The 72,089-nt window shown below is 37.8% G+C and overlaps 1 pseudogene; it reads left to right on the plus strand.

Annotated features, from left to right (window-relative positions):
• The first annotated feature begins 6,473 nt into the window (after nt 1–6,473).
• Nucleotides 6,474–58,270, plus strand: LOC103658105 (annotated as a pseudogene).
• The last annotated feature ends 13,819 nt before the right edge of the window (nt 58,271–72,089 follow it).

The raw sequence follows: 72,089 nt of genomic DNA on the forward strand, positions 1-72,089 counted from the left end.
TCCCTCCTTAAAATTACCAAATACTCACATAGAACATGGCACTGTAAGTGGCAGTGTCCACACCACCTCTGCTCCACTCCCCTTAACTCTAACTGCATAGGGATGGTAATTCAATAGACATTCAACCGTACTTTCCAAGGCTGCACTCATTTATTGGGGGTATATCATTTTGAGTCTATTGCATGACTTAGAATTCACATGAGCCAGTTTGCTTTTGTCTTGCTCTCTGCTCTCAAATGACACCAGCTTCCCTGCAGTCAGGCACAACAGGGGAACTGGCAAGAGTGGCGGTCTGAATGGTGAGGAAGTCAAGCCTGTTCTCACCCTTTCCATGCTTCTCCAGTATCAAACTCCTCCAAACAGGAAGATGTCTTTTCATGGTGTTATTTGATAAGTACTAAAAAGGAAGCACAAGCAGGACTTCCTCATTGGGTCTTTCATTATTACCATTCAAATGTCAGCTAAAGGAAGAAAATTCTTACTGCTTTTTTTTTTCTTACCATTAAATATACCCCCAGGATACCTGCTATTAGCTCTGCTATTTCATCCTATCTCATTAGAGTTCAGTGGGTTTGCTGGGCCAGAGATTTCATTCAAGGTGACTTTATTAACTTTTACAGCTTTTGTAGCTTTCCTTCTCCCTTGATGATGACACCACTAAATAACCCTTTTTTCAATATATAAACATTTTAGTTAAGATGTCCCTAAGCAAGTTGGTCCAGTTTATCAACAGCCACCAGATTTTTGAATGCCTTTGATCTATTATTTACTGTGCTTTATTGGGACTTCTAAAACCTGGTAAGTAATTCCTGGTGCATTGCTTCAGTCTGCTTCTAATAAGTCTGAGTCCGTTCCCGTGCATGTGTTTAGATTGCACAATACAGAGCCGCAACTCGGGCTCACCGCCAGGCTTCATTGCTGGGAGACACAGGGGGATCTGTGGGACAGACCTGACTTCTGCTTGTTGTCATAGAGGACAACAGAGATAAATGTGGCTGGACAGGTCATAATGTCACTAACAGATCCCCTTAGCAGTTGAACCAAAAAAAAAAAAAAATCAGGCCAATCCTTTCACCTAAATACATATAAATTTTAATGAAGCGGGTATTATTGTCAATGCTGGTCCAGTCTTCAAGTCAAACACCTTTATGTCCTAATTTCACAAAGTCACAAACTGGTACAAAAAAAAAAAAAAAGAATAGAACTCAAAAGACTTGAACTTTCGCACAAAAATATCACCGGATCAAGACAGAGTGTGCCAGATGAGGCTTTGATGCAGATTGTTTTTATTCTGTCCTAATGGATCTTGAGGCCATCAATTGGGTTGGTGCTGAACATAGTACTGTTACATACAGAAGTCAGTTTCCTCTTTTAGCATACAAGCCCTGCAGCATAAACATAAGCCTGAAACGTCTTTGCGAAGATCCCCGGTGGTTCTGTTACCCCCATCCTGGGTCAGGTTGCACACCTCAGAGTTTGTATTACATAACTAATAATTTACTTCATTCCAAACTGAAGCTATACTGACTGCTTGAGCTGGAAAGATTAACTGTTTTTGCGGCGCTGGTCATAACTTAGTATTATACTTAACTATGTGCTTCTTCTTAAAGGAGACTATAATCCTTTTACAGGTAAAAGTCACATCATCAGTAAAGTTTTTAAATGATTACAACTTTTAGCAATGATCTGTACTACAGATTTTAAGTCATTTGCAATATTGTGAAATATTTATCGCTGGGTAAAACCAGTTGAAATTAAAATATTTTTCCAATTGATAAGTTCATTCTAGTCACCAGTTAAGTAGAAGCTTGATATTTTAAAATTTTAATTCCATCCAGGACATTTTTTTTTTTTAGATTTTTTTAAATTATCTTGGTTTTTTTTTTTTGTATCTCTTTGATTATGTGTGGGGATTTTTTTTTAATGATTTTTTATTATATTATGTTAGTCACCATACAGTACATCCCCGGTTTCCAATGTAAGGCTCGATGATTCATTAGTTGTGTATAAAACCCAGTGCACCATGCAATACGTGCCCTCCTTACTACCCATCACTGGTCTATCCCATTCCCCCACCCCCCTCCCCTCTGAGGCCCTCAGTTTGTTTCTCATAGTCCATAGTCTCTCATGTTTCATTCCCCCTTCTGATTACCCCCCCTTCTTTATCCCTTTCTTCCCCTACTGATCATCCTAGTTCTTATGTTCCATAGATGAGAGAAATCATATGATAGTTGTCTTTCTCTGCTTGACTTATTTCACTTAGCATTATCTCCTCCAGTGCCATCCATGTTGTAGCAAATGTTGAGAACTCGTTCTTTCTGATAGCTGAGTAATATTCCATTGTATATATGGACCACAACTTCTTAATCCAGTCATCTGTTGAAGGGCATCTCGGCTCCTTCCACGATTTAGCTATTGTGGACATTGCTGCTATGAACATTGGGGTGCATATGGCCCTTCTCTTCACTACGTCTGTCTCTTTGGGGTAAACACCCAGTAGCGCAATGGCCATCCAGGACATTTTTAACAATTGTGTGACTTTTTACTTATTCTTAGTATACTATAACTATTGGAATATATAGATTTTCAGAAACAAATAAGTATTTTATTTGAGCCACGACTTTTTCTTTGAGTGGCTGCAATGCTTTTACTAACCTGCAAACCCTAGAATATTTAGTACATATAATAAGGAAGAAAATGAAAATATAAATATAAGAAAAATAATTTCTTCATCCTTTACCTGTTTTGAAGGTTTTTCTCTAGCCATTGCAAAATAATAACACAGTAGATTATTTGCTAAGCAAAAGCAATGCCAAATGATTCTCCTAAATTGCTTTTTCTATTAAAAAAAAGGTAAATTCTAACTCCTAAATTTTAAATAAATGAATGTTTACACTCAAGCTTATTTAGTCACCTGTGAGCAGTTTTATCCTAAAGACAGAGTTTTAAAATCTTGACTAAAGCAAGGTACCAGCTGCAGCTGTGAATTAAACTATCCAGAACAGTCTGAGGAAAAACACAAATATTACATCAGTCAACTCTAGCTTTCAGATACCATAAAATTTTAAGGCCAGAAAACTTTTATATTTACAAGAAATGTTTTGAAAGTAAGTGGAAGCTCTAAAATTCAAGAAACATTATATTGAGATTCAAATTGCCCTCTGGTGAAAAGGGCATGCTGTTTAGAACTTTGTGCCTTAATATTTGCTAGATGAGCTCATTCCATGCTCTGGATAGACCAAACAAGCTGCTAGCCGATGGCATTCCCTCTTCTAGAGAAGCCACAGAATGCCTGCCACATCCACAGAATTCTTTAGCTCATGGCATGTGATGGAATCACAGCTCCCTGGATATCTTACCCAAAAGTAGCCCATCCATAGGGTGGCCAGTAACCTGTGAGGTAATCTGATGACGGAAGTCTGCCAAGAGCTCAACCAAGTCTTGTAATTTTTTTTTTCCCTTTTGGATGTGTGTTTGCATTACCTGCAAAAGTAAGAAGCAGCAGCTGGTAGTTTTGAAGCATTTCAGATGACCCTCATCTATGAAATAAAATAAGACACAGCACCTGAGTGGCCATGGACTCCACGGCAAGGGAATCATCACCAGAGCAAATCTTTCCCCCGATTTACTATCATTTGTGATAAAAGACATAGTCATTTGGTATACAGACTTGGAATATAGAAAGAAGATACATGCATAAAGTATATACATTATAAACAATAATATAATGAACACCAATGAAGCCATCACCCAACCAAGACATAAAACGTTATTTGTCTCTACTCGTGTATTTCTCTTCATCCATTTCCCGGCTTCCTGTCCAGATCAGCACTAATCACTATCTTAAATTTTGTGTTTCGCATTCCCTTAATTTTTAAAACTTTTTGTCACAAATATATGTATGCATTCAACATTAAGCATTCACAAATCACTTAGATGGTTATTTTATGTTATTTATTTTCATGATTTAATGCTTTCTTGTGTTAAACTTCCACAATTTAATCAATTATGTTAAAAACTATCATTTTCTCTTTGTTTTTAAGATTTTATTTATTTATTTGAGAGAAACAGAGATAATGAGAGAGAGCATGAGCTGGGAGGAGAGGGAGAAGCAGGATCCCTGCTGAGCAGGGAGACGTGGGGCTCGATCCCAGGACCCTGGGATCATGACTTGAGCTGAAGGCAGACACTTAATTGACTGAGCCACCCAGGACCCCAACTATCATTTTCATAATAGAAAAAGATATATATTATGATCCGTGCTGCCATGAACTTTCTTCTAATTGTTCCTGGTGCATAGGAACAAAATTTTCTCCATGGCATGCCTAGGAGTGAAACTGCTGGGTTGTACTCTATGCAAATGTTCTGCCTTTCAAGATAAATCCCAGTGGTTTTGCAGTAGACAAGAGTGCTCTTCCTGGTAGATGCAGAAATAGTATCATCAGTGACCCAGAGATATTGCTAGGTCCTGAAATATTCCAGTTTCTGAGGGCTGGCTACATGGCATTGGGGAGCACCACCAGCAAAGAGTTGAACAGAAATGTTGGGGTTAGGCATTGTTCTCCCCTTCTCGGTTGTAGGGGTAAAGCTTTTATCACTTTACCATGAAGTCTGTTATTTCTTGCAGGTTTTTATAGGTTAAGGGAGTCCTCATTGAACCCTAGTTTCCCAAGGGATTTATTTTTTTAAAGATTTTATTTATTTATTTGAGAGAAAGAGAGCAAGAGAGAGTGCAAGAGGAGTGGCAGGGGCAGAGGGAGAGGGACAAGCAGACTTCCCGCTGAGCAGGGAGCCTGCCATGGGGTTTGATCCCAGGACCCTGAGATCATGACCTGAATTGAAGGCAGATGCTTAACTGACTGAGCCACCCAGGTTCCCCCAAGCAATTTGTTTTTAAGTCAAAAATAGGTATTGAATTTTATCAAGAGGTTTTTCTGCATCTGTAAAAAGTATTGTATTTTTCCTCTTTTTGCTATTAATGTGGTGAATTATTTTCTATATGTTAAAGGAACACTGCACTCCTTCCCAAAATAACTCTAAATGTGCTAGGTTATTTCCCTGAGGACTCCTGCATCTATGCATATCCGACAAACGACTTTAAGTTTTCTTTTTTGAAATGTCCCGGACAGGGTTTAGTACCAGTGTTAACGTTAGCTTTGTAAAATGAGTTGGATGTTTTCCTTTTTTCTCTATTTTAGGAAAGATTTTGTTGAAGATATTAATGAGTCTTACCTTGATGTTTGGAAGATTTTTTTATTAAGTTCTTCTGGGCCTGGAATATTCTTTTTGGGAAGTTTGTGTTGTTCCTGTTTTATCAAAGTTTAAATTTCTTTAACAGAAAATACACGGTTCAGATTTCCTATTTTCTCCTGTTTCAGTTTATGTATTTCACCTAGATTTTAAAATTTATTAGCATAAAATTGTACATGATAAAATTTTTTAATGTCTGTGGGATCTTTATGTTGATGTTTTTATCCCTTATTTTTTCTCTTGTCAGTTTTGCCTAGATATTTATCAATATTAGCAGTACTGATTTTCTCTGGCATTTGTTCTCAATTTCATTAATTTGTATTCCTTTTCTTAATATATTTCCTTTCTTCTATGTTGTTTGAATTCAATTTGCTCGTTTTACTCTACTTATATTGATGACTGTATAATAAAATTTCAGACTTTCTTTTCTTCCAATATATGCATTTAATACTATAAATTCCCCTCTTAGCATTGTTGTAGCTGAATCCTATGTTTTGATGTCATATTTTTATTATCCTTTATTTTTGAATATTTTGTAATTTTTAGTGTGATCTCACCTTTGACACATGGATAATTTAGAAATATATTGCTGCTTTTTCCACTCTCCCTAGAGAGGGGTCCATATGACATTGTTCTGGGTTTCCATCATAACCGAAAGGGAAGCTTTGATGGACCTTGATGTCCTGCAAATGAAGAAGGAGGATGTCCTCAAATTGCTTGTAGCAGAAATCCACTTAGGTGCCACCAACTTTGACTTCCAAATGGAACGTACATCTATGAAAGGAGAAGTGATGGCATCTACATCATAAATCTGAAGAGAACCTGGGAGAAGCTTCTGTGGGCAGCTCATGCCATCGTTGTCACTGAAAACCCAGCTGATGTCAGTGTCACATTCTCCAGGAATACTGGCCAGTGAGCTGGGTTGAAGTTTGCTACTGCCACCGGAGCCACCCCTATCACTGGGTTACTTCACTCCTGGAAACTTCACCAACCAGAAGATTCAGGCAGCCTTCCAATGGTTACTGATCCCAGAGCTGATCACCAGCCTTTCAGAAAGGTGTCTTGTGTTCACCTGAGTGACATTGCTCTGTGTAACACACTTTCATCTGCAATATGTGGACACTGCACTGAGGGAGTGCACTCAGTGGCCTGAGGTGGTAGAAGATAGCCAGGGAATTTCTCTGCATGAGTGGCACCATCTCCAGTGAATACCCAAGAGGGCCATGCCTGATCTCTACTTCCACAGAGATCCTGAACAGATTGAAAAGGAAGAGCAAGCTACTGCTGGAAAGGCTGTGATCATGGAGGAATTTCAAGGTAAATAGACTGTTCCAGCTCCCAAATTTACTTCTATACACCCCGAGTTCACCAGCTGGTCTGAAGGCTTGTGGATTCCCCCTATGCCTACTTAGCAATTCCTCATTAACTACTGGAGCACAGCCTGCCATTGAAGACTGGTCTACAGCTAATGAGTAGAAACAACCACTGAGTGGTCTTGAGCTGTTCTTTTACAAATTGTTTTTTTTACTTATCTTTTTTTATATTGCAGTATGGTTGATATGTTACATTAAGTTCAGGTGTACAACTTGGTGATTCAACAAGTCTATACATTATGCTATGCTCACCACAAATGTAGCTAGCACCTGTCAGCATACAATACTATTACATATCATTCCCTATACTGTACCTTTTATCCCCATGGCTTATTCATCAATAAGTGGAAGTCTGAATTTCCTGCCCCCCCTCACCCATTTGCCCATCCCCTCACCCCCCTTCACTTTGGCTACCATCAGTTTATTCTCTGATTCTGCTTTTTGTTTATTCCTTTATCTTCTTTTTTTTTAGAGTCCACATATGAGTGAAAACACATGGCATTTTGTCTTTCTCAGTCTAACTTACTTCATTTAGCGTAAGTTCATCATGTTGTTGAAAATGGCAAGATCTCATCCTTTTTATGCCTGCATAATATTCTGTGGTGTATATATGCCACATGTTCCTTATTCATTTGTCTATCTATGAACACTTAGATTGCTTCCATAGCTTGGTTATTGTAAATAATGTTAAAATAAACATGTATGCATATATCTTTTTGAATTAATGTTCTCATTTTCATAAATCACCAGTAGTGGAACTATTAGACCATATGGTATTTCTCTTTCACGAGTTCTTAAACAGAAAATGGAAATAAGGATCATGGGAAAAAAGAAATTTCCAAAGAAAAAAAAGAAATGTATTGCTTATTTTCTAATAATTTAGGGATTTTCTCACTCTATTTTTGTTATTCATTTCTAACTTAACTCCACCATCATCAGGGAACATACTTTGATTTAACACTTGGAAAAGATGTTGTGACTTCCTTTATAGTCCAAATATATCTATGTAATTTTGGTGAATGCTCCATGTGAACTTGAATAGAACATGTATAATACAGATGCTGAATGTTACGATTCAGCAGTATGTTTTATGCACACACATATAAAGTTAAGCATGTTGTTCTTAATTTTTATATCTAGTGATTCTGTCTGTTCTGTCAGTTCGTGATACAGGTATTTTAATTCTTCTCTGACCTTAGTTTTGTCTGCTTCTTTTTTTGATTCTGTCAGTTTTGTCTTACATGTTTGGAGATCATGCATACAAAATTAGGAGTGTTATTATCTTTAGTAATAATTTTTGCTCCACAGTCTACTTTGTCGGTTGCTAGTATAGTTCTGCAAACTTTCTTTTTGTTGGTGTTTGCATAGAATGACTTTTTATCCTTTTGCTTTCAACTTTCCTGGGCCTTATATTTAAGGTATTTTACGTGTTAGTTTCTTTTCAATACAATCTGACAATCTTAGTTCCGGTGTGTTTTCCCTAGAATAGGGAAANNATTTTAATTAGAACATTTGGTCCATTTACAGTTAATAAAATACTAAAATATTTTAGATTATATCTACCCTCTTACTCCTCTTTTTCTCCTACCTTGCCTTGGCCTGTTGGCTGAATCTGGCCAGCTCTAGGCCAACTCTGGCCACACATTAGTTTATATATTGTTTTCAGCTTCTTTTGTACTGCAATACCAGAGCTAAACTAAGAGCTAAGTAATGAGCTGTTTAACTATAGAGTAGTATTCTAACACAAGAGATATTTTTCTGAAAATTCTTTAATACATAACATTTTATGGAAAGTGAAATATTTGTAGTACCCATATACAACAAAAAAAATTCAGAACTCCTAAAACCAGTATGTTAGAAAAAGGAGATAAGTAAAGAAATTCTAAAATAAAATGAACAAAAATGTGAACATGTATTTCATGAATAAAGATATCCAAATGGCCAATAAGCATATAAAATACGTGCTCAACTTTATTAAACATAGGAAATTACATATTATAGCCATAATTCAAAAGGCCCTTCTCCTAGAATATCTGAATTTTTTGAGTCAGAAAATAACAAAGATTAATAAGGCTATGGATCAACCAGAATTTCTATACACTGCTGGTAAGAATATAAATTAATACGATCACTTTGAGAACTGTTGGCAGTATTTACTGAAACTGAACATACACCTACCTTATTATCTAGCAATTTTACATGTACCCAACAGAACTTCATGCACCTGTTCACCAAAAGATATGGACAAGAATGTTCTTAGTAGAGCTATTCGTAATTGCAATGAAACTAAAATCTACTTTAGCAGAATGAATAAGTTGTGCTATTTTTCCATAGTGGATACAAACACAATGAGAAGGAGCAAACAATAGCTGCACACAAAAATGAATCTTAAAAACATATTGAATGAAAGAACCTATACAAAAAACAAGTGCGTATTCTTTTTGTGTAAAGTTCAAAGTCAGGCAAAACTAATCTATGCTACAACAAGTCAGAAAAGTGAATTCTCGGGGCATCTGGGTGGCGCAGTCGTTAAGCGTCTGCCTTTGGCTCAGGGCATGAGCCCGGTGTTCTGGGATCGAGTCCCGCATCAGGCTCCTCTGCTAGGAGCCTGCTTCTTCCTCTCCCACTCCCCCTGCTGTGTTCCCTCTCTCACTGGCTGTCTCTCTGTCAAATAAATAAAATCCTTTTTTAAAAAAAAAGTGAATTCTCTCTGGAGGGGTATAGTAACTTAGAGGGGTTTGGAGAGAATTTCTGGGTACCAGCAGTTGAATGTTTCTTGGGTTTGGTGCTGGTTACAAGCACATTTAGTTTCTGAAATTTCATTCTCCTGTACTCTTAGGATTAGTGTGCTTTCCTCTATTATGGCATCCTTTAATATTTTTTTAATTTTATGGGTATTTAATTTAAGAGTACACTTACAGATTTAGTAATTAAGAAATAATGTGTGATTATTTAGATGGAAAAGTTTAAGTGTATTTTTACTAGGCAAACTAACATATTTAGTATAGTACAGAGTAGTTATCAAAGCAAGTACTTATGCTTGACAAAGCTTTCCCATCTCTTATTTCCTTTCTTTTCTATATTATTATACAGTAAATATTTGCTTTTGAATATGAAAACCATATGCTCAAGATGGAAAGAATAAAAATTTTTATTGCATCTCCTTTGTGAGAAACCAACTGTCTGTCAGAATAAATTAAATAAAATTAAAATAAAGTTTACGGATAGGGAAAATCTTAATTCCACTGTGATTGTTGAATACATATTTGAATGCTTTCCTTTCTTAATTATATGTCATTAAATTAAAATTACTTATACTGTATAAATTTAGAACATTCAAATGACATAAACTTAACTCAAAAATATTGAACGGACATTGTGTGAGAGTATATTCCTCAGTTCATAATTCATAAGAAAAATTATGTGTTTACTCTTTGAAGTAATTAGGCTATTATCTGATCATCACGAAACTGAAGTGCAAAGAATCTAGATCCTCTTATTTCTTTACACTATACAAAAGTCCATATCTATAACGAACAGTTGGACAGTAAGCAGTGAAAGCAATTGTTAATTATTAATTGTAACAAAATTCTTATGACCAGAGAGTTAAAAATTTTATATAAAGCTTACTGTTACTTACTTTATAATATCATTTGCTACACAAATTATAACCTATCAAGGGAGCATACTTTCTTATTATCTTACTCCCCATACCTTCTTAATGTCTGCTTTGCAGTGGTAAATGAACATACCATGAATTTCCATCATCGCAAAGCATTCCTTTGAGCCCCTTTATAGTCAATCCCCTCCTACTACCCCAAACCCTGTAACTACTGGTCTGCTTTCTGTCACTACATGGTGACTTTCCCAAAATATATCAATGGCATCACAGAATATGTAGTCTTCTGTGTCTGACTTCTTTTACTTAGCATAATATTTTTGAGATTCATGCAGGTTGTTAAGTGTATCAATAGTTGGTTCCTTTTTATTCTTGGGTAGTACTCCATTACATAAAATTATCCCATTTGTTAATCCAGTCACCAATGAATAGACATTGGGTAGTTTCTAATTTGGAGCTATTATGATGAATACTATGAATAAATTTGCTATGAACATTTACATATAAATGTTTGTGTAGACAAATATTTCCATGTCACTTAAGTAAACACCCAGGAGAGAGTTTTTTGGGTCATATGGCAAATGTATCTTTAACTTTATAAAGAACTGCCAAATGTATTGCAAAATGGCTGTACTATTTTGAATTCTTATGTATAAGAGTAAGTTTTTTCACATACTTGCTAACACTTAGAATTTCCAGGCTTTTTAAATTTTGCAATTTTAGTGAGTACAAAAAGGCAAGACCCTGCTTGGTCTCAGTTATCTTACAACCTAGAAGGAAGAGTCAGATGATAAAGAGATTTAAAATCATGTCAGGTGGTGGTGTTCTGTTGAAAACCAAGCAGTGTGTGTGAGATAGAAGGACAGTGAGGAGAAGTTAACATTTATAGAGTGTTCAGAGAGGGCTCTGTGACAAAGTGACATTCAAGCAGAGATGTTAAAGGGAGGCAGCAATCCACAGAGCTATGTGCAGGAGAACTTTCCAGGCAGCTGAAACAGCAATTACAAATGGTCCTTAATGGAAATATGCTGAGCACGTTCAAGAGACAGCAAGGAAGCTGGAGTGAAATAGCAAGGAGATATACATATGAGGCCACAAAGCTGCAAGAAGGCAGATCATATAGGACCTTGGAAGCCATATGAGATGAATGGGAGGTCTTGAGGTTGTGAGCATTGGGCATGACTGGAGCCCCTCTATGAAGTGCAGACTGTGAGATCAAGAGTGGATGTGGGGAAGCCCATTAAGCTATTGCAAGAATTCAAATGGAAGACAGGGTGGGGGGAAGCAAATAGAGCACTGTGCTACAAGTGGTGAAAAGTGGGCAGACCCAAGATATACCTTGAAGGCTCAGTTTTGTGTCTGGGTTAACTTCTTGATATGAGGAAAAAGAAAAAAGACTCAAGGTTGATTCTAAGGTTTATGATTTAAGCATCTGGATGGATAAGTTGCTGCAAATAGAAATGGGGAAAATTTTAGGGGGAAAGTTAAGAGTCATTTCTGGGCATGTAAGTTTTTAAGTGCTCATTGGATTTCTAACCAGAGATGTTGTGTAGAGAGTTATATGTAAGAGATTCTGGAAAGTTTGAGAACAAAAGTATAACTTTCAAAGTCATCGGGGTGTGGATGGTATTTGAAGCCAAGGAAGAAGTCTGAGGATTGGTAACTTGGTAATTATTTGGTTTAATTGAGCATAAAAATTTCAATGGATTTACACATTCTTCAGGTTTTAATTCTTCTTAAAAATGTCATGATTTTCAGGGAAGTGGCATGGCACAAAGGGTTCTATTAAAAATATGTGTGGAGTACACAAACTATTCACTTTGCATGCATGCTACTAACGAAAAGACAACTGCAAAAATGCAATTCTTCAAGCCAGATGAAGACCTTGGAAAATAGTTTTTCTCAATTTGTTTCAAGGGAAAGAAAACAGACGTCATTCTAGAATGCTTACATTCATGGCAGGATATAGTCCACATAAAAATGGGTTGTTGTTCAACATAAAACATTTTACCCAACTTAATTTTTATTGCCTCCATCACCTGTTGCTATGAAACAGAAAATAAAATGTGCATAAATGTCACATAGGCAGGGTCGCCATGACCAATGATGTGATTTACACTCTTTGTGAAAACAATCAAGGAAAAATATGCTAATAGTCAAAATATTTAGATTCAAGCATTAAAAGGTTAAAGTTCCCAGGCTACATGAAGAAAGAGCTTCTACTGTTTGAGGGCCTGGGAACTGACGGTCTAGAAATAATGGAATATTAACTTTTCACTCCATTCTCTTTGTGCTCATTATGCATATTCCTTTTTAAAGGAAATACACTATTTGATAAAAATATGAATAAAGTGTCCAACTAATTAAATTTAAATCAAGCATAAGATCTTCATGGTGCTGGAAATACTGAGGTCATTATCTACTACAGAGACAAAATCCCCAATGGCTTCTACCACCATCAATATTATTGCTTTAAGTTCCATCAACCACATAAACTTTTTCTTCCCCACCCTCTTCTATTGTCCCTGCAGAACAACTTTAACTTTATTACTTTAGGTTCAATCCATTTTTTTTCTCTTTTCCTATTCCATTAGCTCCTGCAAAGATAAGCTTCTAACAAGAAAATTTAAAAACTTTAGAGAACATAAACATTTGAAAGACAACGTCTTACCACATGTAGTTCAAAATAAAAATAACACTAAGAAAAAAGATATTTCAAAAATGAAATGAAACTTACATGTAGTTCAAAATAATAATAACACTAAGAAAAAAGATATTTCAAAAATGAAATGAAACTTACATGTATGGGGAAATTCACATAGCTTCTTTCAAGATTACCAGATTATTCTTTTGAGGACCCTTCACAAAACGCTTTCAACACCTGCTTAGTCAGCCTATCACACAGACCAATGCTGTTCTGATGTATTATTTCTGTGTTATTAATTTCTCACTTTTCTGTGTCTTTTCCCTTTGCCTCTTGTCTGGTATTCATACTCTCATGTACCTCACCCTAGATCATAATTTGTCAGAAGACTAAAGGATGGTTTTCATCATCCCAATGATGACAACAGCAATCTGCCAATCCAAACATATATCATAGGGCATTAAAAGTAAGGAAAATATTTCACTATGACTGTAAATAAGAGATAAAACAGCTTAAATTTTCCACAACAGATTAGTTCAAATATGGAACGATGCTATATTTGTATTTATTTAGGGATCCTGCTAACATTTAGGGATGTTAGTCGTCTGTAAGCTTAAGACTTGGGCAGCTTTGCTCCTTTCCCCGTGACCAGAATGCCAAACATCTTTGCATTTGATTTCCTTTGTTTCTTCAATTTTTCACACTAGTTATTTTAGAGTGTAGTTACTGGCACCCCAGGTCTTTTGTCTGTAGAATCTCTTTGCTCCATTATGTTAAAACTGGATAATATGGGGTCTGCAGTTTAAGATGCGACAGTAAACCTGATTATGGCACTATGACTTAGCTTTGCTGTTCTCTTTTAAGAAGTATTCCCCACCCCACTCCTAGCCCAGATGTTTGTGTTTGGGTGTGTGGTGTGGGGAGAAAGACTTTCTTTCTTTCTTTCTTTCTTTCTTTCTTTCTTTCTTTCTTTCTTTCTTTCTTTTTTTCTTTCTTTCTTCTTTCTTTCTTTCTTTCTTCTTTCTTTTTTTTTTTTCTGAAAGCTTTTAAAATGTTTGAGAAATCCTCTCTCTCTCTGAGTCAGCATTGGACTAGGACTTGGCCAGGTTCCCATGACACGAGGCTCTCATAAGACAGTCTTTTAGAGTCATCTCACTAAACAGTCTATATTTCTTTAAGTTACTCAAAGACTCAAAAACAGTCAGAGCGACATATTGGCTGGATTCTGATTGTCATAACCAAAAACATCTTTGAACTGTTTCTGCCAGATTTGGCCAGTTTTGGTGAGCACGCAGAATAAGAGCACTACCCAGGCTCATTTCCCCTCTGAAATCACTTGTTGTTTTCCAAAAAGCAAAGGGAAGATTTTTCTTTCCTTGTGAAAGCATATATCTGGGTAAAGAGTTTTAAAACTAGAACTAGATATTTTCTTAGAAATCCAGTTTGTTGACTATACTAACATTTACATAAAAGGGAGGGGGAGGTTCTTTAACAGGCTTTTTATTAAGTAAAATATAGGACTATAATTTACCCATTTATAATCTGAGAAACAAAATATTTATTTACATCAAAGGTAATTCCAATATTCTTTCTTTGTTTTAGATCAGCTTTATTAAGGTGTTTAAAGTTCACAGTTCATATGTCTTAATATCACCACTATAAACATAAAGAATATGTCACTCCCATTCATTCCTAGTGCCCCATTGGTAATCCAACCCTCTTGTTCCACTCCAATGGCTTTTCCTCTCTCCTCACACAACTAGTGATCCACTTTCTGTCATAGATGAGTTTGTATTTACTAAAATTTTATATAAATAGAATCATGAAATACCTTATCTTTTTGGTCTAGATTCTTTCACTCATAATAATGACCTCCAGATTCATCCATTTGTTGCATGCACCAGTAGTTCTTTTCTTTTTATTGCTAAGTATTATTCTATTGTACAGACATACAACAACTTGTTTATCCATTCACCTGTTGATGAACATTTGAGCTGTTTCCAGTTTTTGGCCATTACAAATAAAGCTGCTATGACTGTTTGTGTTCAAATATTCATATAAACATAGGCTTTCATCACTTTCACATAAATACCTAGCAGTGGAATGGCCAGATTATAAGGTAAGAGTATGTTTAACTTTTTAAAAAATTGCCTAACTATTCTCCTATGTGGTTGTACCACCAGGAGTTTATGAAAGTCCTAATTGTTCCACCATTGCCAACAAATGATATGAGTAGTCTTTAATTATAGCAATTCTAGTGGCTACAGAGTGGTATCTCAATGTGGTTTTAATTTACATGATAGCGAGCATCTTTTCATTTGCTTACTTGCCATCCATAAATCTTTGACGATATCTATTAAATTTTTTGACTATTTCTTTTGGAGTGCTTGTTTTCTTATTATTGTGTTGAACATTGTTTAATGGTCTGGGTAGACATACTTTATTAGATATGTGTATTACAAATATTTTTCCTAGTCTGGCTTATATTCATTCTATTAATGGTGTATTTTGGAGAGCAGAAGTCTCACTTTTGATTACATACAACTTATCAACTTGTTCTTTTATGGATGGAACTTTTGTTATATCTAAGAAATCCTTGGTTACCATCTTTCATGTCACATCCAATAAATCCAAGATCACAAAATTTTCTTCTAGAAATTTTATAGATAAAGTTTTATATTTCGGTTTCTAACTCATTTAGAGTTAATTTTTGTATCTTGTACCACAGATGAATCAAATTTCATTCATTAGCGTGTGGATATTTAATTGTTCCAACACTATTTGTTTAAAAAACTATTTTTTCTACACCAAAATTGCCATGGCACCTTTGTCAAAATTCAACTATATATACGTGAGTCTAATTATGGACTCTCTATTATGTTCCATAATACATCTATTTTTACACCATTAGTACAGTGTCTTGATTATGATATATTTATAACAAGTCCTGAAGTCAAATAGTGTATGTCTTCCAAGTTTATTATTCTTTCCAACATGATTGACCTATTCTAGTCTTTTGCATTTCAATACAAATTTCAGAATTAGCATGTCAATTCTACAAAAATGTCTTCTTGGATTTTGATTGAAATTGCCTTGAACCTAAAGATCATTGTGGAAGAAGGGTGGAGTGACATCTTAAAAACATCAAGTCTGTGATCCATGAACATAGTATATCTCTCCATTTATTCAGGTCTTCCTTAATTTTTCTCAAAAATGTTTTGTATTTCTAATGCCACTGCAGAACCTGGGACGCAAAAGTAATTCTGTCATCTTTTGTTGAACTGAACTGAAATAAACCTATAATGAGAGAAATCAAGCATTATTCTTAACTTTTAATAAAGGCATACAATGTACAATAATCATGTGCTAGATGTGCTAAAATCATTCCAACTATCAATACATGTTAACAATAATGCCATTTAGAATTTTATACAATTTCTTACTGATTAAATAACATCTGCTTAGACAATCTTGGCTAATTCTTGAATCAATATTCCTTTGATCTCTGGTATACTTGCTAAATAGGCTTATGTTTATAATTCCCTTTTGATCTTGTTCCATTTCTCATCTTGACTTCTCTTTCCTGGAGGGGCTTGTATAGTTAGCCTTTCTTTATACCCATCTTATTCTTTATTTTCCTTTTGTGCATTCTGACACTAAGAACTACATTCTCACCAGTTCCTTTTCTTCTACCCCCATATAGTTCCTATATCAGGAATAAATGGCTCAATTACTATTTATTATCAGACTGTCCTATTCACAATACCCCAATATTTATGAAGCTTAGAACCAAACATATTTCTCCCACATATGCATTCAATACCTAAAACAAATATAAATCTTTGTTTCCTTTTCTTCTTTCCAAAATTGTATGTGTAGCAGGTTTACTCATATTTTAAGTGATTCCAACGTAATGCTTTGCTTTCCTTAAAATAAATTCCATCTTGAAGTGGGATCACTGATTCCTTTCTCTCATTTGGATAGAAATGATATATCTTTAGAAGTTAAATTTTAAATGCCTTAGTTAGGGATAACAATGTAATCTGTAGGACATATTAAAAAAGAAATGGGAAAAAACAAATGAGTCATTAGGCAATGAGACCTTTTACTAGCAAAGAACAGAGGAAATTGGAAAATTTTATATCAGTTTTTTTTTTAATTTTAGCATGAAAACCTTAAGCTATGAATTCTGAATTGAGACTAAGATGGAAGAAAAAAGACTATAGGATGGTGTATGCCTTTCATGACTTGCTGACATGAAGTGTATAGATAAACCTGAAGAACAGATCATCTGAAATGGCTATTTTAAAGAAATACACTGTAGTATATTTTAACCAAGTTTTTATAATAGAGATAAGAAACAAATAGACAAGAAGAAGCTGGTAGGCTTACTTGCTTATTGAAGGTTTACTTGGACTCTATTAAGTAGAAAATAAGCCTGATTTTATTAAAAAAAGGTTTTATTCTATCTTCCTGCTCTTTGAATTTTAAAGATTCACTCTTAAATTTTATTGTTTTCCTTCAAAACTACTTATGGCTATCCCACTGGAGGACTATTTTTATGAAATAGAATCATGGGCCAACAAGATGGGCACCGTCTTGCCTCAGAAGCATTTACTCCCATCTAGGACTGGAAAACTTAACTGTCATCTAGAGATAGTGATAACATATTACAGGAAAATATGAAACCTATCAACAAATCTGTTGAAATCTACTTGGCAAGTGAATACTGTTAACTCAAATGACACCGCTGTCTATAATACAAAGTGACATCTAATTTATCTGGTAACTAGCAGTTTTCACTCCTTATCAATGTCTATGACATTCTAAAACCACCTCAGTGTCAAGGCTTAACTATTGGCCCAGCAGTGCTCAAGATAGGAATTTATCAACTAATCAACTCAAGGAGAATAGGAAGATAATGTAATATTTTATGTAGCCTGTAAAGAATGAGTAAATTGCAGTTTTACATGTAGAAGAAACTAAAACAATATTTCTCAGAGAGTGGTCAATGAATTATCTGAATTATCTGAAGGGAGCCAAGAATCTGCATTTTCAACAAGTTTCCCAAGTAATTGTCATGTGCATTATGAGTCAAGATAATTGTTCTGATTTATTTTTATTTTAACTATTAGCGAAGAGGAAAAGTACAAGATACTTCTTGTAGTATATACACAGTTCACAATAAACAAGAAGGGAGTTAAAGGAGGAAAAATCTGTGTGGCCTGCTACGAGAAGTTGTCAATGAAATGTTGACATTTAAGGGAAAAGAAGAAAATTCTCCCTTTAGATTTTAGAAGCACAATGATAGAAATCAAAAGGAAGGCATGAGCCTTTTATGTGAAAAGTCTGAAAAGACAATGGCCAGAACTTTATATAGCACATAGATTCGGTAACAGTGGTGGTTAATATTGGATGGGCAAGATAAAATCATACAGATCATGGAGAGCTTGGCAAAGTTTAGTCTTGATATATTATTCATCTTCTTAAATCTGGTGATAACATGATATAAACTAGTTTAAGTAATTTAATCTGGCAATTGATACATACTTAATTATATACATCATATATTACTGTTCACATATACTACTTATATAATAAACGTGAATAGTATTGGAAAAACCAGACAGTTTGGCCAAGTAACAGCTTCAGCAGTAGTGCACTGTGGGAAGAGAGAGGCCTAGGCTCTCTGTGTTACAAGTACTTTTAGCTTCCTACTTTACAGACGTAACAAATGTGAGAGGAAATCTTTTGACTATCTTCACTAATTATTCCTTACGTCAGAGAAGATAATCAAGAGTGCACTTTTTTCCCATTTCAATGGAAAGGAACATAAAAACAAAACAAAATGCAGAAGGTTGATTTGTGTTATCCATAATAAATAATTCCAAATATTTAGTAGCCAACCCATTCCACAAAGGTTACCTTTCTGTTAAACAAATCAGACTCCAGAAGAGTCTTTGCTGTATCGAGATGGTATTGCATTAAGATAATAAAGATAGCAATTTTCCATTCACTTCCATATTCTGCTCCTTCCTTAACAATGCACATTTTGATTCATCAAATTGGGACATAATACATTAAATAAAGATTAAACCAAACTTTAGTAATGCAAATGTTAAAAATAAATACATTCTGAAAGATTTTATTTTGTATAGTACATGCATGTCTAAAGGAATTGTTGGCTTCATAAAATTGACTTTGTCACCTACCTTTTCAAGATTCTTTACAAATTCACTCTATTGTCATTGTAGTAATAACTCTTGCTTTTTTATATTTTTAGGACCTGATGCTGCATATATTTTGGAAATTCCCTGAAGAGAAATTCTAAGTCTGAAGCGCTTTAAAAATATTGAGAAATGCCTTGGGAAATCATTATGTGCACTTGGGGCAGAGCTGGCAAGGAGAGCAATCAAGTCTAAAAGAAAATCTATGGAAGCAAAATGGATGAGACTACTTCTAGTAGTGTGTGTATGAACAAACTCCACTTATCATGGAGGTTTTAATATTTTTTATTCACTCAATATTAGCATTATGCCTGCAGCAAGCGATGTTGATGCTTCTCCTCTGTCCCTCTGCCCACCTGAGTGCACCTGAAACTGAAGTACAAAGCACCTGGCAAGCTAACTTCCCATGTCAAGGGTGTGTTTCCCTTCTATGCTTGAGGTTGTTTTCAACCCTATAGGACCAGGAGGTATTGGAGGGCGGAAGAATTAAGACCATGAGGCCATCTTGAAACAATAGAGGATGAGAGCTGGTGGATAAATGCCCCAACCCTCCTGCCCTCCAGAGGGACTGGAGTGTTCCACATCATTTCTCAAATCTCCCCACACAATTGTACAACCCTAGTTGCACACAGCAATATCCTGCTCACTAATACATGCCCTTTTTTTTTTTCTGGCTTTTCTTCCTTCCCTTTTCCTCTTTTCCACTTCATTAGTTTGAATTCTCCCAAAGGTTTGTCTCTTGGGGGAAATCCAAACTAAGCAATGTACTAATACACAATGAGAGGTGTTTATAGGAAATTTTTCAAAGAAACCCTGGTGCTACACACAATCCAATTAAGTCATCTCTCCAAGGGTATCCAATATGTAAGCCATAATTTATGTCAACAATTCCTCATCATTCATAGGGTATATTATTAATCCAAGAAATAAAATTTTCATGTTTATTACTCATCTCCAGAAATTTATGAATGGCCCTTATGGATATATTTTGCAAGTGCTATAGTAGTCAGACAGGAACTGGGTGTCAGCCCCTAATGAATATGATCTAAAATATATTGTGGGTAAAAATGCTTACCATCTTTGATAGCTTAAATATCCATGAAGAAACATGGCAATAGTAACATATTTAGGGGACTCAATATTTAAAATCTTGCTATATGGGGACTCAGCTGGTAGAAGAGGTACGATAATAGACTAAGTAGGACTTAGAATGAAAAGTTAAAAAGATGAGAGAGAATGCAGAGAAATCAATCATATTAGGTCTTTTTGGTTCTATATTTATTTTTCTGTTGCAACAGCACTCAGGGTTGGTAGATTTCTTATTTGCTGTCTTCAGTTGCTCTCTCTTCTTCTTGTCCATGGACCTATTTCCTGAATCAATTTTTTTTATCAGAGCAAATATTAGAAATGGAAAAATAAACAGGACAATTGTGAAGGCAGGAGGATATTAGAATGGGTTTGCTCAAACCATTGTCTTTCCTCCTCATTCCTATCCTCCAATCTCCACCTTTAAGGAAACTTCCTTAGTCTTAAATAAAAATAGGAAGCTCTTCTGGTATTGGAAAAGTAGCATTTTGCACAAGCACTGAGTTGCTGAACACAGCATATTTCAAAACCTTGATAATTCAAGCCTCATTTACCCAAGTTGAGTATGTGATGGGAAATGCCTGCCTAGAATGAATAATTTACCACAAATATGCATTTTTTGCTTTAATGTCTCATTTTAATTTTTGCAATATTATCTCTGATATTTTGTAGAGTTCTCCAAAAATATGTATAACCCAAAATGACAATTACGAGACATTTTTCATCACATTTCATCACCTCTAACTTCCATCCCAAAATTACTGATTTTAAAGCTTGTTTTTCATCACTAAAAGATGTACCATCCCTTAAATAATATTCGGATGCCTTTTTATGGGATCTAAAAATATTTTAAATCATCATAATAGTGAATGACAAAATAACAGTGTAGCAGTCACCACATTCCCCCAGAAAAAGGCCCAATTTCCATAAGCAGTAATAGCTGGGTTCCCAGGATGCTGCAGGAGTGATGGCCATTTCTATCAGCTGAAGTGGCGCCACTATGTGGCAGTAGGTGTAAACACAGTTTGCCACAGCAACCTTGCAATTGCCTTGAATGTGAATATGACTTTGGGTAATATAAACATTTTAACAATATTTGTTCTTCCAATCCATGCGCATGGAATGTTTTTCCATTTCTCTGTGTCTTCTTCGATTTCTTTCATAAGTGTTCTATAGTTTTCAGCATACAGATCTTTTACCTCTTTGGTTAGTTTTATTCCTAGGTATCTTACGGGTTTTGGTACAATTGCAAATGGAACCTATTCCTTGAGTTCTCTTTTTGCTGCTTCATTATTGGTGAATAGAAATGCAACCAATTTCTGCACATTGATTTTATATCCCGTGACTTTGCCGAATTCACGTATCAGTTCTAGCAATCTTTTGGTGGAGTCTTTTGGGTTTTCTACATAGGGTATCATTATTTGCCGGATGAACCTAGAAATTATCCTTTGTTTTTTATGTGCTATGGATAACACACATTGTTTCACATTAAAAAAAGATTTCATTATTATTTTATGTTATTTGTTTATCAATTTAAATGATTCCAATTCCCATAAAATACAACACACATGGTATATTTAGATTAACTTTTCAGAAATATTCTAAATAACACAATGTGTCCAAGTTCGACATTGGTGGTAAACAAAACCAAGAGCTCTAGTAATAAGGTGATCCAAAATCTTTTATGATTCTTAAGACAAGTAAGCATGAATTTTGACCTATTACGTTAACATCTTAACATGTAAGAAACAAAATAAATAAAGTTGGGAGAATAAAGACAACTGGATAATCTGCACGTATACACATATACATATCCAAATATACTATTTGGAACTCTGTTACTGCTGGCCCCTCCAAGGAAGTCCTTTGTTTGAGATACCGGTGCTCAGTAAAAAAGTGAAAAATAAGTAAAAACAATTGCCCAATCTGTTCTGGGAGTCCAGGCAATAAGTATGATGAGATATAAAAATACATAAGTATTCAGCCATAATCTTAGCTTTAAAAAAACATATTTTACTTGTACTAATATATTATCCAATTCAATAAATTGTATATGTTTATTTTAGGCATAAGCCAAAATGTTTTAACAAGAAATTAAGCTCATTTTCACATTTCTTTAGGCCAGCGTGGCCTTTGAAATTTGATAAATAATTTGGCAAAGGTGAAAGTAAATATGGCTTACTTTGCAGTTGTTATCTATTTTCTGAACAAAAAAAAATTATGCAAGGAATGTTTCAATGCTAAAAAGGTTACATTTCTCTATAATTATAGTCCCCTATCTTGCTTGGCTGAGCAACTGTGAAAAAGAGACCACTCTGCATGTATGAAGATAAACTAAGTGCACAGACTAATAGGAAGGTATGGTGGATATTAATAGAAAAGCTAGATATGAGAAACTATTCTCCATTTAGTTAAGTATGCTGTGAAATAATAAAATGATTACGAACTAGAGAAATTGACTTCCCAGGCATTTTTGGCATGGTACATTCAAAAGGCATCACTTGCTCTTTTTCCATTTAGGTTTTCAAGTGAAATGAATTATCATTAGAAATCCTCAAACTTCAAAAGCAAACCGCTATTAAGACACCAAGTTACCTGAGAGGCCCATCATGAACCAAATGCTATTTGACCCACTGAGCAATATAACTCAGTTGCCCAGCGGCCGACCATCACCAAGTGGAATATATTAGATGGGGCTCAAACTGCTACTGAAGTCACAAGCCAGTGGCATGAGCCATGGCTCTGATCCTTATGGCACAATCCCTCTCGTCAAGGCCCTAGGATGCTCTCGACATAGACCCAGCTACATAAGAAGGCAGAAGGCAAAAACGGAGGAACAGAAAAATCCATGAACGGAATGATTGGAAATACGATTTATAGCAGGAACAGCAACCAGCTATTTTATAGAGCATTCTTCCTCAAAGTGTGCTGCACGGAGCACCAGCTCTGTGGTTGCTAATAGATAGTACACATGCACATGCAGACATGAGTTCTGGAGTCAGTTTGAGAAACTCTGGGTTCAATAAACTGAAGCTTATTGTGGGGTCCTTGCATCTGCACACACAGTTTTTTCTCACCTCTGAGATTTCCAATCTGTCGGATATCACCAACTAGCTATCCTCAAAAAAAGTAACTAGTACATCCCAGAATGGTGTTTGTTACCTTTTTCCTACCTAATCATCATGTGACTGGTCAGGCACCGTAGTTATTCCTACTTTTTTACAATTGGCACTAAAATGAGATAGGCATAACTCTGCCAAGGGCACGTGCTCTCCCCATCCCAGTCATAGATGCATTGAATTCCACACCCACCTCTATTGATGTTCAGCCTGAGGGGCTCTTTTTAAGTAGGAGTAATGTGAAGGTCATATACCAAAATTCGTGCTCTAGGGGCGCCTGGGTGGCTCAGCCATCTGCCTTCGGCTCAGGGCGTGATCCCGGTGTTCTGGGATCGAGCCCCACATCGGGCTCCTCCACTGGGAGCCTGCTTCTTCCTCTTCCACTCCCCCTGCTTGTGTTCCCTCTCTCGCTGGCTCTCTCTCTCTCTGTTAAATAAATAATTAAAATCTTCAAAAAAAAAAAAAAAGATTCGTGCTCTAATTGATGAAAGCCATAGTGGCCAATACTGTAGTCACTTCTTATATGTAGCTATAAAAATAATTTAATTTAATTTAAAAATTAATTCTTTACTCACACCAGCCACATTTCAAGTGTTCATGAGCCAGTTGTAGCCAGTAACTTCCGCACCAGGTGGTGCATATATAGTAAGTTTCCATCAACACAGAAAGCTCTGTTGAAGAGCACTGGACCCGTGTTACGCCACCCGCACACACAGACACAGAGAGACACCTTCCTTTTGGAGGAACCTCACTAAATCTCAGGAGCCTGCAGAATCTCATGAGGAAATCCACACTTTGTAGCATCCATACCTCTAATCGACCTGTTAAGTGAGTGCTAGCACCAAGCATGCAGGTAAGAGAAAACACCTGCCATCAAAGTTTCCAGGCATTCTTGCCTCTCAATTATAAACCACAAAGATTCACATGTGCACATTTGCGCGTGTGCATGTGCGTGCACAGGCACACCCTATCCTTTTCTCCAAATAGAAGATAACAGACTGATTTACCAAAGGAATCATGATAACTAGAAGTATACAGTGTCCTGTGTCTTCATTGTTCCAATCATTTTTGACTCTCCAAAAACTACTTTAGTTTCCTTTGGTTCCCAACTATTTGATATACTTTTAAGAAGTGAGATCAGCCTTTGGAAAACTGACCCACAGTAATTCAACCCTGAGATAATAGGGATCAGCTGGACAGTCTCCAAGCCACCAAAACTCATTCCTTCATGATTTATTTCTTTGTTGATGAACTACATATTATTTGCCAATTAAGCTCATTTTAAAGGTTCAAGGTTACATGCTTCATGTTGTTTCCAGGTCTTTTTAGAATCCGCCTGCCTAACATGGTTTATAGTTGCTTAACATTCCCTAGGGGGGGTCAGGGTCAACGGGGGTCAGGGTCAACAACAAGTCAAGGATCAGAGAGATTCCAGGGAATCTGGTCAAGAACAAGCCAGAATCAGAAATCAGAGGATTAGCCAAGGTTTCAAACCAATAATTCCCAAACCTGGCTGCGTACCAGAAATAACTTGGAGCTTTAAAAACGCTAATGCCTGGACCCTATCTTCAGAGATACTGATTATGGTCTGGAGAATTGAGAATATTTAAAATCTTATCCAGTGATTTTAATACAGTACATACAAGGTTCAGAACCACCATCTGAGAAAATACCTGGGTCCCAGCCTCTAGAACTCACTATAGTCCATTAGGCCAAAGAGCTGGCACACAATAGCCCATTGGGCCAAACCCAGCCCAGTGCCGGAGAACTCATTTGTTTATATGCTGTCCATGGCTGCTTTCCCCACTACAATGGCAGAGTTGAGGAGTTGTCATGAAACCATGTGACACACAAAGCCTAAAATATTTGCCATCTTGTCATGACAGAAAATGTTTCTTGACCCCAGCCCTAGAGCAGTGGTTCTCAAAATTTGACCAGTAGCATGAGCATTATGTGGGCACTTGTTTGGTATATAAATTTGTAGGCCCACCCCAGACCTACTGACTCAGAAGCTCTGAAGGCAGGGCCCAGCAACCTGTATTTTAATTCACTCTCTAGTTGACTCTGATGTTTGCTAAAACAGTGGTTTTGTTCTCAAACTTGAACATGTACCAGAATCAGTTGGCGTGCTTGTTCAACAGCTTGCTGGTCTCTACCCACACCTTCTGATTCAGTAGGTGCAGGGAGGGGACAAGATTTTGCATTTCTAGCAAGTTCCCAGGTGGGAGATGCTGATGTGCTGGTCAACAGCATCACACACTTCGAGAATCACTGATTTGATTGATCTGAGGTGAGACCCATTTATAAAACCCACTTGGATGATTCTAATGAGCTGCCAGGATTGAAACTGACCTTTTTCAGTTTGAGGATGCATCTCTGAGTTTAAAGCAGCAAGAGGTACAGAATCAAGACAACAAGGTAAGTGAAACCAAAGATATCACAACATAGACATGTCCCAGGCACGATATTAAGTGCTGAGAACATAAAGGTCCGTGCCTTCATGGACCGTACAATTTAAAAGAGGAGGCAGAAAAACAAAACATCATAAAATATGTAACTAAAACCTGTGACAAGTGTTTTGAAAAAACAATAGAAATTTTGAGAACACATAACGAGGAGTTCTGATTTAGTCTAAAGGGGCAAAGAATACTCTTCTGAGCAAGTTGACGATTGAGCAGGGCCCCAAAGAGTGGTAAATAGGAGTTAGCTAGGGGAGGTGGGGAGTGCTCCAGGCAGAGCGAACATCCAAAGGCTTACTGGCAGAAGGGATTTTGATGTACTTGAAGAGCTGAAAGGCAATGAGGCTCAAGAGATAGGTTAGGGGCAAGGAATGAAGCATCTTGATGACCAGGAATTTAGATACAGATTTTCTCTTACGTGATTCCACTAAACACAATGAATCAGTGCACTTGATTTCACTGGCATATTGTGGAAGAAAAGCCCATATAGCTATTTGAATGAAGGAAGAAGGTTCAATTGCAGGGAATTCTGATAAGCAGACTGGAAGCAAGGTAACTATAGAATTCTATTCGATACTGATTTTATGTTGAATTACTTGAATTACTTGTAAGAGGAAAAGCATATGACTTTTCCTTATTTGTTTTCAGGGTCCTCTTCTCTTGATTTCATATGTCAAAATATAATGGGGCTCTGATATTTGACTATCTAAAGGTTTGTATCTTTCCTTCCAAATTTCAAATCGAGATAATTAAAATGGTCCACCAGCATAAATTTAATCTCCAAGGATTCAATAGGAGCAAGTACTCTCAGACAGTGGTCAGCAAGTACTCTGGTAAATTTAGGTGCAAACACTACCAGATTATTACCATCTGGGGAACATTTAAAGAGCTCCTATGAAAATTAATTCAATAAGATGCATCTTAGATGTAGGAATTTTGGACACTTGTCACTAAAGTAAGTATTTAAGTACTTTTTAAGGAATATGGTATTTCTTACCTTCCATCATATCATTTAATGTAGGTGCTCTTAAGAATGTCTATCTCTGTCTCACATGCTAGATCTCTGACTTTGTATACATCTATCTGCTTTGTATTTGTAGCCTGTCGTTCCAAAAATTCACAACAGTCCTTTCTTCTTATCACTATTGTAGTTCTCAATTTGTTTATTTTCTGTTCACCTATTATGTGCAACCTATTATGTTCAATCTAGACACAAGTCTTTAAATGTACACATACTGTATAATTCCAACTATATGACATTCTGGAAAAGACAAAACTATGAAGACAGTAAAAAGATTGTTAGTTGTCGGGGGTTAATAGGTGGAGCACAGAGGATTATCAAAGCAATGAAACTATTCTGTATAATATCCTTTATGATAATATATAATATGTTATAATATAGTATATAATAGTATATAATATATATATAAAATAAATGAGATGTACCATACCATGTGATTGTATTTTGTTTTTTCTTTACTATTATTACATACACATGTAATTGCATTTATGCATATTTACATATATGTTTAATTTTACATGTGTATGTAAATCTTTGCTATATTATACATAGATAACACCTATTATTATATACACAAATAACACAATGAATAATTTTTTGCTGATGTCATTTCCATTTATACTAGTGTGTTCTTGGATTATATTCCTAGAAGTTAAAATGTTGGGCCAAAGAGTAAATGAACATGTACTTTGGAAAAATATTGCCAAATTTCTTTTCATAGGGACATAAAAATTTTGCATTCCAACTAGTACCATACGAAAGTGCCTGTTTCATAACAACCTTGCCAACAGAATATGTTGCCAAACGTGGATTGTTGCCAATCTGATAGGTCAGAAATAGTATCTCAATATAGTTTTAACTTGCATTTCTTCTATTATAAGTGAGCTTGAATATCTTTAAGTATCCTTATAGATCAGAAACTCAGTTTTCACTTCTTGTGAACTGCATGCCATGTCTTTTACCCATTTTTCTAGCACTATCAGCTTTTCCCTTTCCTATATTTAGTATCTTCTTTATTTCTTAGATATTTAAGATACAAATATTTTCTTCATAATGTGCGATTTTTCTTCTGCTTTGTTTATGGTGATTTGCCATGCAATTGTTTCTAAATAGTCAAATCTATCAATCCTCCCTTAAATGAAAGAGCCGTGAAGTTTTAGCTGTTTTCCTAACAATGGTGAGAAATTTTGGATAATTCCTCATCTCTTACCCAGGCACTATTACAAATAATGAATAATATCTCCGAAAAGCTGAATGTCACGTAAAAACTGCATGCGATCATAGTGATGTCACTATTCTACCCAAAGGTTAAATCAAGTGTGCAGCTTTGACTTAGTGCTTTTCATTCAACCACACATTATGATATTCTTATCTGCACCAAGCCCCTCATTTTACTGAGGACGTAATTGGAGCTCAGAAAAGTGTGCTGGTTTACCAACCACCACCCATTTAATTAGGTGAAGTGATTCTTGCCCTGGAGCCCAACCTCCTAATTCTTTCCACTTTCTCACACTGGTTTAACTTAGGACCCATTGGTTTCTATATTCATAAATCACCATGCTAAAGGATTATGTTCTCTTTATTCTACTTCTTAACAAACGTTTCTTTTTATAGCTCACCTCTTCTTTGGAAATCTAACCAGGAGTTATTTGGATTTTTTCTTGCATAATGGAGAAAAAGCCCAGGTGAGAACACAAAGATGTCATGTGTGTTCCCTTCGTTACACATCCCTTTCCCGCATGCAGTGAAGAACTGCTGGGCAGATATCATTTTCCACGTTCCTTACTCCAGCCTTGCCTGATAGGGTAGACGGTGTCTTCCCGCAGTGTCTCCCTCTCCAAGCAAGCTAGATATTTAAAAGTAATGAGAGTGGTTTCTTTCCTTCTACTAAAGTGGAAACGTACTATACTCTTTGACCATATTACTATAACTTTTAATTCAGTCCAATCACATTCATATTGCTTTCAGTAATTAATATGAACACTTTTTAGAATGTGTTAAAAGCTGGAGAGGAGAAAAATGAAGCAGTAAGAAGGCAGGATATTTATCCTTTTCTCTCTAGCCCATAATCAATTCAACGATCCATTTCCTAAACACACGTACATCTTTCTGAAGACTGTTTACGCTCACCCTAATGATTCTATTTTCTTTTCCTACCACATTTGTTTCAACTGCGCTTTCTCTGATTTTACTCTTTGCATTTTTTTATGATTCAAAATTAAACAGATAGGTTAAGAAACCCACAATATCAAATGCGCCAAGGACGTCTTTACAATGCAGTAAATATTCCGTATGTTTTGGTTAATGAAAAGGGCCAAAACTGGTTAACATGGTCTTTTTTATTGCCTTGATATTTTAAAGGGTTTCTTATTCACCAGTTTCGTAAAAACAAGTTATTCAAACAATGACTCATTGTTGTACAATTTTCTTAACTAACAATTATAATTTTTTCCTTTTTTAATCATAAGAACTCAACCATGTATTTTGTTAAACATGTCTTATTTATTCCATAACCAAGCAAAGCATGTTTAGAGGAATACATCAAATCATTTACTGTATAGAAGAAGTTTTATAAATTAGAGTGATGTGTTTAAGAAAATGTAAATACAATTCTCCACTGTTGTTGAAATTCGCTACACTGATCCACTGATCCTTCACAGGCCAAATAAATTGTTAAAAGGAATTGAGATTAAAGCACTCAAAACCTTATTCAATCATGTAAACATCACTGACCAATGGAAGCTAGTAAAGAATAGCTAAATGTATCTATTGATTCTCTCAAAATTGAACATTTGGAGTTCAATGAACATTAACCAACTGACTCCAATTAATTTCCTAAATTGCAGAATTGCAGATCAAAGCACAAATTCTAGACACCCATGGTCAAGTAATTTTGCCAAGTTGCAAGTCATTTTCACAAGCCACCAGACTCCCCGAATGTTTTCTAGCCTGAAAAGCCTTAACTTTCTGTTCTCTACTGACGCCTCCCCCCTCTAGATATTGCCTTATCTTTTTCTCAACTACATATCTCTTAAGGCTAAGGGAATCTGCCCAGTGCATCATACAAATTTTTGAAGTACACTCAGCCTAAAATAGTCAGCCACATTGATCAAAATTGACAAGTTCCCTGGAATTTTCCAGACAACTGCCTCAACTTCTCACTGTACTTTGCTTCTGTCATCATATCCTTAACATACACAAAATCGCACACGTGTTTTTTACATAGTGCAGAAATTTTTAAAAGCCATAGGTGGTGTAGTGGGTTGAGTGTTATCCCCCCAGAAGATATGTCCAGATCCTAACCCTGGTATCCATGAATGTCACCTTATTTGACAATACAGTCTGCAGATTTAATGACATTAAGGATTTTGAGATGAGATCATCCTGGATTTGGAGTGGGCCCTAAATTCAATGACTGGATTCCTTATATGAAAAAAGAGATTTGAGACACTGACACATGGGGAAGGTGATGTGAGGATGGACCAGAAATGGCTGTGATGAAGTCTGCACACCGAGAGAGCAAGTGTTGCCAGCAGCCCCCAGAAACTGAGAGAGAGGCAGAGAACGGATTCTACTTCAGAGACTCCAGAAGAAAGCAGTCCTGCCAATACCTTAATTTTGGAGTTCTGACCCCCAGAACTATGAGAAAATAAATTTTTGTAGTTTTAAGCCACCAGATTTGGGGTAATTTGTTAGAGCATTCCTAGGAAACTAAGTCAAATAGTTAAACAATAAGATAAATATTGGTTGCAAAGAATCTGAAAACTAATAATTCACATGCACAGTGTATATAAGGTACCCTTATTTTCTAGTTTCTACCTGAGTTTTACTTACATGAATTTGTACTTTCATCGGGCACCTGGGTGGCTCAGTCGGTTGAGCATCTGACTCTTGATTTCCGGTCAGGTCATCATTTCGGGGTCCTGAGATGGAGCCCTGCATCTGGCTCGGCCTGAGCACTCAGCAAGATTTTCTCTCCTTCTCCCTCTGCTTCTCCCCCCTGCTCGTGCTCTATCTCTCTCTCTAAATAAATAAATAAATCATTTTTTAAAAAGTTTTAAAAAGTACTTTCTATAGTTTTCAGCTTTCAAGCTGAATGGCATGATCCTCTAAATTTTAGAGGCTCTTTGGAAAATATCCTCTTATCTTCTTCTTATAACATGCTTTATCTAGACTCTTCCCTTTTGCTCTGTCTCTGGGAAGAAAAAAAAATTCACTCAGTTAATTGCCAAGGGCAAATTTGGAAAAGATACTTCCCACAGATCTCTGATCAATGTCATTGGCAATGCAAAGAAAAGGATGTTTCTTAGGTCACCCAGTGGGGAAGAGGGGCAGATACCTAGACAATTATTCTGTCTTCTCAGTGTCTGAAGTGCAGAAGAAAGACTTCGGGCCCTTGGAAGAACAATAACCCTCAAAAATACACCTGAACAGTTTTGGTTGAGTTCTCTGATAGTCCGTGGTTCCTTTTGGTCACAGGTGGTTACTCTCTGCTGAAGTATAATAGAGGCCTGGCCGTATATTCCTGTGAAGAAGCAGCATAAATCATAGGCTATTCCCGATGCCTCCATCTTAGAATTCTTTCATTAATTTGTTCAATAAACACTTATTTAGCCTCTGTTTTGATTCAGTCACTGAGTTAGGTACAGTGAACACTAAACCATGTAAGAAATAGAGGATAAAGGAATTGGAGAAGAAGGAAGTGAATTACAGCGTGGAATTAAAAAGAGCTGTTGCAGAGATATGGACAAGATGTTATGAAAACAAAAGGAAGGTAGTAATTAAGCCTGCCTGGAAGGACTTAGAAAGACACCACCATACCAGACCTCCAGGAGGTCTCCACTGAGGAGCCTGTTGCCATAAGAAAGATGAAGGCAGAGGGGAAATAAGGACAAAGGCCAGGGGGTGTGAGATTAGCCAGGATTCTCACACACCTTGTAAAAATGGGGGTGTGTGTTCTCTGGCTTAAAAGGGAGAATTAGCCTCATTCAAATTAATTCCAACTCATATACTTGTCATGGTGAAGATTGAGTAAGCTATTTAAATTTGAATTGGTAATACCAAGGGGAAGTAAAACCAGCCAGAAAGCGCCATGTCAGAGAAGCCACGGGTCTTCCCCCTGGTCTAGATGGCTGCTCTATAGAGTCCCTGAGTGCTGTTGGCTAGACCCCTAAGGAAAGTCAGGGGTCACATACCCAGAAAATGACACATAGTTTTATATTATTGACGAAGAAAATGTTCTGGAAGAGAAGAGGAGGCAGCTCTAGTCCAAGCAGAGAAAAAAATCAAGCTCATCACTAAAGAGAGAGAGATTCTAAATTAAAACAGTCATATTTCTTTTTTAAAAAACATATTTATTTATTTGAGAGAGAGACACGGAGAGAGAGAGCATGGGGGGGGAGGGGCCGAGGGAGAGAGAGAAGCAGACTCCACACTGAGTGCAAAGCCCCTCTGGGGGGACTTGTTCTTATGACCCTGAGATCATGACCTGAGCTGAAATCAAGAGTAGGAGGCTTAACTGACTGAGCCACCCAGGTGCCCCCAAAGCATTCACATTTCTTCATGCTAAACACCCTGAAACTTTTCTAGTTTGATCACCACCATTAACTATATTCAGCTCTGCACTTCCACGTACCTGTGTCCAGAGTGTATTGAGGCATTTCTATAAAGCAGTGAAACTAGTTTTTAGACAACCCTGTCTGAACCTGCAGCTGTAACGAAGGATTCACTTGTAATGACGACCAGGAAAATCATTTACCATTGTGGCGAGATTCCCTGCTACAAATGGAATTTGGGGTTCTATTTTTGTCTTTATCTCTTCTCAGGCTATAAATGTGTCGGATATTCTCCTGGGAATCACTGGAGGTGGTCCCAACCCAAAGGGGAGTGGGCAACTTGGAATAATTGGAGACTGATGCCAAGAACAATAAGTCACTTTTGAGACATAGAAGGTAACCCCCTTCAGAATACGGGGTGTACCCCAAAATTGGATATTTTAAGGAAATGTTTGATAGTTCCATTGTACAGTAAAAGGGGGTTTATTCAAACTTTTTAAAAAGTGTTTATAAGAAAAAGCTGCCTGTTCCTAATGATCCCTGTGGGTGTGAGAAAGGGGTTTGTTGCTGAATTCTTGAGAGGCAGATACTTAAATCAACTCTGACCAATGCCCAGCGCATCCGGGATGCTGAGAAGGCAGTAAAGAGCTGAGTTCCTGGAAATGGAACCAAATATGTGATAAAAGCACACCAGGAAGGGAAGGGAAAGTGCACTCACCAGGCTGACTCTTCATCTACCAAAGCAGGAAGCTAAAGAGAAGATCTAACATTGATCAGCAAAAATAACAGTAGGAACATGTCCTTGAGAAATATGAAAATAAACACCAGAAGAAACAGCTGGAAGAGTTAACAATGATTGCCTTGGGAGACCAGGACTGAGGACAAAGAGTGTTAGGCCAAGGGCCATCCATTTTTTTTTTCAATATAAGCCTTTATTATAAATAATGAACATGTGATCCTTTTTTAAAAATGTTTAAATTTAAGGAAGCCAAAGGAAAAAAATACTGTATTATTTTTTTAAAATCCCAAACTGAAGTTTCATTTAACTAGTGATAATGAGGTACATTTTAAGTAAATCAAAGTGCTTTCATTCCTTTAAAAAAAAATCAAGAAAAAAATCTTGTATAGCTCCTCCCTAAGTAGCAAGAAATCCACAGACCTTCATGACTCAGATGCATAATCAAGGGCAGGAGGCTAGCTGCTCGGGGGCACTAGTCAGGGTTGATGAAGTATCTGCCTCTGAGGACAGAAGCCTGGTTTTCAATCCGTGTTTTCTCTTGCCTGTGTCTGGTATGCAGCTGTCATTCCTGGCTTGGATTCCATCTCATTATCTCCATAGCTATAGACCAACGGACCTCTGACATGAGTGAACATTAGATCTCATAGAGGGCATTATTCAAATGTTGATACCCGGACCCCAACCCAGATAAGTTATATTCAAATAACTAGGTGCAGGGCCCAGAGATTGGTATCTTTTAAAGCTTCCCAGATGATTCCAGTGGGCCACCACGTTCACGAACCACTGCTTTAGGCATTTGTTTCTGCTATGGCTCTGTTGTCTGGAATGCAGTTCGGTGATTATACCATGATACAAAGAAAAAGAGCCCAGAAGAATATTTCACTTCTGCCTGGTCCTTCCCTGATTTGTGTTCTCGAAATACACCTCTATAGACTGAATGTTTGTGTCCCTTCAAATTTCATATGTTGAAACTCAATCGATGGTATTTGGAGGTGGGGCTTTTGGGAAGTGATTAGGTCATGAGGGTGGAGCCCTCATGGATGCGATTAGTCCCTTATAAAAAGAGAGCCAAAACAACTCCGTTGGCTCTTCTATCATGTGAGGACACAGTGAGAAGATGGTCATCTAGGAACCAGGAAGTGAGCTCTCCCCAGACATCAAGTCTGGACGTGATCTTGGACTTCCCAGTCTCCAGAACTGTGAGAAATAAGTGTTAGTTGTTTAAGTCACCCAGTCTATGGTATTTTATTATAACAGTTCAAACAGACTAAGACAATGCCTACTCCAATAATGGAATCTATATACCTCTTTCGTTACGAGGGCTTCTGTCGATACTTCTTCACTTGTGTTTTCAGTATATCCAATAAAACAGAATGGAGAGAAACACCTGGCTTACTGAGGATGATAAAACTGTTCACCGGATATACACAGATAATAGGAAAAGAAGTCTCCCTCACTGAAACTGGTAGAAAGTGTCTCAGTTCTTTAATTTATTTTGGTCACAAAGGAGATGACCTGACTTTACCCATAAGATACGGCTTTGTTTTAACTAGTGGCCAGGAAGCTATGTGAATAGATTTTTTTTAAAGAAGATCCTCTGATCTTGTCTTCTTAGAAACAGGAACCCTTGTGTTAAAGATAAAATGACTTCTAGATTATTCAGGAAATACTCCTCTTAAGGTGAAATTTTGTTGTAGTTTAAGAAAAAGCATAATACATTATTCTTGGTTTTCTGAAAACCAAGTTGTGTGTGTGTGTGTGTGTGTGTGTGTGTGTAAACTATATCATGTCCCTACCTGGTGTTTATTAAGAACAATATAAAAAGAAACTCTCTTTTCCAATAAGCATTTGACTATTTTTACAAAGATAAAAGCTAAGGTAGATGGTTACATTTTGCCTTTCTTATGAAAGTTTTCTTCAAATAATTTTAGTGAATGTAACCATTAATGTACAGCTGTATAATTATAGTAGTTTAATATCTACCTTTCCAATTTTGAAAACTCATATTTAGTGCAATGAAAAAAATAAGATCTAAAGTAAGACTCATTTCATTTTTCACAATTTATCTCATCTCAGAAAAAAATTATAATTTAGCAGCGCTACAAGAAAGAGCCAAAACAGATTCATTTTCATCAACCCATTATCTTTGCCTACTTTCTGATGTAGGTTATAATAAAGGGTAAAATGAAGTGAAGAATACTGATGCAAGAAAAAGCAAAAAGACAAAAGCAATTGACATTCTCTGTTCCGTTTTGTCTTGTTGGTGAGTTTCTAGCTCATGTAATATAAAAAAAATGCGCATCAATACATGAAAGACTAAAGTTATGATGACCATAACAATTAAGAACATTCTTCTTTGCAATTGGTACTTCTGGGAGTGAGATACATTCATTATCTATACTCAAACTTAGCTGTGGTCTGTTTATTCCAAACAAGGTGACAAAATTAAAGACTTTACCTGGAGGTATGGTGTGTCTGTCACCTTTCAAAATTTCAAAGTAGATATCAATAATCTTTGTGTATAAATCATAATGCTTAAAGAATATGCCACTGAATACCACTGATATATTTCTAAGATTAATTTAGCCTCTAGAAGAAAAAAATCAATTGGAAATGAGCCTAATTACACTAGCAATATTAAACATCAGTAACTGAAGAAAATACTGCTTTTTGTTAATATTGGGTTTTTTTTCCCTATTTTCTAAGACCCAGTCAGCTTTCCATTCTTACCTAAAAGTACAAGTTCTTTTCAAGAACACAGGCTCATCAGGGTTATTTGGGTCACAATAATTTATCGTAACAACAGGATACATCACCCTAAAATATTATTCACAAAAGTGACTGAATTTGATACTTCTTAAAAAAAATATCAAGTCATTTCTATGATAAATCTGTTGTCCTGGTTTACAAGAGGAAAAAAAAGTTTCCTGTGAAGATTTTATGTACTATGCCGGGATTCTTAGAAATCCCAGTTCTCTTCTTTCTAATCATTCTAGGTTTTAGAATCTGTCACATGGGAAACAAAAGCTGCCCATCTAAAATCTGACACATTCAAGTCCCACATCCCCTGAGAGTTCCATTAGTAATTTCACCAGCAATTACTTTCTGAGTTTGTTGGAAAATGAGATGGGATAGCAGGGCTATGATGCCAGAAGCATCTAACCTTTACAAAGCCATCATCAAGTTGAAGTTGACAGTCCAACTGAAGCAGCAATCTGAAAGATATTCAGAGAGAGAGAGAGAAACTAGAGGAAGTCATGGGACAGAAGCCAGAGTTGTCAAAAGAGAGAAAGTAGATTCAGAATGGAGAGCAAGAGAGAATCTAGAGCAGAGTTTTGTAACCTATTGACAGTTGGGGCCAGGTAATTCTTTGCTGGTGTGCTGGGGAGGGGGGTCTGTCTTGCATGCTATAGAATGTTTAGCAGCATCTTTGGCCTCTACCCACTACATGCTAATAAGCCTCCCACCTCCAGTGTGACAATCAAAAATATCTTCAAACATTGCCAAACATCCCTTGGGAGACAAAAGAGCTTCTGTGAGAACCATGGGTCTAGATGGATTCTCTGAGGCTCTGGATCATAGCTGCATGAATTCAGTATAGAAATCTGCAAGTTTTCTTGGACTGGGGCAGAGAAAATAATGGTATTATTATTCAAACTATCTCCTCTGTGTCCAGTAGCTCTAAATTTCTGTGCCATTCATTTTGAACTTTAACTTTCAGGGTTTAATACCAAATAAATAATGTCTCTGTGCTTTAGTTCATAAAGAAAATGGGCATGACAATAGCACCTGCCTCATAGAGTTGTTAGAAGGATCAAATAAGATAATGCACTTAAAAGCTTCTAACAGTGCCTGGCACATAATAATTTCAAATACATGTTAGCTATAATTATTAACATTATTGTTATTATCAAACTCTTCCCTCAGGAACCAGGGCCTCTGTGGAAGCTTCAGGTAATTAGGCAGAGGCTACTATGGATTGCAGAAACTTGAGAGTATTTATTGACTTCATAGCATGTGACGGTAAGCAATAAGGATGTCTCAAGTTCAAGATATGTGCATAAGACTTTCCTGAGGTTTGCACAGGTAAGATGACTGTTCTCATGATGAGATCTTTCACTATCCTTTCCAAGTTCATTTCTCCCTTATTTCATTATGTGACAATCCATATTTGTAGTGGATTGTGAGAGACGAGGGAAGAAATCCTACCAGTATAACCAGTAGCCCCAATGTAAGTGTTTTTACCTGGGGAGAAGTTATGGGAGGGAAGAGTAAAGGCTCAGTCTTATCTTCTTTATGGTTTTGTCTTTCGATTCTGTTATATTTCTCTTCAACTTGCTACATTGTACATTCATTCATTTACTTAATTCAATAAATATATATTGAAAATCTGGGATATGCCAGGCATGGTTTTAGGTATCAGGATACAGCAAGAGTAAAATTTCCCTCAAGAAGCTGACATCACTTGTGCGTGGAGAGGTTTCGGGGTCAGGTGATTGGAAGTTCCAGATGGGCTCAGACCTTCACTGCAACCCTCAGGCCTTCTGAGTCCCAGAAATGTTTGGGTACTTGATAAGTATAGGATTCTTTCTTGGAGAGAACATATTTATGATAATGTTAATGAAAATGAAAAACTTAGACAATAGATCTTGCCTTGATTTAGTATACTAACCATGGGGAAACTGGCCACGAAAAGTAGAAAAAATCTTAATTGTATAGATTTATATGGTTCCCTAAAACTCCCTGCCCCCCACCAATAGAAGGGAGAATTCTCTGCTACCAAGGACGTTTAGATAAACTTCAGTGAAATGACTCTTCGGGAACTGAGGCATCAGCTGCCTCCGTTTATTTGATAAAATAGCCGTATATTTTAATGAAGGTAACAACCAGCCTCCAGTTTATTACCCCTATAAGACTGTGGTAAATGCTGCTTCAGAAGTATCACATTTTCTGCCATTACACTGTGACTTTCAAGGAATTTGGGAAGTTGGTCTCTACCGCCATCCTGGGATAAACTTACCCTCTTGGATTTTAGGAATTCTCTGAGTTCCTACTGCTTGTGTTCCTACTGATCCAGATTCACCACCAGCATTATCAACTCATTTTATGGGAAAAAAAAATGTAATCTAAGTTATACTTGTCGAAAAACAGCAGATAAATAAACTCAAATCTTCCTATGAAACACTATAGAACTGTGATACATGCTTAGAACATAATGACCTTCTACTCTTCAGACTCCACTGGGAAAATGTTGAAGTGGACTTGATGCTAAATGACAAAAAAACAGAAATGTGAAAGAAAAAACGACAAACAGCACAAAATCTGTGAACAGCAATGAAGAAAAGTCAGAAGAGCACACGGATGTGTGCACAAGCATTGCTTGCCCCATGTTCTCCATACATCAGGCGCAATGGGGATACCTAAGATGGTCAAGAGTCCTTCATGCATATATAGTGCAAACATCCAACATTTTCAGGTACCTTTTGAGATCGTATAAGAAGATGTTTTGTTTCTGTCTTCACCTCCGCGCTTGGATCCTTCTGTTGTAGAAATAATTTGTTCCTCTATCAAGTGGTGTCTGTCTGCTTACTGCACCAACTTCTGTCAAAGGGCTGCCATCAAAATTAACTGCTGTTGTCTTTCGCCATCACGGAGTGACTATTTTGCAGGTGCAGAAAAAGTATTTGGCAAAATCCAACATTTGTGATGAAGAAAAAAAATTCTCCAATAGGAATAGAAGGGAACATGATGAAGGACATCTAACAAAAAACTACAGCTAATATGTTGGTGAAAGACTGCATGTTTTCACCCTAGGATTGGAAACAAGGCAAGGATGTTGGCTTTTGTTACTTCTCTTCAACATTATTCTGGTTATTCTAGCCGGTGCCATAAGGCAAACAGAAAAAAAAAAGGAAGAAAGAAATTAAGCAGCTGCATTGGACAGGAATGTGGGTACTTAATTTACAGATGATACAATCTTATATAGGTACAATTCCCAGGAGGTGGGGGGTAAGGAGAGGGAACTAGAATTAAACAAGTTTGGCAAGGTTGGAGGGTAAGATCAATATACAAAACCAACTGTAGTTCTATGAAATGGAAAATTACATTCTCAACAGCATCAAAAATAAAGCAGGAGTAAATGTGACTAAAGAAGAGCAAGACTTGTACACTGAAAACTACAAAACATTGTTGATAAAAATTAAAGAGCTAAATAAATGAAGAGACGTTTCATGTTTATGGATTAGAAGTCTCAATGTTATCAATATTGCAATTCTCCCCAAATTGGTATATAGAATAAACATGGTCCCTATCAAAATCCTGGTAGACTTTTTGGGTGGAGATTGACAAGTTGATCCTCAATTTTATATGAAAGTGCAAAAGCCAGTCCTGATCTGTATAATGGAATACCATTCAGCAATAGAAAGCCCCATGGTCTGAGTGTGTGTGCTCCCCCTGTCCCCACCATTCATTTGTTAAAGTCCTCATGCACAGTGTGATGGTGTTAGGAGGCGGGGCCCTTGGGAGTGCTTAGGTCATGAGGGTGGAGCACTCATGAGTGGGAACAGTGCTCTTGGTAAAGAGACCCCACAGAGCTCCCTAACCCTTTCCACCAATGGGAACACAACACAAAGTTGGCAGTCTAGCCTGGAAGAGGGCTCTCACCAGAACCTAACCATGCTGGCACCCTGATCTCAGACTTACAGCCTCCAGAATTCTGAGAAGTAAATTTCTATTGTTTATAACCTACCTAGTCCATGGTATTTTGTTTTATCAGCCTGAACTAAGACAAAAAAGAATGAATTATTGATATACAGAACATAGATGAATCACAAAGTATTTATATGGAGCAAATGAAGTCAGGTCAAAACAGAATACATGTTGTGTGATTCCATTTTAATAACATTCTAGAAAATGCCAGCAAACCATTAGAAAATAGATCAGTGGTTGTCTGGAGAAGGGTCCAGTTGAAGGGAAGAATTACAATGGTAGGTAGGTAATTTCAGAACTGAAGGATATGTTTATTATTTGGATTATGACAAAAGTTTCACTGATACATCTACATATCTGTATTTTAAATTATATTGTATGCTTTAAATTTGAACAGTTTATTATATGTCAATTTACCTCAATAAAGCTATTTTTAAGAATCTTTATTTTAAAAAAGGTGACATTAGAGTAGCGTAGACAATCCAAGAATATCTATTTTGCCAGATGTAACAAGAGCTATAAAGGAACAAACCTAGGGACTGCTGGGCAAGAGGGTGGTTGATCTTTTATATCATGTGGTCAGGAAAAGACTCACTGATGAGAAGTAAGAGACTGAGCCATATAGATGTCTCAGGGAAGAATGTTCCAGCCAAAAGAGAAAGTGGAAAAAAAACAAAAAACCCTGAGGGCAGCTGTGCTTGGCATTTGGAAAAATAGCAAGGAGGCTAGAGTGGTTGGGGCAGAAGGAGCAAAAAGCATATTCATAGATAATATGGTCGGAGAGAAATGAAGATGAGGAGGAGAACAGATCTTGTGGAGCCTGGTAGACCACTCAAAGAACGTGGCATTCTACTTTAAGAAAAGTACGTAAGTTTTAAGTTATGTTTTGCCAGAAAAGTGATATGATTTCATTTTATCTCTCTAATAGACATTGGTATGGATGGCATTTTTAGCTCATGTTTACTGAGAATTAACTACATGTTAATGGCTCTACCAACTAAAACCATATCCTTGGAGAGACTTCTGATTTGGGAAGCATCAAAAGGTCAATGATTTCTCTCCCTAAAGAAAAATATAAAAGTGGGGGAAAATGCCTAAAACAATCAATTTAGGGCATTGGATATTGCTAAAGGCAGACAAAAAATCTGGATAGCTCCAACAGTTGGGCATCTGCCTTCAGCTCAGGTCATGATCCCAGGGTTCTGGGATCAAACCCCACGTCAGGAAGCCTGCTCATCAGGGAGTCTGCTTCTCCCTCTCCTTCTGCCACTCCCCCTGCTTGTGCTCTCTATCTCAAACAAATAAAATCTTTTTTAAAATAATAATAATTTTTTTAAAAAAAAGAAAAGTATTTACATTTGACAAACTACTAGGATGGTAGGAGTCTGTGGCAGGAAACTCTTGCCTGGAACAGCTCCCTACCTTTCCCAAGCTCAGTGGTTAAAAACCAGCAGCTTTGCTGCCAGAGGGAAGACTCTGTTTGGGCAGAGGGTAGACATTTTTCCTTTGCCATCTGGAAGTTATGAATTTAGTTGAGAATGAACAGGGAAATCTCACAGTTTTTTTGGTATGTTTTGTTTTTGTTTTGTTTTTTAAATCTCAGTTTTTAAGCTCAAGGTTTCACTTTTTGCCAGTAATTTAATGGAAAGATTCTCAAAACAAGAGATGCAAAAATGGGCAATCATGGGAATGTGCAAGTACAACTGGGGGATGTAATTGTTTATTTAATTTAAATTCATTTAAAATGCAAAGCCATATGTGGCTACCATGTTGAACATCACAGATTTATGTAATCAAAGCCAAGGATGAATGATCACAAAGCTGAGGGCAGCTGCCCCAATTAAAAGTCAAGATCCATTGCCCAGTTTCTGAACTTGAGCCAATTATCATGCTGGGAACTTACTGACTGGGGCTGAAACCCCATGAACAAGGACCCTCCAACACCATAGCAAAGATATATAGTAATGATTCCTCTCATCCTTTCTCGACCTATGACCATTTATTCAAGTAACTACCCTGGAGAACAGCCAGACATTGAGGATTGTTAAGATACAGAGTTTGAGTTAAAATCAAGTTCAAGAATTTTTTAGACCATACAGAAAATATGCCACATATACAAAATACAACCATGAATGAACCATGGACCCTGCTTTGAAAGAGCTTGTAGACCATCATAAACAATAAACACAATACAGTGTTACACACACAAACGTTTCAAGCCTACTGCGGCTCTATAGGTTGTAGTGATGACAAAGTACAGAGTATGTGTTACATACTTTTTAATGTAGAACAATCTTTCTCAATCTTTTGCCTATTATCACCTTAAGGAGCCCTTTTAGATATCTTTCTTCCTAATTCCTAATTCCCATCTCTCCCCTGAAATTAAATATTTAATAATAAAATTTTGTTGGGTAGAGTTGGGCTTTGGAGGGTCACGAACCTTTGTAATATCCAAGATTTTTTCACCCAAACTTACCCAAGAGCCAGTATTCACCCCCAGGCGGGCAGTATCATTGAGAAGGCAGACGCAAACTCTCCACATCTTCCTTTCAGTAGAAAGGATTAAGAGACTCTGTGAGAAAGGAACATTTAAACTGGTTTTGAAACACGGGTACGATTTGCTCAAGCAGAGAAAGAGGGGAAAGAGGTGCAGTTAAGGGCATTTCTGGCATCACATTTCCAGGAGAGAAAAACCCTGCATAACTTAAAGTTTCCACCACTACCTCTGAAATCACACCATCTCCTTACTGCTGCTTGAAAATTCTATCACAGGAAAAGATCAAAGATTACTCTGGAGATACCTGGAATAGACTCGTAAAATATATGAGATTTATATTATTTTTCTTTTAAAGTATTTTTGCTTTTGATGCATTTCTTGTCATCAGCAATTTGGAATATTTCTAAATTACTGTGGAATTTGAAAATCCACTGCTAACATACACATTGTCAGAAGTTTGTAAGAATAAACTTGGTAAAAATTAAAATACCATTTTCTGTAGGAAAACTACCTACTCAAAAATTAGGTATTGAGTTCAATCAGCAGCAGCATCAACATAACTCCAGTGAAAACTTCCTATACTTGCACATTTTTAAAATTTCATTTTTCCTTTCCAACCAACACCTCAAACACACATACTTCACCATTGCCACCATATATTTGAACATGATGCAGTCCTTTGAAATATTCTACATAAAAGATGGGGCGCCTGGGTGGCGCAGTCGTTAAGCGTCAGCCTTCGGCTCAGGGCGTGATCCAGGGATTCCGGGATCGAGTCCCACATCGGGCTCCTCCGCTGGGAGCCTGCTTCTTCCTCTCCCACTCCCCCTGCTTGTGTTCCCTCTCTCGCTGGCTGTCTCTCTGTCACATAAATAAATAAAATCTTAAAAAAATATATTCTACATAAAAGATGTAGATACTTTATAATCAATACATGCACTGGATAAGTCCTTGGTTATAAGAGTTAGTCCTGATTTGGGGGCACCTGGGTGGCTCCATTGGTTAAGCGGCTGCCTTCAGCTCAGGTCATGATCCCAGGGTCCTGGGATCGAGCCCCAGTCAGGTTCCTGCTCAGTGGGGAGTCTGCTTCTCCCTCTTCCATCTCTCCCTCTGCCTCCCCTTTTCATGCTCTCTCTCAAATAAAATATTTTTATTTAAAAAGTCCTGATTTGTGTTTTGTATCTTCACACCAACTTGACAGCAATCTCTTGACCAAAGTAAATAATAAGAAGATCTAATATTGAAATGGAGATAAGAATAAACTCCTGAAAAATTATAACTCACCTTCTCCATTATTAGCTGGAAATATCTTAAGGTCAAATAGGTATGAATATCCAGCCCTTTGTTTTCATTTCCAGGTGGTTAGATCAAGGATCAATTCTCTGTTAAAGTAACATTTCCCCACCCTTACAGTTAGTTTGAGTGCCTTAGGCATGAGTGTTATAAATGGAAAAATATGATTATCTGTTTCTTGGACCTAACATAAAAATCAAACCAATTTAGGATTTTTATTTGTGGCATGAGGCACTGATGACTCTGTTACATTAAAAATTAAAATAAAATCCCTGGGCTAAATACGATATGAGACATTTCCTTTTAGAATGGGGTAGCTATCATGAGGAACCAAGAAAGTTTTGGCTTGGAATATCTCTTCAAAAATTTTTTCCTTTAGAATCACAATCATGATGTACAAATAAAATTTTCTAGTATTTTGCCAGCCAATGGTCTCTGATTTAACTACTAAAAATGTGAGAATGGATCTTATCAGCTCTAAGAGTAACCCACCAGAAATAGCTGTCGTATGAATGAAGCCATGTTTTTGAGCTTGTTTCAAGAATGATGATAACCTGCTCTGCTTCTGTTGCTTGAACTCCTTTTTACCACTATTACTATTCATCATCACCATCCCAGTCCACTGATGCTGAGCCTTTTCCAGGTCTTCAGCCCGTCTGGATTCACTTACTTTCTACCCCAGTCTGGACAGCATGATAAATTATCTTAACTCTTTTTTCACCAACCCATAGAGTCCGTTTCTTAACCCACTTTCCCTTCCATTTCACTTAGCTTACCAGACCCTAACTCCGGTTTCAACTTTTCAAATCTTTTTTTCCCCACACTCCAGCATCCAGGTGGAGAACCAAAAATAAACATCTGGGCTGAAATAACAAGTTGATTTTAAAAAAATAATAATAATAACAAGTGGCCCCTAGGTGGCTCAGTCAGTTAAGCATCTGCCTTCGGCTCAGGTCATGAGCCCGGAGTCCTGGGATCGAGCCCTGCATTGTTACTCCCTCTGCCCCTCATCCCACTCATGCTCTCTCTCTCTCTCTCTCTCTCTCTCTCAAATAAATAAATAAAATCATAAAAAAATAAATAAATAAAAATAAAAATAAAATAACAAATAGCTGTTTTAAGAAATACATGGGTTTCTTTAATAAACTGTGTCTTTTTTTTTTTTTTAGAGAGAAAGTGGAAGTGGGGGGAGGGGTTGAGGAAGGGAGAGGGAGAGAATCTTAGGCAGGCTCCACACCCAGCATGGAGCCAAACTCAGGGCTCAATCTCATGACCCTGAGATCATGACCTGAGCCAAACTGCCTTGTTTCTTTAAAAATGTATTATTTTTTCACCAACAAGTTCTGAAAGGCAATCTTTCATTATTTGTCCTTGTATGTGCTTAGAACATATATATTCTCCAAAATTTCTTGAGATTAGAGTGCTGGTTGTATTAGTCAGTGTGCATTTAACTACAGATAACAAAAAATAATTTTATGAATTGTCTTAAACAATAGGGAAATACATGATGTCACATGGTAATACTTGCTGTGAGAGTACAGCCTACAGGGTTGTTTGCCACGTGACTCCATAAAGTATCAAAGACCTCGTTTATTGTCACCTCTCTGCTATCTTCATTGTGTTGCCTTTGCCCTCAGGCTGGCTCCACATGGCCCCAAGTTAACTGCAAGAATACCAAATATCACATCTAGATATAATGTCCAAAGGATGAGATGAACCATCTCTTAATATACCTCCATCTATAAGATGTGAAATACTTTCCTCCCTCAAAAGCCACTTACTGGCTTTCCTGTATCCCATTGAATGGTATGGGGTCACATGACTTTTCCTAAACCAATCACTAACAAGAGATTTCCATACTTAGTCTGGACTTCTTACTTGAGGCCATCTACCATGGATTACAGTGTAGACTATTGGGAGCTACCTCAAGGAAATGGCATTTGATCAAATTTATATAGACTTTCTTTGCTTAAGATTTTGAACCAGGAGGGGCATCTAGGTGGCCCAGTCACTGAAGTGTTTGCCTTCAGCTCAGGTCATGATCTTGGGGTCCTGAGATCCAGCCCCACATTGGGCTCCCCACTCAAGGGGGAGTCTGCTGCTCCCTCTCCCTCTGCTTGTCCTTTCTCCCTCTCTCTTTCTCCCTCTCAAATAAATAAATAAAATCTATATTAAAAAAAGACGTTGAACCAATAAATTTTTTAGCTTACAGTTTTTATTCATCAGCTTAAAGAGAAGAAAATATTAATAGAGTCATTTTTAATCCACATGTACCATATGCAAACAGGGTGAAAAGCATTACGCTAGGCACTATAAGGAATAAAATCTAAGACACAGTCTTTTCAGGCCTCTAACTACCTAGCAGAGGATCAGGCATTAGAATATAAACTGCCATACAAGGTAGACTTTAATGGTCATACTGGGAACAGAGAGCGAGAGTTTCGTTTCAAGTGAGGCTTTTGCCGCAGAGACCATTACATCTAAATCTCTGATTTACGACTACATAAAGCCATAGACAAATGGTACCTCACGGGTTGGAAGAGCACATTTCTCTCCATCTTCACATGAGCAGAGCAGTTCTCCAAATGGCTACCTCCATTTTCACACTCTACGCATCAGTCAGACACCATCCACCAGCCCGATGTTTTACTTTCCAGCATACTGTGGGGCAAACTGTACCTTTTAAGTAATCCTGAGGATTGAGTCAGGATTAGCTGCCATTTCTGGAAAATGACAAGAGACCTGCTTCTTAAAAGTGACTCTGCTCTGGATATGGAAACCGCAGTACAAATGGTCATATGGAGAAGTGGAAGCTGGCAATTTATAAAATCCCCATGCTTTAAAAGAATCAGAAGAAACTTTAAAAAGAATAAAAGACTTCACGGGGTCGCTTTGGAGAACTAGCTTATAAATGAACTAGCTTATAACAGGGCTGGCTTGTAACAGGGCACCATTGGTCCCTCCTGCAATGCTCCTAGGCATCAAGGTTTATGTTTGCGGCTTTTTTTCCCAGATACTAATAAATTCTAAACCCTAAATTCATAAATGCCTCTACATTAAAAAGGGGTTATCTTATAGACATTAATGAATTATTTTCTGCCCCTCTCTGAAAATCTCTCAGAAATGTCAATAAACATTGGTAATAAGACTTCATGGGTCAAATCAATAAAAATCCCTTGATTTCCACCTCTTCTACATCAAAGCTACTGTACTGAGCAGGTGGGTCTCTGACCTGTTTTCTTATCAGCAGACACTAACAAAGAGGAGTTAAATGGTGCTCAGGGGAGTGCTAACTAAAGATCAAAGCACCCTGGCTCATCGGTGAGCCCCTCTTTGAAGTTCCTTTCTGGGCCCCATCTTCCTGACAGACCTGTCTTCACAGTTCATGTTCCTTTGCCATTTCAGACACTCATGATAAAAAAATCCCAAACCACTGGCTGGTTCTTTTTAATTTGAAATCTGTTAGCCTTTATTATAAAGTAAACTATGTTTATTATAGAAAAAGCAAAGGAAAAAATACAAATAGGCAAAAATAAAATACATGTTAAATGTAATTCCAACTGCCCAGAGGCAATTATTGTTAATTCCTTAGTGTATATATAGTTCCAGACTTTTCTGTGCAAAAAAACAAACAAAAACAAAAACAAAAAACTCTAACACTATATTGTTTTGAATCACAATAGTCTAACAACTTTCATCTAACAAATATACTTGTACAACAGCGTCTTTTCAAATGGCTGCATACCATCCCATTGCACGGATACAGTATTTAACAAATTGCCACTGCTTTTATAAATGCAGATAGGTATGTCCTTGTTCTTTTACTACAAACAGTGGTCAAAGAGAATATCTGGTTTGCACATCTCTTTATGTCCTTAAGAAAATCTATACTTTAGAACACTAGATTTTTCTATACTTTTTCTTATTTGTTTAAAAAAGAGAGAAAGAGTAAGACAAAGAATCATAGAATCGTTAAACGTTATTTGGCATATTATGGGTCACCCGTGGGTGGCTCAGTTGGTTAAGTGTTCTACTCTTGATTTCGGCTCAGGTCATGATCTCAGAGTCGTGAGAGTGAGCCTGCTTGGGATTGTCCTGCTTGGGTTTCTCTCTCTCCCTCTCCCTCTGCCCCTCCCCCTACTCATGTTCACCCTCTCTCTCTCAAATAAATAAATAAATAAAATATGTTGTTTTGTAAAGTTACTTGGCATATTTGAATGTGGCTATGTATTATGATTAATGATTTATTTGTACTCTTTGAGGCATATATTTTCAAAAGGTCATTGAAATTGATTACCAATAAATTCATATGCATTCATATAGAAAGGCAGTACAGGTGAAAGAGAGATGAGAAAGAAACCATGCCACAGAAAGAGGAGAGTAACTGTGGAAGGAAGAACCCACGGGTTAATTTTCAGTTAATTTCAATATTCTGACAACCAACTTAGAAAAGTAAACATTGTGGGTGAGAAAATTCTCACTGTGTGATAAAAAAAAAGAAGCACAGACAATTCAAGAGAGTCAGAGTTTTTCCCTGGTACTCAGGATAAAGAAATGTATCCCATGTATCTTTATATAAAGACTTTGATCAATAAAATTTTTTCATCCAGGCACCACAGGTCCTGTCCCCATGCTCTAATAAAATCACCTTTTTGCACCAAAAAAAAAAAATTTTTTTTTCATCCAACATTTCTTCTTTATAAAGCCAAGGGCACAATACTAAATCTCATTTCAGGAGAAACACTTTTATAGGAAAGCTAATATAGTCCAAGTAGATGTCTGTTGATCTAAGCTGCTGCAAGGACTGAATCTAAAGGACCTCATGATGGTCCCATAAATGGCTTCTTTCCAACATCTCTCCCTTTGATCATAAATTAGGAGGACTTCACTAGCTGGGAACTCCAGAACTGCCTGCCAGCAGGGTCTACTTTTACCTTACTCTCTAAGTTTGTTCAAAAGCCTACGTAACCACTACGTTGAGCCCCCATAGAGCAAGATAGAGATGATTGGGTCTGGAAATCTTTTAGGGCAGCTATTTTGTCAACGAGCTGCTTTCACCATAGAAGAATCTCAGGGTAGTTTGAGTAGAATGAAGGTTGCCGACTCAAAAGCCCTAGCCATCACTAGACATGCAATGGGGCTCCATGTGAACAGTGGCAAATTGGAGATGCTTACTGAAAGACATTCACACACCAAAATACAGAAACAGTGTGGCAGCCAGTCTCCCAGCAGAACTGGGCCTGCAGGCAGCCAGTTGGGACCCTAGCTGACAAGAACCGATTTGGAGCAGTTATGCTTCTTATTAAGCCAACCAGAATGAGTTCACTGTGAAATGTACAGCCAAGTCACTGGATACAAATATTTAAAATACTCACCATTTGAAACTTGGGCTTCATTAGCCAAGAAAACTTAGTTAGTTCTCTTAGCAGTAGTAGTCAATCAGGATGACAGGGCTTCTCCTAATCCATGAGAGTATCACCACATCATTGGTGTAGACAACCTGTTTGTTTTACTATTTGTTATAACAAAAGGATGTGAATCCAATTGACCTAAATAATAATAACAAGATTTTGGTTTATATGGATAAGAAGAGAGAATAGAACATAGCTTTTACTTATCTCCGACTGAAATGGAGCAGAACACCATCTTATCCATCTTGATTCTGACAGGGGTATTATGAAGAATTCCTATGCACTAGAAAGGCCACTGCCCTAGGGTGCCTGGCTGGCTCAATCAGTAGAGCATGTGACTCTTTATCTCAGGGTCCTGCGTTCCAGCCCCATGTTGAGTGTGGAGATTACTTAAAAATAAAATCTTTTAAAAAAAAATGTCCCTCCCTCTTGTGGCTTTCTTCACTCCTTAATGTAGCCATTCTTTGATATAAACAGTCAAACTGAAAGACAGCAATATTGACAAACAGAATACATTTAAGGAAGAAATTTTGACTTCTAACTTTAAGGTCAAAGCAAATGTTTCTGGACAATGACCCATGGGGAAATGATCTTTGAATAAAGATGGCTTAGTTTTTTGCAGAGCTAAATCCAAGCATTCCATCCCATCCTTTCAACACTCAAGTTAACAAATGAGTCATTAAACATGTGACCTTTTTTTTTAATCGTTAAGATTTTTTTTAACTGGAATAAAGTCAGTCCTAGCCAAGTTAGTACACCCTGATGCTTCTATACTACCTTTTTGAAAAAGAATAAATAAACTCACAGGGGAAAAAAAAAACACCTATTAATGTAGAACTTTCCTTATCTTTACCTTTGCCTCTACCCAAATTTTATTGAAGCTGACTCACTTGGCTCCATGGATGGAAAAGCACTACGGTCTCTCCCTCCGAGAACAGAGAGGGAGGAACCTTCAGCCATAAATTGTGAATGTTCTCCCTCCCTCAAATTCTGGGACAGGAGGAGGAAATGGGATGGGGGAGTGGAAGAGAGATGGTAACTAACGGTGATGGTCGGGACAAATGCCACTTACTGAGCCCTGGCAGCCATTAATGTCTCAGGAATACTTAGTGTCTTGTTGTGTCTTCAGCTGTGGGTTTCAGCCACAATTCTGAAACACCAGGAAAAGCCAGACTCCACATTCTCTTCATATGCAATAGATATTAAAACCAGCCTGAAATTTATGCCTTGAATTTTCCATCCGACCACAGTAGAAAAGATTTTTCGTCATTTGGAGATATGTTCCAGAACAGTTTCCAAGTCAGAATAAATAAAACCGTTTGCCTTTGGGTACTTGATATTTTATAGTTTCAAATTTGCTATTTTCAGCCAACCCTAGGCTTTTCACCCTAGTGAAAAACTCTAATTCGTCTGGATAGAGAAACGGTATAACCAACCAGTTTCTCACATTGAGCTGTTGTACGGGCTTCTCTGACCGGGATGCTGGAGATGGAGCCAGCTGATGGCTAAGAATGAGGACAGTCCATTCACACGAGAGGAGCGCACAGTGCAGGTCAGCTTCCTCCTGGAGATCTGAGCATTATCCCTGAATAAATATGTATATCAGAATGAATCAACTCCAATATACTGGGTACAAGCTTGGGCTTCAGAGTCAAATGCCTGAGCTGCTGGTCCATCTCAAACCCATATTAACTCTGTGAAACTGAGACAATTGCAGAACTTTCTAAGCCTCTGTGCCATCATCCCTAAAATGGTGTCTCACTGGTGGCTGTGAAGCCAATGCTCGGTCATGCAAATGCAAGGTTTGCATTGTACTCAAACAGTTGTTACTATTAAATTTCACATTACATTCTAACGGAATTAGAATGGATTATTTTAAAGACTCCAGAAGGAAGAGGAGGTGCAAAAGGGGTGCAGTGAGAGAAGACTTTTAAGGAAATATTTGACAGACTAACTTGTGATCAGTAATTTTACCACTTACTGCACACACTGCCCATCTTCTGGTTAACTATTCTCCACTGCCAGATTGAGCTGCCCGATGTGGGGTTTTGGGTTTGGGTTTTTTTCTTTTGTTGGTTTTTGTTTTGTTTTGTTTTTTGGGTTTTTTTCGGAGGGGGACACCACATCATTTTTGGTGTGATACTGCTTTCTTTTAAAGATTTTGTTTATTTATTTGAGAGAGAGAGAGAGAGCAAGTGCATGAGCAAGGGGGAGGGGCAGAGGGAAAGAGAGGGAGAAGCAGACTCCCCAGGGACCAGGGAGCCCAATGTGGGCCTCAATCCCAGGACCCTGAGATCATGACCTGAGCCGAAAGGCAGACGCTTAATGGACTGAGCCACACAGGCACCCCTAATATTGCTTTTTTTTAAAGTGATATTACCATGTGACGTTTATCCCGATTGCTATGTCCATAGTTCCTTGACTGAGACCAATAGTTCCTTGAAATGCGTATGCTTTTTGTGATGTGCTATAAATGAGAAAGTCACAAAGATTCAGATCACAAAATTTTACATAGAAACGATACATGGAAAGGCCCCCTATACCTAAATGCTTTTACTTCCAACTCACTCCCTGTAACAGCACTAGAATAGAGGAAATCTTTCCACTGAAATAAAAATTAGAAAGCAAATTCACGTTTTTAAAATTTTAAATAAAAAAAGGAATTTGTTTCATTTTCAAATCCTTGTTAGAGCGGCAAAAGTCTTTGAATTCAGGTTATTTTATATGATAGGGCAACTCTGAGAAAGTAATGTAGGCATGTTCCATGGACTGAAGTTGAAGCCTCATCCCCATTGTGGTGCTAACTGGAGATGGTTCCTGTGGGAGATAATTAGGTTTAGATGAGGTCATGAAAACAGGACCCTCATGACAGGATTAGTACCCTTACAAGAAGAGACTTGAGAGAGTTTGCTCTCTCCCCTCCCCAACCATGTGAGGACACAGAAAAAGGCAGCCAATCTACAAGCCAGGAGAGTCCTCAACCAGAAACTGACCATGCTGTCAACGTGATCTTGAACTTCTAGCCTCCAGAACTGTGAGAAATAAGTTTCTGTTGCTAAAGCCACCCAGTATATGGTATTTTGTTACGGCAGTTTAAGCTGAGTAAAGCAGCATTCTACATATTTTTATTATCACCAAAAGTTTTGGAGTATGTTGAAATAAATGTGTACATTGTTACAGAAATACAGCTATTATTTTGAATGGAATCCTTGGACGTTTTAAAAGAGGTCGTAAGATTAAAAAAAAAACAATTCTGGGATTATTTACGTAGATCTGAATAAAAAGAAATAATTAGGGGCGCCTGGGTGGCACAGCGGTTGAGCGTCTGCCTTCGGCTCAGGGCGTGATTCTGGCATTGTGGGATCGAGCCCCACATCAGGCTCCTCCGCTGGGAGCCTGCTTCTTCCTCTCCTACTCCCCCTGCTTATGTTCCCTCTCTCGCTGGCTGTCTCTATCTCTGTCAAGTAAATAAATAGAATCTTTAAAAAAAAAAAAAAAAGAAATAATTATGTGCTGCTGGCTCCCTTGCTGGGGCACATGTGAGTTGTACTGACCCAGCAAAACCTCCTCGAACTGAGCGTCCTGCTAAGAGAGCAAGAGGAATCCCAATCTAAAGAGATTAACTCAAAATTCACCTGCCATACTGGCTGACAAATAATTTCAATTTAAATATAAGTTTATAATTTTCTCATTACCATGAAAGACTAAAGTAAAAATACCAATGTGGTAAAGCTGAACAGTCAGGATAATCGCCCCTTTACTCAGAATGCATGAGATTTGTGCTGAGCGCCTTGGATTCATTCCTTAACTTCCTGGATTTCAGGGTCCTCATCTGTAAAAATGGGAATGACAATAATAGTACCTGTATCACTGAACTGTTGGAAGGATTTTAGAAAAGTGCTTGGTTTATGGCAAACTCTCAACTCATATGCAATGGCCTATCTGAATATTGAATTCGGTTCATAAATAACGTTGGTCTAAAAGAGGAAGCACAGACTCCAAAAGACTCCCGGAAAAACTAACAAATCAGTTTTTTATTCAGACCCTACTGAATATTCAGGACACCTTTTATAAGAAAAAATTACCTCTACACCATGAAAACAGTAAGTTCTGTGGCATCATACGAGAATTTTTTACAGCATACATTTATTCATCTACAGTTTTGGATGAGAGTGGAAGAAATTTAGAGAAAAGATGTTTAACATTCACATGTAATTAGTTTTGTCAGAATACATAAGTAATTGAAATATAATTTTTATGCAAGTTTTATAAAATACAAATCTTCTCAGTGGTCCTAAATCTGTTTTCATTGCAGACTTAAAGTTTGGTTGTTTTTTTTAATTCAAATACGATTTGATTTAATATTAAATGTTTTAATTGTTCTATCAAGGTACCATTTGTCATTCCAACCACATTGCTTTTGAGAATTTCTGCCTTTTACATGTGTATTGAGACTATTCAGGGATTGTTCCTCCTGAACCTTTTGAGTGTTCTTTTCCTCCTTGTCCTCAGGTAATTTCCTGACACACAAGCATTGTCCCGTGCTCAGAGGAAGACTCTAGGGGGTCCTCTGAAGATCTCTCAAATTCTCTGAAGCTCCCTCCTTCAGGTGTTCTGCCCTATAAATGTTTTTGTTTTGGTTTGTTTTTTTTACTGAGATACAATCGTCATATAGAATCGTGCGAGTTAAGTAGACAACATGTTGGATTTAATACATTTACTGCCTGTGTCCCATCATGACCACTTTTTCATGCTGGGAACAATTAAGACCCAGTCCCTTAGCAAATTTGACGTTTACAATACAGTATTGTTGAATTGTATAATCCCAACGCTGTGCATTAGAGTTCCAGAACTTTCCTACTAGTTGAAAGTATATATACTTAAACATCTCCCCAATTCCCCTACCCCAGTCCCCTAGCAACCACCATTCTACTCGCTGTTTTACAAGTTCAGCTTTTTTCTATTCTACATATAAGTGATACCATACAGTATTTGTCTTTCTGTCTGACTTACCTCACTGAGCATAATGCCCTGCTACTTTAGCCTCTTAGCCTACCTGATTTCTCAGTTTCATCTCATCAACTCAGGGTTACCACTGACTTCCATCTGGGAGTGTCCTGCTTTTGCCGTGGCCTGGAAACTCTCAAGTGGTAAACTGGGGGAATGGTAGGGCTCACCTTGTTTGTTTCTCCTCTCTCAGGGAATCCTGTCCTTCGTTGTTTGATGTGTCGTGTCTTGATAAACCATTGTTTCACATATGTTATCCAGTTTTTTGTTGTTTAAGCAAGGGAGTAAGCCCCATTCCCTATTACTTCAAAAGGGCTCCCATGGCAAGAATGTGGAGAAGGGGGAACCCTCTCACACTGTTGGTGGGAACGCAAGCTGGTGCAGCCACTCTGGAAAATAGTATGCAGTTCCTCAAGAAGTTAAAAATAGAGCTACCCTATGACCCAGCAACGGCACCACTGGGTATTTACCCCAAAGATACAGATGTAGTGATCCAAAGGGGCACGTGTACCCCAATGTTTATAGCAGAAATGTTCACAATAGCCAAATTATGGAAAGAGCCCAGATGTACATCGACAGATGAATGGGTAAAGAAGATGTGATATATACACAATGGAATATTACCCAGTCACCAAAAAAATGAAACCTTGCCATCTGCAATGCCATGGATGGAACGCACATCATGCTGAGTGAATTCGTCAATCAGAGAAAGACAATTACCCTATGGTTTTACTCATATGTGGAATACAAGAAAAATGCAGAGGATTATAGGGGAAGGGAAGGAAAACTGAATGGGAAGAAATCAGAGAAGGAGACAAACCATGAGAGACTCTTAACTATAGGAAACAAACTGAGAGTGGCTGGAGGGGAAGTGGGTTGGGGGATGGGGTAACTGGGTGACAGACATTAAGGAGGGCTCGTGATGCTATGAGCACTGGGTGTTATATGCAACTGATGAATTCCTGAACTCTACATCTGAAACTAATGATGTCCTCTATGTTGGAATAATTGAATTTAAATTTAAAAAAAGGAAAATTAAAAGAGCACCTGCACTGGTAAAGCCCTATTCATTCTCCCAGTTGATGAATATAGAATGCTTGATTGACTCAGCTAATTCCATGATGCTTCCCACTACCACTAATGGCCAGTCTCACCTCTGCTCCAGTTGGATTGTGATCTGGCCCCACCAATGGTCATTCAGCATGTCTCCTGCTCTTCCTCACCTCAGCTAGAAACACTCTCTGGGAAGGGACTCCAAGACGTAGGGGGAAAGCACACAGATGAAAGAAGAAACCAGAACAAATTCAGTCCACATAATTTAAAGATCCCTTGCCCTTGACAATGGATTCGTCATCTTCTCATTGTACTTACATACATACATACATGCATATAAACTATCTTCGAGAAAAATCACATGACGTTCAGTTTTTCATGACTTCTTCTTTCTTTTCCAAGGCCCTCCTCAATCAGTTACAGCCCAGGAAAAATACAAACTAAGGTTCCTGTGTCCCCATGGTTTCAACCCACCACCACCCAGAACCACTTGATATCCCAGTGGGCCTCAGTGCACATCTGGGGAAAAGTCAGTCCACATTCCCATGATCTGATCACATTCCCTTCAATGGTGCCCCTTGGGGGCTGCAGGGGTGAACAACTGGAGTTCAGGTGACCCATTTGGGGAAGATGCCTGAGCAGCCATTAAAAGCAGGCTTGGGGCATGAAAGCAAGCCCATGCATTTTCACAGGGAATCCCGTGGTCCCCAAGAGCCTGGAGTGGGTGTGGGAGTGGGGGAGGCAGAACAGAAGCTTCTCGTTTACAGGTGGTCCAGCCCAGTGAGGCAGTGGTGGCTGGAGGATGGGGCACCCAGACCGGGGGCTCCAGTCACCCAGCTCTAAGGGTGGTACTGCCCCACTGTAAAACTCTTATAAGGAACCATAACAAAATGTATTTAACTATTTAGATATTTCCAGTAAGAAACCTGGTTCTCTCCGCATCCGACGTAAATTACTTAGAAAAATCAGACTCAATAATTTAGTGACAACAAGTAATTTTATGTAAAAAAAAAAAAAAAAAAAAAAAAAAAAACCACCTTAAGACTTCAGCAGAAAAATTTTCCCCTCACTGGTCAAGTGGGTTTCTGGCAGGCAGGGACTAAAATAACAACAACAAAAAAAAAATCTGGGGAACAGATTACAAGAACACGGATGAAGCAAAGCCTGCTTCTTGAAAAGCAAAGTATTGGAAATCCATTCCAACCAGTATTTGTGCATAAGAGATACAGTTGTATTTGTCTGCAAAGAGGTTCTCAAGTTCGAGTCCCATGATTGGGCTCAGACATCCAGCAGATGTCCTCACATAGAAGTGAGCCCCGAAGGGAGAGTTTATGCAGCCATAAGGTGTCACGGGAAGGTAAAGCAGTGCTGTCTGCCAGGGGTTCCTTCATCCATTTCACCTCAAACATTCGCTCAAACTTCGCTAGCATGTAAGGCTGTCATGTGGAAATAAAAGGAAATCTTCCAGAGAAAAATCCAACCATATCTGCCAAGCTAATTCCTTGCTAGATTTGTTTGTATGCGTTTGCAGCTGACTAAAAGGCAGTTTATTATTTCTTTCAGGGAGCAGAGCTTCTTCTTTTGGGAAAAAAACAATCTGAAAATGGTTTTTATAAATTAACAAGATCTTTTTATTGCCTTGGGTCAGTAACAAAGTGGAGAGATTTGTTTATATGTTTCTCTCATTACATTCTTAAATAAATTTCGCAAACCAAACAGGGAGCTTAGCTTCACTAAAGCATAACGGAGGGAAAAGTGTTGTTATCAGAAACAAACTTGGAAAACGTCCAAAATGCAATATAACTTTGCAACGTATTACAGTGACAGTAAAAGACAAAACTAGGTTTGATTTAAAGTCACACCAGTAACACAGACTGATATTCCGCACAGAAAACTTACTTCCTATGCTCAGAAGGAGAAATAGAGAGAAGGCCAGAGTTTTCAAAGAGAAATATGATCAGGAATCACCTTTAAACTCCAGCTGGACGTGCATATTGCTTGTGCCTGACATTAATTCCAGCTGAAATTTAAATGAATCTTACCAGAAAATTGGCAACATGGAGACATGAGAATGAAGTATAAAATATTAGGTGTTTGATTTGTGCAGGAATTTGGACTTGTTCTGAGACTAAAAAAGATACACGACTTAAAAAAGTACTAAGAGTTAGTGAGCAGATCTATTTGTACAGAGAAAAGACTACGTGAAGCAGTTCATCCTGAAGGGAAGTGATTATGTCAAACTGCTTAGGAAAAGAATCAGGTGTAAGCTTTAAGGAATCAGGATTTGTTTAAAGGGTCTTAGGTAGCCGTCGTTATGCTGAAATGAGACAAAACGCACAAGGCCCTGAGAATTACAGAACCAACCCTCATCCGTGCCCTTCCCACATTGTCAGCACCTTGACTCTTAACCAGAACTGCTTGTTTGGAAGGTAAAGCACACCAAGGAGGAATTGGCTGCAAGTATCACCCCCCATCCCCTGACACCCCAAAATATGTCCCTTTCACAAAGAGAAGAAACTTCTGCTCCAGAAAAAAGCCACCCAGGCAAACTCCAAAGAGTAAGTGGCCGCAAAACAATAGTTTTTGTCAATTAATAATTATTTCTAATAAACTCTGGTTAATAATTATCCTCTATATATTTGTCCTTCTTTTAAAAGCAGTTGTCTGTCCAGTTAGTCCAGTGAGGTGCAGTAGGGACAGTGTACAGGATTGTTCTCTTGGAGGGGCAGGCAGCAAGCCGGCTGTGGAGCCCGACCGTGGAGTCTTCGATCAGAAAGGTGATCAGCACTGTGAAAGCCCCAGGGGCCATTGGTTCCTACAGTCAAGCAGTGTGAGTCGACAGGACCATTTACATTCCAGCACAGCTAGGCAGGGACCCTTCCTGTGGATAGCTGGAGCCAGGAGGGCCAGCAAAAGAAGCCAAACTAGCTCTTAGAAACAAGGGTGGAATTCTGAAAGCTGCAGGCTGTGACTTCACTAACGTGGTAAAAACAACTGTGTTGCCGGATGACCTGAGTGACTTCAATACTGCCAATGAAATTAACATACGGCATTTCAAGAGTAGTTTTCCTGTGAGAGCTGCAACTTACCAGCTTGCCGCTTTGCCCGAAGGAGGCCACGTGGAGACTGAAACAGTGGCTGGCGGAGGACCTCTCACAACGGCATCGCCAAAAGTGGGTTCAGCATTACTTAGTCTGGAATTATCATAATGCTTTTAAATTAACATCTGAATTTTTACACTTGATGTTGGAAAGTGTACGACTGACTAAAACATTGGAGGTTATTATGGAAATACCACATAATAAGGGGAATTGAGCATGAATTGAAGATCAGATGCCAAATCCAGGTACTAGTGTTACAGATCACGCTGACGCACACTCATGTTACTGGATATGGGAAGAGACACTCATTACGTACATACTCAAATAAATAAAAGGAAAGGGAAATAACATGTAAGAGAGATGACTCACTTTTCCTGATAAATAACAAAGAGCACACCTAATTCAATTAAATCCTGTTAATTTAATGAGGTGAAATATTTAGTTCTCACATCAGCTATATAATTCTTCTTTCACTTGAGTAAAATTAAAGTGTTGAAGTTTGAACAGTAGAGGTAAAGGAGAAGAAAGTGGACCAAAATTTTAATAGGTCATATTTTTCTAATGGAAATAAAATAGACACACAGATTTAAATAAATGGATGGATGGATGGATGGATGGATGGATGGATGAAGGAAAGCAATAATCTTCAGCTTCTGGCCAAGATGGAATAACAGATCAGATTTATCCTCCTGCCTAGAGCAACCAAGAATACCAAATGAAATATTAGGAACAATGGCTTTAAAGACTGAACCTCAGACACTGAAGGACAGTGATCCCTAAGAGATAATAAATGACACTGGGACTGTCCCAGTTTACGGCTTTAAGAGTTTCCAGACCCCAATGCAGGAAAGCCCAACCTGAGGACAAGGTCTCCCTGAGTTAAGGAGCTGCAAGCGAGACTCTGGGGAGACAAAGGAAGCTAGAACTGGCAACGTAGAGAGTGAAAGCTGCCTGCAGGGAGAAATCTGGGAATGTGCAGATGGTCCTCTGCAAGTACTCAGCCAAGTACTGACCAGCACCTGCATGTGAGGAAACAGTGTGAGGCCAGGGAGAGAACCACCTGAAGGATTAGAGGGAACAGCACCTGCCGCACTCACAGGACCTGGAGTAGTGTCTGCTCCCCCCGCCAGAGTGCAACACTTCCTAATGCATGGGGCATCCGAGGGGATTTGCCTCCGTCGCGGGGGGAAGAATTAGCCTTACACTGTCTGCTCCTTTGATCCTACAAGATCCGAAAGAATCCAAACCCAGGCAGTAAAAATTGTTAGATCAAAAACTGTTAGATGCACATTTTATTTTTTGATATGCCACTACCCATTTTGCCTCTAAAAAGTTTATCAACTTACACTGTCCATTTTTTTTTCACAGAGTTGCCATCAAGGGATTTATTTGTCAGTCAGATGAGTGAAAATATTCATCTTCATGGCTTAACTCCCTTGTCCTTTATCAAGTCTTTAATGTGACGTGGCTACCACCATGAATTGCTAACTTTTACTACACTCTGCAGACAGACTTGCACCGAGCTCGGTCTGGTCGATATGATCTAATCTCGTGCCAACACACACGTGCAGCAGGGGCCCTGTTTGTAGGGCAGCCACCCTCTCCTGTGAAAGAGAATTCAGATTCCAATTACTGGCATTTTCTTCTATTTCTCAAACAAAAGGCAATCCAGTTGGCCCTGGAACAACATAGGTTTGAATGGCCCAGATACACTTACATATGGATTTGGGGTGTTTTTTTTTTAATAAATACAATACTGTAAATGTATTTTCCCTTCCCAATGAGTTTTTTTCCTTTTCTCTAGCTTACTTTTTTATACGAATACAGCATATATACATACAACAAACAAAATATGTGTTAATCAACAGTGTTAATCAGGTGTTGATGCTGTCAGTAAGGCTTCCTGTCAACAGTAGGCTACAAGTTAGTAAAGTTTTGGGAGAGTCAAAAGTTACAAGTGGATTTTCAACTGGACGGGAGTTGGTATCACTAACCCCCATGTTGTTCAAAGATCAACTGCATATTAAAAGTTCACCTTACTGGATTTAAATTATATTTTACCAGTGAGTTCAGAATAAAACAATGCATAAAAATACATCCTTAAGAGGCACATAGATTTGAATTCAAATTTCTTCTTATAAATTACCTACTAACTTCATCCAATTTTACCCTAAGCAAGATAAGTTGATTTCCCTTGTTTCCTTATCTGAAAAATGAAAAGGTTAATATATACATTTAAAGGGTTTTTTTTGTGTGTGTGAGGCAAAAGGGAGATAATAAAAGGAATGTCATTATGGAAATAGTGAAGATATGTGTTCCTCAATTAAGAGATCACCCAGTGTGTTCTAACTTTAAAAAGTAAACTATAATCAATTTATACTAAAATTGCCTTCATTAAACTTTGAGGATTTTCAGAATAAAGGAACAAAGGTGCTGGTAGGAAAATCAGCAATGAACTGTTGGCTTTATAAAATTTTATTTCACTTGCAAACTTAAGGACAGCCAAACAAGTTACAAAGCTACAAAATTTACAAAGACCACCCCCTGAAATAAAGAAACCACTTGACCACAAAGAAAAAAAAGCACTGTCACTGTGGTAGTTTCCTTGCAGCTGCTGGAACAAATTACCACAAATTTAATGAATTAAAACAACACAAAACCACACATTTATTATCTGATAGCTCTGGAAATTAGCAGCCTGGAAAAAAAAAAATGACAGAATTAAAATCCAGATGTTGGCAGGGCTGGCATCCCTCGGATGTGCTAGGAGAGAATCCTGTTCCCAGCCTTTCAGCTTCTAGAGGCTGCCGCATGGCTTGTGGCTGCTGCTTACCCCCAGCTACGTGTTTCCACAGCCACTTCACACTGATCTGCCTCCCTCCTATAAGGACCCGGGTGATGGCACCCGATATTCAGGATAATCTCACCTCAAGATCTTCCATTTATCGAATCCACAAAGTCCTTTTGCCATATAAGGTAACATTCACAAATTGCAGGGATCAGGACATGGATATCTGGTGAGGGGAGCAGTTTTTCAGCCTGCCGCAGTAAACGGTGCAAACACATAATTCAGGTAACAGAGTACGTAAAGAACACTCCACTGAACCATGGAAATCAACAGATTACGAACCACTGATCCTTCAATGCTTCCTCCTCAATAAAACTTGCCCTGACTCCCTTCAATAAGTTGTGGACATTCGTGTTCAAAGGTGACTCCGTGTATAATAGTATGCATGGCAAACAACAAAAGAAATCTTGGTCGGGCGTCTACCGTGTGCCATGCACTGTTTGGGCACTGGGGGTACAACAGGGAACAAATCAAAATCTCTGCCTTCATGGGACTCTCATTCTAGCAGAGGGACAGCAGTGTTCCAGGATCTTTTTAAGCACCACCAGCAAGGTATGTCTTGGTTGAAAAGTAGTGCGATTCACACATTCTTTATTCCTCTACTTTAAAGATCTGGAAAATAGTAAACATATGACTTCCAAGGTAACTGCCTGAAACAGACAAGAGCTGGCTCAAAAATGTTAGGACTTCCTGTGAAAAAATAAAATAACCTTACATCTGAAGAGGTGAGCTGTGGAATACTCTGGGCAAGGGTAGAAAAGAAAATTTCAAAATGCGTATGCATTCCAGAAGCAACAAAGAGTTGGCTGCAGATTAAATAGACTTCATTATGAGGAAAAGAAATTATTAGCGTCTTTGGTTTCCATTTTGTAACTCAGTTTAAGGTATAAGAAGACTCCTAAGAGATGAAATGGAGTATTTGGGGTAAAGGAGCAAAATGGCCTCATTTTTATTTTACATTACTTTATTTTAGTTTTAATTTAAATACCTTTTAATTTAAATACCTTATATGGCAAAAGGACTTTGTGGATTCGGTAAATGGAAGATCTTGAGGTGAGATTATCCTGAATATCAGGTGCACCTGATGTCATCACCCGGGTCCTTATAGGAGGGAGGCAGATCAGTGTGAAGTGGCTGTGGAAACACGTAGCTGGGAGGAAGCAGCAGCCACAAGCCATGCGGCAGCCTCTAGAAGCTGAAAGGCTGGGAACAGGATTCTCTCCTAGCACATCCGAGGGATGCCAGCCCTGCCAACATCTGGATTTTAATTCTGTCATTTTTTTTTCAGGAGCTAATTTCCAGAACTATCAGAGAATAAATTTGTGGTTTTGTGTTGTTTTAATTTAAATTTTACATTACTTAAAACAGGAAAACAGAGAATCCTATGTCCTCCGGTTACTTGAAACTCACATTTGATTGATGTAAAATGGTTAACTGAAAACAAAAAACAAAAACAAAAAAAACTAAAAAAATAAAACAACACGGTAAAGGAAAAGGTGAGAGGCTGACCCAATGGGATGATTAGCTTCTTGGTACAAAACAACTTTAGTTTATTATTACCTTTTATATCTTCCAATAACCCTTGTCCTCTTTCTCTTAATAGCCCATCTCTCTTGAACTTTCTCCTCTTATTTAGTGCTCCTTGATTGGGTTGTGTGTTGTTTTTTGCTTTTTTTTTTTTTTAACTTATCTGTATGAAATTATATAGAGAGGCATTAAGTAGCAGCTTAGCTATCCTCAGTGCCTCGTCAAGAAACCAAAAAAGAACAACTGTGTTAAGCATATCAAGGTTTAAGTTTTTCTAGAAAAGTAAGTCTTCTTTCAAGGCCTCAAGAAAACCTTGACAGAGAGGACCTATAAAAAATACGCAGGGGGGCGCCTGGGTGGCTCAGTCGGTTAAGCGCCTTCAGCTCAGGTCATGATCTCAGGGTCCTGCAATTCAGCTCCCCATCAGGCTCCCTGCTTCTCCGTCTCCCTCTGCCACTCCCCCTGCTTGTGTGCTCTCTCTCTCTCTCAAATAAATAAATAAAATCTTGAAACACACACACACACACACACACACACACACACACACACACACACACACACACACACGGAATGAGCCACACTTGAAGGCAGCATGTCAGCAATCAGTGGAATCAATACATGTATCAGGGTTTAATCGGAGAACCAGGACCACAATGACTAATATGGAATGAGGGCTTCATTTAGGGATTGAAACTTAATTGTGGGATAAGCTGGGGAAAGAAAACTCCAGAGGGGGGTAGCTGGAGAACCAGAGAAGCATCCCTAACCAGGAACGACAGGGAGAGCTGGTGAAGAAGTCTACACCAGCCTGCTGTGTCTGGCTCTGCTGGCCAGGCACAAGTTGTTATAGGTCAGCTAGGTCAGAGGCAGGGGAAGAAATCTGGCCGCCACGCTGGAGAAATCAAGGGAAAACTAGAACCCATGAAGACCAACCGGGACTCACAAAATCTCTACCTTCCAAATCTTATACGCATCTTTCCTGTGCCCAACCCTCACCCAGAATCACACAAGAAAGGCAATTCCAGCGTAGTTTTCTCTCATGTATATAATTTATTTGATCTTATTTCCATGACTATTATACATAAATTCTTATTTGGTCCCCTTTCCTATCCTAACATCCCCCAAATCCTCCAAATGAATGTTTCCAGACGGTAATACATTTAAGAATCGCCTGGGAATCTTCTTAAAAAGTAGATTCCAATTCAGTAGGGCCAGACTGGTGCCTGAGATTCTGCATGTCTGATCTGCCATGTCTTTACACAATGACATTTAACACACACAAGTGAAAATGCCATGGTGGCAGTTTTTACACTGTGTTCAGTTGAGCCCCAGCATCCCCGGGGGTGCCTGACAGCCCACAGGTTGGTGGGGGAAGGTCAGGTTTGGCCTTATCATCCAAGGCTGCTCCACTTTTGTCTGTTTTAGATACTGGAACTTCATGGAAAAATCTCATTTGCAGAAAAATACATATGATTTCCCTGGTTTCAAAAACAACAACAAAACCTAAAAATCTTTTGAATTTGAAGGCTCATTAACATAATTGCAAAACTATCTCAGCATTGTTTCTAAAGAACAAAGTAAATGAATACTCCATTCTGCTTATCTGCACTACATTATAAAACAAGTTATAAAAACCAAATTTTCCTCAATCTTTAACTGATGGATTAATGATAGATTAACTGACTTCCCATCATAACCTTGAGCTAATCACTGAACTTCTCAGAGATTTTATTTCTGTTTCTATGTTCAAGGCAATTCAACAAATATTCATTGAGTGCTAAGCATGTTACAGATGCAGTGTCCAAGGAAACAAAAGGAATAAGTCACAGTTTCAGTCTACGAATGATTTGCTATTAGGAAGAATAAAATAATTTTACTATAAAACATGAGAGTGAGACAAGAACCATGAAAAGTAGAAATGTGAGCGCCTGGGTGGCTCAGTGGGTTAAGTGTCTGCCTCCGGCTCAGGTCATGATCCCAGGGTCCTGGGATGGAATCCCACATTAAGTTCCCTGCGGAGCAGGGAGCCTGCATCTCCATCTGCCTCCCTCTCTCTGTCTCTCATGAATGAATGAATGAATGAATGAATGAATAAATAAATAAATAAATAAATAAATAAATAAATAAATAAATAAATAAAATCTTAAAAGAAAAGAAAGAACAAATGTTCAGGAGTTCAAGAGAGAAATTGTCTCTATTTGGGATGACCAGGGGCTCCTAGACCAGGGCTTCTGACAATGAGCATCTCCGTGCAGGGGTTCTAGGAGGCGGCCCTCGCAGGTGGAGGACTGACCTCGGCAGCCCTCGCAGCTGCAAGCTGTGAGCGTGATGAGCCACATGTAGTCCTTGCGGCTTCCCCACGGCGCGGTTAGCCAGCGTGGGGCGTCCAGCAGCAGGGCATCCCTTTCAGCAGCCAGCGGCAGCATGCGTTACTCTCGGTCACGGACAACGAGCCTACAGAACTGCTTGGGTTCGTGTCCTAAGTAGCGCAGGTGGTCAGCAGGCAGCCTAAGTATCCTTAATGAGCGGGAGGTGGGAATGGGGTAGGGAGTCAGGCAAAAGTCTTGGCAGCACCACCGAGGCTGTGGCTCTGAATCTCTGCCTTCACATGTTTATAATACTTCTGTGGGTTTATGGCTAATTTGCTCCCTTTTGTGATCCCCACTAGCTTCAGGTGATGGCTCTAAAACGCAGCCACATTCTGAAAATTAGAGCTTCATGGTTATTTTGAAATTCTGAGATGGAAAAGGTTAACTAGATTCAAAATCTATTTGCATTAAAAATAATTTCAATGTTTCATCTCTGAAGAAAAAAAAAAGGAAGAGCTGCTTTAAATACAGTTTCAACTGTTATAAATGCTTTACTTGAATGGTTTAAAATGGACTTAATGTTTAAAATCACATTCTTGTGTGAACAAAATTTTTCTTTGACGGTGACTGTCAGGAAAAATGAAGAAATCATTATCCGAAAGTATGAATCAGAAATTAAATATAGCCATTAAAAACCTAATATTAATGTTATGTTCAGGGAAGCAATATAAGTTTCTCATTAAAAACGCTACAGAGTTTCATTTGAAAACTTCAAGCACACCCGATATACAATATACTCGGTATACAATTATATCATATAAAATAAATATAATCGATCTTTTCACTAAACATGATACAATGTCTCCAAATCCCCTCCTGTTTACTCCAGTGTATTACACATTATAATTTCATAATTTTTTAATGTAGTCCATAGTGTTAAAAATAAAATGGTCATAAAGGACTATTTTTGAGAGTAAAGGTTAAGAATGCACATTTCTTTGGGGTTGGAAAGACACAAAGGAATCTTGCAGCTCTAATTTCCTGTATCAAAATTGGCTGACACTATCACGAAAGATATTGACCACGAGACCCCTGGATGAGGACGAGATGCCTAGATGAGGACAATCCTCTAACTCCACGTCTGAGGCAGAAGCATCCGAAGCAAATGATGGTGAGTAGCAGCGAATAGTCGTTCCCTCACGTTACCAGTCCTCCTCTGAAAGATTGCCTTCACTGAGTTCTTTAAATGTTACAGATTCAAAACTGCCTCTTACGGAGATGCATTCGGCTGGGACGACACACGATGCGGTCTGGAGGGGAAGGCAGGGAAGAAAAGCAGTGTGCTGTTGCAAGTCAGAGAGAAAGAATGAAGGCCTAGCAGAAGAGTGGAGAGTAGGGGCACCTGGGTGGCACAGCGGTTAAGCGTCTGCCTTCCGCCCAGGGCGTGATCCCGGCGTTATGGGATCGAGCCCCACATCAGGCTCCTCCGCTGGGAGCCTGCTTCTTCCTCTCCCACTCCCTCTGCTTGTGTTCCCTCTCTCGCTGGCTGTCTCTATCTCTGTCAAATAAATGAAATCCTTAAAAAAGAGAGAGAGAGGGTGGAGAGTAGACACAGAGAAGAGAGAATCAGTTCTTGAAGCCCTTTGCAGACAAAATCTCTTGATGGTTGAAAGGACGATAAAATTGAATTAAGAGAAAAAGAAGAGCTGGCATAAGAAGGATGAATGTTGAATTAAGTCCTGGGAGACCATAATACAGAGCATTCGGTGAAAAGAGCAAAATACTGATTCGAAGTAAGAGGAGAAACATCTTCAACTATACAGTATAATTTTCACACAGAGAAAAAAAAATGAGTTGCTAGTAATAGTAATTCAGACAATAATAATTCTGCTAATGGTTTTTGAGATTCAGAAAGTGTTTTCCATGTTTTTGTTCTCTTCCTTTGGACAAGCTCGTAAGTCTGATGACTTTGTTGGCTGTATGCAAAGCCCAAGGATCGTCTCCTATAGGCCGCATATAAAGGCACTGAGAAATTTGTTGGACTGAAATATGCTTTTAAAAATAACTTTTTCATGCCTGAAATTTTTTTCCATTTGTAGTATTTTCTTAAAATGATTTTTCCTTTTAAATATAGCAAATATTCAAGGTAATAATATTGGCTCTGAACACAAAATACAGTACTTAGAAAAAATGTATTCGTGAGTCTCTTTACAAAGTACTTCTGTCAATCATTGCCTCCATGAACTAAGAATTAAACAGTTATGTTAGCTTTTGTGTTATAGACAAAAGTAAAAATAATTCACTAGCCTGCTAATATTAATCGTGGGGAAAACAGTAAAATAAAATCTTAAGAAAGCATGTTCAAGCTCTTGATTGCATTGCAAATGTGATGACTAAGTGTGAACACAAGTCCGGCAATACTGAACTTTCATCTTTCTTGATGGTGTGGTGATAATGACACTGAGGGAAGCATCCTTCAATTCGCATTCCTGACCAGGACAAAGGAGTACACTGAGGCAAAATATCATGATCCCTATCAAAGCCTGTTCTCTCTAGGGGCTTATACTGTCATAGAGAAAAACGAATGTAAATTCCTCATAAATTGCAGACACATTACATACTTCATACGACTTTAAAGAAGCAAGAAATACTTCTTTTTTTGTTGAAACTGTAGCCTGATCATTACAATCTTCTTTTTCATGTATTATACTATTCAAAGAGATAATTGTGCTTTCTTTGTTAAAAAAAAAAGTATGGAACAAGACAAAAATTACCTTCTGTGACGGTGTAATAGTTTTGCCATTCTCAACTATTGAAGTAGGTCACAGAGCTGGGAGGAAATGGACAAGGAGGCTGGTAACTGATCAATTTAATCTAATAGTCTATTGATTATTTAACCAATTTAATTTTGTTTGGGATATGATTACTCACCAGAAAAATTAAATCAAAGTAGAAAAAGCGTCTGTAATTAAAATTTAGGAGAAAACTGGGAGAGGGGTGTCATCTTTTGTTGTTTTATTTTTTATTTACTTACAATTTACATGTAATAAATTGCATAGATTTTAGGTTTGTTGAGTTTCGAGAAATTCAACCATACACTAACTAAAATGCAAATACATATAACTGTGCTCAAAAGGGCCTCGTATTTAGTCTGTTATTATTATTTTCTTGAAATTCTTAATAACTTTATCTTTGAGCTTGTGTTCGGTAAGTCGAGTCTGATTGGACAAAGGGGCAACGGTGTGCCTCTGCTGTTCTTTGTCGCCCCATTCACACATGGGCTTTACGATGCCCCACCAGGACAGAACTCCCGAGGAGAAATAATGACTGAGGGTTCAGGGAGACTCAGTGTGAGGTAAGCATGTCACCTCTAGGAATGAATACGCATGGGCACCACTTCCAAAGTCACACTTTGCATTCCAGGCAGAACTTGCTTCAAACACAGACAGAAAGCAAAGGGGTTCTAGGAAACACTCATGACCAAGGAGCGCTAACATATTTTTTGCTAGCTGTGTTACTTCCCTGTGTTGGTCGATCACTCACTCTGAAAATGATGATATGAAAGGTAAGGGAAGATACGGCAGAGCGTAACCCAGAGTTCCTTTACCCTTCAGACTTTACTCATCATTAAGCAAAAGGGACAGAGCATTGGCAGAATGTTCATATATCAGGCCGTGAAATAAAAAGTTTTATGAGTTTTGTGCAGCACTGTGAAAGTGTTTGGATAAGAACAAAATACATATGTATGCATGAGCCACAAAATATGAATTGCGTAATTTCAGTTATTCCGCATACAAGATAAATGCTCGTACATTTGCATTTAAAACTAGCATTGCACAATATAAGGATGAACAATAAATTTTAATATTTAATATTAAATTTAAATATAATGATTTTAATTTTTAATTTTTCTTTGTTGAGAACAACACTGAATAACAAATTTAAAATGCCATCACAATTCAAAAGGCTTTGGAAGGAAGAAAAAGCTTTATATCTTAGTACCTTTAATGACATTTTTTCCTGCTTTATGAACAATGCCCCCCATTTTCATTTTGCACTGGGCTATTCAAATAATGTGGCCAACCCTGCTGTATATAAATGGAATCTTACAATGTGTCTTCCTCGTGTCTTTTTTTTTTTTTTTTAGGTCAACATAAGCTGTTACGAGATTCATCCATGTTATTATGTGTGGCAGCAGTTTATTTCCCCCATGGTTGAGCAGCATTTCATTATATGACTACCATTCCCCCTGTTGGTGGACGTTTGTATTATTTCAAGTTTAGAGCTGTTAAGAATAAAGGTGCCAGGGGTGCCTGGGTGGCTCAGTGGGTTAAACATCTGCCTTCAGCTCAAGTCAAGATCTCAGAGTCCTGGGAGCAAGCTCCGTATTGGGCTCCCTGCTCAGCATGGAGTCTGCTTCTCATTCTGCCCCTTTCCCCACTCGTGCCCACTCACTCACTCTCTCTTTCTCTCAAATAAATACATAAAATGTTTTTTAAAAAGAATAAAGATGCCATGAACATGCTTGTGTAGGTCTTTTTGTGAATGTATGTTTCATTTCTCCTAAGTAATAATTAGCAGTAGAATTCCTAGATCATAAAAAAAATTGTGACAGATGCAGAAGAAAACCATTTGACAAAATAGTAAAAAAGATTATTAAAAAAAGACTCCTTCCTATCATTCTGATTTTTAAACCATTAACATTTTTCCTTATTTGCTTCAGATTCCCTATTTTAAGGAATAAAATATTAGAAACAACTGAGATTCCATCCCAGCTAATTTTCCAACATCCCCAGATGTAACATGAAACCAAAGTTCGATTGTATCATTCCAAGCTCATTTTATGCAAGTATACATCCATAAACTATGTATACATTTTTAAATGCTATAGAATTTATGTAGAAGTTGTATCACACTCAATTATCATTCTGTAGTTTGCTTTTTTCCAACATTACTGAGAGTTAGCCATTTTGGTAACTTTCTTTGCTTCTTTATCTTTTCTTTCAGCTAAACCCTTCAGGGTAACACTAAACCAGAGTTTATTTATTTATTTCTCTACTGACAATTTGGCTGATCCCACATTTATCATTTTTACTGTTACAAACAACATATATAGTGCCTTAGATACAAGAGGTGCATAATAAGCATTGATCGGTTACCCAGAATATACAGACATACCTTATAAGTTATTGATTATTTTTTAAATAGCTTTATTTATTTATGCTGAGTCTGTGTTATTTGGTATCATAGTGGAAGTGATACAATGTAGCTCTTGAAATAGAAAAATAGGCGGAAAGAGTGCGGTGGGCACTCAGCTGACCCCTGCCCACCGTGCCCTTCAAATACAGTGAATCAACTATCTGACCTCCAATGGGCAGTTCTCAGTGGAATGTAAATTAGCACAACCATTTTGGAGGGTAATTTTATGATTTTCAATAAAGTCAAAGTGTACATACCTTCTCAGGAAGAGAGATTTAGAGGTCAGCTGGATAGAGTTAGATGGTATAGTATAATGCCAAACTTTGGATTTTGTCCTATGGGTAACTATGTGACATAAAGTTATTGGTAAAAAAGAAGTAAGAAAGAGCAAAAAGTTCAAGCAAACTTAATCCTAATATGTTGTCATGTCCACATACCATTTGTACTATTAGTTACGTAATATTTATCTTTAAAATTCATTCATTTTAAAACTTGGCAATAATTTATGTGAAAGTACAGCTAGACATGCTTTTCTTAGCTTTCCCAACATATTAAAACAAATATGGAACTATAAAAATAAAAATGGCTCCCATCTTTTGCACGACTGGAGTACACAACCACACTATAGTGAAAAGCTTTGTCTTGTCGCTTATTAGATATGTGATGTGTGCCAATGACCTAATGTCCCTATGCTTCAGTTCCCTCATCTGTGAAATGGAGGTGATACCTAGTGTTCAAAGGTGTTATGATGTTTACTTGATTACAAAACTGCAGGCCCAGCTCTTCCAGGGAAGACGGTGGAATAGGAGGACCCTAGGCTCACCGTGTCCCATGGATACAACTAGAGAACCCTCACAGCAGGTGTAAACAAGTCCAAACTGCAGCCCCAGTGCTGGGCACGTGGTAAGCACGAGCAAACATTCCCTCCTCCATGCACACTCACTCAGTTCCTTCGATTAAAGATTAAGCATTAAAGCAAATGTTTGCACACATGTTCTCTATCTGATCCCGTAATGTATCTGTTCAGTGAAAATCTATTATTTTGACGATTTGCTGTATGTTTTTAAATGAAAATAATTTTAAAGGAAGGCTTACAAAAGAAGAAACATTTACACATAATATGTTTTCAATGCATTTCCCTTGAGTACATGTATAATTTGCTTTATTTCAGCATTGTTTTTTATTTACGGGGAAAACATTCAGAAGCAATTGTTGCCTCCAAGTGTATTTCCTTAATTTATTCAGCAGAGGAACAAAAGCTAGGTCATTTTTATGGTACTATATGCTATTTTAATTCTCAGTTCACTGAGAATTCCATAGATGGAAGATAATCCCTCGTGATTAATGCTCAGTTTGGGGGTAGACTACAGAAGGAAGCTCTCAGACAGAATCTAGGAGAAAATGAATTATAGCCCCTGGCTTGAGGTAATTTTGTGAGTTTTAGCATGCATATATAAGCTCAAGAAAAGAAACCCTCTAATAATCTTGATCTAATGAATTGTGTATTAAGGAAGTGATACAAATATTTACCTATTGATTAGTCACAGAAATTTATGCAAATGAAACTTATTATTGAATTTGGTTGTTAGGGGTGCCTGGGTGGCTCAGTCGGTTAAGCATCTGCCTATGGCTCAGGTCATGATCCCAGAGTCCTGGGATCAAGCCACAGGTCGGGCTCCTCACTCAGTAGGGAGCCTGCTTCTCCCTCTTCCTCTGCCTGCCATTCCCCCTGTTTGTGCTCGCTCTCTCTCTCTGTCAAATAAATAAATAAAATCGTTACAAAAAAAAAAAAAAGAAGAAATTGGTTGTTAGTTAGCCCAACAAGACAAGAATGATACTGCTAGAAGAATCAAAGGTTAGGAAAGATTAAAACAGACTTCTTTGGGAAGTATTCTCATGCTTTGGACATTTATGAGGTATAATACAGTTTTGTTTTGAAATGTCGTCTTGACCCAGTGGAGGCCCTGCTAGAGGTCAGTCAGTTCTCTTTCTTGAGCAGTTGATGAAGTCCATACCCCAACCCCTTCCCTTACCTTCTGGGTCT

This window comes from Ursus maritimus, unplaced genomic scaffold, assembly GCF_017311325.1.
Source record: "Ursus maritimus isolate PB19 unplaced genomic scaffold, ASM1731132v1 scaffold_11, whole genome shotgun sequence".
Taxonomy (NCBI): domain Eukaryota; kingdom Metazoa; phylum Chordata; class Mammalia; order Carnivora; family Ursidae; genus Ursus; species Ursus maritimus.